Source organism: Mobula birostris, chromosome 5, assembly GCF_030028105.1.
Source record: "Mobula birostris isolate sMobBir1 chromosome 5, sMobBir1.hap1, whole genome shotgun sequence".
NCBI classification, from domain to species: Eukaryota; Metazoa; Chordata; class Chondrichthyes; order Myliobatiformes; family Myliobatidae; genus Mobula; species Mobula birostris.
Window position 1 is genome coordinate 20,525,353 of NC_092374.1, and position 72,089 is coordinate 20,597,441.

General features: G+C 42.7%; 1 long non-coding RNA gene across 1 annotated transcript; it reads right to left on the reverse strand.

Moving 5' to 3' along the window:
• Positions 1-20,085: 20,085 nt before the first annotated feature.
• LOC140197569 (uncharacterized) lies at positions 20,086-53,546 on the reverse strand. Its single transcript, XR_011885967.1, has 3 exons — positions 53,437-53,546; positions 22,058-22,187; positions 20,086-20,371 (listed from the first exon to the last, which is right to left on the reverse strand). It is a non-coding gene; the product is annotated as an uncharacterized lncRNA (long non-coding RNA).
• Positions 53,547-72,089: the final 18,543 nt, after the last annotated feature.

Consider the following 72,089-nt stretch of genomic DNA (forward strand, 5'->3'; position numbering starts at 1 on the left):
AACCTGGTGGTATGTATTTTCAGGCTGCATAATAACTAATTTCACAACATATGCCAATGATATTAAACCTGATTCTCATTCTGATTCTTCTGAGGCTCTACTCTGTGATTTTTGACAGAAAGAAATTAGCAGGTGGACATACTTTCAAAGCATAATTGAAAAGAGGCAACATTCCCACCGACTCAGGGAATCCATGGAGACGACTGTTTAAAATAGAGAAGGAGCTTTCAGAGTGGCACGATCCATGCAAGGAAGGCATCAGCTTTCAAACTGCCCAACCACCTATCCCATGTGGCACCTTCTGTCTCACTTGTGAAGGGTCCACGTTGACCTTATCTGCCACCTCAGAGATTCATAGAAATAGACATTAGACAATAGGTGCAGGACATTCAGCCCTTCAAGCCAGCACCACCATTCACTGTGATCTTGGCTGATCATCCACAATCAGTACCCTGTTCCTACCTTCTCTCCATATTCCTTGACTCCGCTATCTTTAAGAGCTCTATCTAACTCTTTCTTGAAAGAATCCAGAGAATTGGCCTCCACTGCCTTCTGAGGCAGAGCATTCCACAGATACACAACCCGTTGTGTGAAAAAGTTTTTCCTCAACTCCATTCTAAATTGTCTACCCCTTATTCTTAAACTGTGGCCTCTAGTTCTGGACTCTCCCAACATCGGGAACATGTTTCCTGCCTCTAGCGTGTCCAATCCCTTAATAATCTTATATGTTTCAATCAGATCCCCTCTCATCCTTCTAAATTCCAGTGTATGCAAGCCCAGTCGCTCCAGTCTTTCAACATATGACATTCCCACGATCCCTGGAATTAACCCAGTGAACCTACGCTGCACTCCCTCAATAGCAAGAATGTCCTTCCTCAAATTTAGAGACCAAAACTGCACACAATACTCCTGGTGGGGTCTCACCAGGGCCCTGTACAACTGCAGAAGGACCTCTTTGAAATGGAGCAGAAGCAACAGCAAATGAGTGCCTAAGAGGAAAGAATGGCATTGGGCCCTGTGTGGTCTGAGGGTTTTGAAGGTATGTTACATCTTCATGCTAAATGGCTGACTTGTAATTATATACGAAAGGCAAAAAATTAATGAAATTCTAAAGGTAAAGTCTTCCTGAAAAAAAATGCAGTGCTCACTTGCAAAACCTCACACATAGTAATCACACAACTTTGAGAAAAGAAGTCTTCACTTAATTGGTGAGACCACACGTGGAGGAAGTTTCAGTGGAGTGTGGATTCATGATTTATTTCAGGGATGAGCAAGCTATCCAAGAATTTGATCAAAATTTCCCCTGCAGTTCTGAAGAATGAGGGGTGATTTCAAAGTTCAAAAGTTCAAAGTTCAAAGTAAGTTTTATTATCAGGGTACAGCTATGTAACCATATACTTTATACTTTATTGTCGCCAAACAATTGGTACAAGAACGTACAATCATCACAGCGATATTTGATTCTGTGCTTCCCACTCCCTGGATTACAAACATTAAATATTAAAAATAGTAAAAATTTTAGTAAATATTAAAAAATTAAATTATAAATCATAAATAGAAAATAGAAAAATGGAAAGTAAAGTAGCACAAAAAAAAACGAGAGGCAGGTCCAGGTATTTGGAGGGTACGGCCCAGATCCGGGTCAGGATCCGTTCAGCAGTCTTATCACAGTTGTAAAGAAGCTGTTCCCAAATCTGGCTGTACGAGTTTTCAAGCTCCTGAGCCTTCTCCCAGAGGGAAGAGGGACGAAAAGTGTGTTGGCTGGGTGGGTCGTGTCCTTCATTATCCTGGCAGCACTGCTCCGACAGCGTGCAGTGTAAAGTGCGTCCACGGACGGAAGATTGCTTTGTGTGATGTTCTGCACCGTGATCATGATCTACTGTAGCTTCTTTCGGTCTTGGACAGGACAACTTCCATACCAGGTTGCGATGCACCCTAGAAGAATACTTTCTACGGTGCATCTATAAAAATTAGTGAGGGTTTTAGGGGACAGGCCAAATTTCTTTAGCTTTCTCAGGAAGTAAAGGCGCTGGTGGGCCTTCTTGGCAGTAAACTCTGCTTGGTTGGACCAAGTCAGGTCATTCATGATATTGACCCCGAGGAACTTAAAGCTTTTGGCCTGTTCCACTTGCACACCACCGATGTAAATTGGGTCATGCGGTCTGCTACTCCTTCTGAAGTCAACAACCAATTCCTTCGTCTTGCTGACGTTGAGGGATAGGTTACTGTCTTCGCACCATGCCACCAGGTTATTAATTTCCTCTCTGTACTCAAACTCATCATTACCCGAGATACGGCCTACAATTGTTGTGTCATCAGCAAACTTATATATTGAGTTTGATGGAAACTTGGCTACACAATCATGGGTGTACAGTGAGTACAGCAGGGGGCTGAGTACACAGCCTTGTGGGGCACCGGTACTCAGAGTGATTGTAGAGGAGAGCTTGTCCCCTATTTTTACAGCCTGGGTCCTGTCTGTGAGGAAGTTGAAGATCCAGCTGCAGATCTGAGTGCTAAGGCCCAGATTCCAGAGCTTAGGAATCAGTTTATTTGGAATGATGGTATTAAAGGCAGAACTGTAGTCAATGAAAAGGAGCCTTACGTATGTGTCTTTATTCTCCTGAGATTCATTTTCTTGTGGGCATGCTCATGAATCTGTAGATTAATGACCAAAACAGAATGATTGCAAGAATGCTCAACGTGGGCATTCAACCAATGTACAGAGTACAAACAAATTGTGCAAATACAAAAAGGAGAAGCTGCTCACTCTCTCCACTTCTGATCTCTCTACGAGGATTGGTATGTGTTCCTTTGTCTTACCCTTCCTGAAGTCCACAATCAACTATTTTGCCTTATTATTTGTTTCTATATTATTTGTTTGTTGAATAATAAACAAATAAGGAATAGATATTGAGAATATAAGATGAAGTGTTCCATGATCTTGAGTCCATTGGTTGTGGAAACATTTCAAGGATTGGGCAAGTAAAGTTGAGTGGAGTTATCCCCTTTTGTTCAAGGGCTGGATGGTTGAGGAGTAATAATTGTTCCTGAACTTGGTGATGGGAGTCCTCAGGCTCTTGTACTTTCTTTCTGGTGGCAGCAGCGAGAAGAGAGCATGTCCTGGGTGCTGGAGATCCTGATGATGGATGCTGCTTTCCTGTGACAGCGTTTCATGTAGATGTGCTCAATGGTGGGAGGACTATACACATGATTGACTGGGCCATATACACCACTTTTTGTAGGATTTTCTGTTCAAGGGCATTGATGTTTCCATACCAGGCTGTGATTGCGTAGGGAGGTGCCAGATTATGGGATAGATTGATGGCGTAGGCTCTGGGAGGTCATGTTCTTTGGCTGGTGAGCACCAAATTAGGTAGTACTGCCTTAGGATGAGGAGGGAGTTACCTAAGAAGAGGAGAATTTTCTTTACTCATAATGTTGCAAGTCTAGGATTTTCTCCCTCAGGGAGTACAAATGCTCAAGTGTTGAGATTGATAGATTTTCACACTCTGTGAATCAGACAGAAACATGAAAAGTAGAGAAGCATGTTCTTGTTTCAGACATGAATGTCTATTTGGTCTTCTATTTCACTCTTTTGTGCCCTTACGAGTGAATCTATTCTCCTTCCATCTTCGGCCACCATATCTATGGGCTTACTATAGCACTTAACAACATTAAACATGACTTCTGACTTCCCATTACTCAATTTTTTTCATCCTGACAATGACCCTGGGAAAGATCAGTAATTATCCACACATCACTGCACTCTTTGTTAAGCTTTGAGAAGTTGTTCCAAGTCAAAATGAGCTTCACATAAGAGTAGCTGCCAAAGCTTACATCATCAATCCAATTGTGCTTCTTTATATATCAAAGAGACCTGAAATCCTGAGCTTCCACACTCCCAAAATTAATTGTACCCTCTTGTTTAATAGAATTTAAGGTCACATCAAATTTCTTCGTGTTGATTAGTAGAGAGCAATTACATGGAAACACATAAGGTAAAGGGAAAGGGTTTGACCCTTTCAGAGTGTTGTTTTGGAAACACCTTGTGAATTCTATCAGGATGTGCATTTGAACGAAAATAACAGAAATCAATTTACAATGAATGCATAGAACGTATAACATTACAGCACAGGAACTGTCTTTGGCCCATAATGCTGTACCGAACCAATTCACTTAGTAACCAAATGGCTAACTAAACTAATCTCTTCTGCCATCACAATGTCTATATCCTTCTATTTTCCACGCACTCATATGCCTATCTAAGTGTCTCTTAAAAACTGCTAAAGTTTCTGCCTCGAGCACCACCCCGGGCAGTGCATTCCAGGCACCCACCCCTCCCTGTATGAAAGCTTGACAAGGTGATAAGGTCTGGGGAGCTTTTGCTGGAAGATTAGAATCTCCTAGGTTTGAATATTGAGTTGTAAATGGGAGAATAATTCACATAACTGTCGGAATGTGATGCCAAATGTGGCAGAATGGGTTTCCTCTGCAATACAGCTGCCTCATATCATGTCCCAGCTGGAGGTTAATTGGACATTATAAATTGTCCTGTGATTAGGCTAGGGTTAAATAGGTGGGTTGCTGGGCAGTGCGGCTAGCTGGGCTGGGGCTGCGCTGTTTTACCAAATATGTCACACCCATTAGATTGCAGCTCGCCTCACGTTCCTGCAGTGTTTGCGTCATTATTGTTTCTCTGATCATTGGCCCATCCAATTCTACTGACCACTTTTGTTTCTGATCAGATTCCATTATCTGAAGCCCTCTGTTGTCTCAGCCTATCACCTCCCAGCCTCTGGTGCCATCTCCACCTTGCCCTCCCCATCTTACTCTATCAGCCCATCAAATCCTCTTCACCTGATCCACCTAACACTTGCCTTACCCCTTCCCCCTCACTTAAATATGTTCTTTACACTGGATAGCTCCCCTTTGCACTCTCAACCCAAAACGTCAGCTATCCCTTTGTCGATACTGATGTTGCTTGACCTGATAAATAGCTCCAGAAACTTTTTTTCTATTCCTTGCAACTTTTGAAAGCTCATCTGGTTCACTAATCGCCTTCAGAGAAGGAAATCTGCCACCCCTACCTGGTCTAATGGGTGGCTCTAGACCCATAACAAATGGGTGACTTTGAAATAACCTAGCAACTCACTCAAAGCAAGGTAAATTTATTATCAAGCTACATGTACACACAGTAGCCACCTTATTAGACACACCTGTACACCTGCTTCTTAATACAAAAATCTTATCAGCCAATCATATGGCAGCAACACAATGCATAGAAGCATGAAGATGGAACAGACACTCAGTGGCCACTTTATTAGGTACAGGAGGTACAAGAAGCACCTAATAAAGTGACGAATGAGTGTTTGTTTTCGTGAGATTAATTTTCTTCCCAGCACTTATAGAAAGTTTATGAACCATTGTTGGTAGAATCTCAGGTGGTGACGAGAAGGCGTACAGGAGTGAGATATGCCAACTAGTGGAGTGGTGCCGCAGCAACAACCTGGCACTCAACGTCAGTAAGATGAAAGAGCTGATTGTGGACTTCAGGAAGGGTAAGACGAAGGAGCTCATACCAATCCTCATAGCGGGATCAGAAGTGGACGGAGGGAGCAGCTTCAAGTTCCTGGGTGTCAAGATCTCTGAGGATCTAACCTGGTCCCAACATATCGATGTAGATATAAAGAAGGCAAGACAGCGGCTATACTTTATTAGAAGTTTGAAGAGATTTGGCATGTCAGTAAATACACTCAAAAACTTTTATAGTTGTACCATGGAGAGCATTCTGACAGGCTGCATCACTGTCTGGTATGGAGGGGCTACTGTACAGGACCAAAACAAGCCGCAGAAGGTTGTAAATCTAGTCAGCTCCATTTTGGGTACTAGCCTACAAAATACCCAGGACATCTTCAGGGAGCGGTATCTCAGAAAGGCAGCGTGCATTATTAAGGACCTCCAGCACCCAGGACTTGCCCTTTTCTCACTGTTACTATCAGATAGGAGGTACAGAAGCCTGAAGGCTCACACTCAGCGATTCAGGAACAGCTTCTTCCCCTCTGCCTTCCGATTCATAAATGGACATCGAATCTTTGGACATTACCTCACTATTTAAAAGTTTACAGTATTTCTGGTTTTGTACATATTTTAAATCTATTCAATGTACACATACCATAACTGATCTACTTTTTTATTATTTTATTTTATTTATTATTATCATTTTCTCTGCTAGATTATGTATTGCATTGAACTGCTGCTGCTAAGTTAACAAATTTCTTGTGACATGCCAGAGATAATGAACCTGATTCTAATTCTGATTCTGAACAAAGACTGACAAACAACCAATGTGCTCTGATTAGGGATTGGCAGTGAATACTAGCCTTGCCTCTGACACACACATCCTGACGGAAAAAATTATAAGGTAAAGCCTTCGGAGCATATCAGGATCCTTTAGAAATGCTTCTTCCTTTTCCCTCCATATCATGCTAACTGTTGCTCTCTGACACTGGGGTTTTCCTTTGTGAGTTGGAATTTAGAGTTATGGTGAGTGAAGTTATCCATGCTGGTTTAGGTGACTGATTGCTGTAGAGTAACTGCCATTTCTGAACATGGTGGTGTGTGACTTAGGCATTCTGAATCTCCTGCCCAATGGCAGCAGCAAGAAGAGAGCATGTCTTGTATGGTGGGGCGATCCTTGCGACTGCACTCCTTGTGAATATGCTTAATGGTGAGGACAGCTTTGCCCGTGAAGGTCTGGGCTGCATCCACATGGCCAGGAGTACCTGGCCATGATACAACCAGTCAGGATAATCTCTACAGTGCACCTGTAATAATTTGCGAGAAGTTCTGGATGCCATGCGAGTAGTAGTTCCAACTTCAGAGGAGTTTCCAGCTCAGTCTTCAAAAGCTTAGGAGCAATTTTATTCACAACATCGCTAATTAAGATTACTTTCACATTTAATTCCTCAGGTGTCTCTTGACAAGATGATGCCGGTAAGACATGGTGACATTTTGCAGAAGCAAACAAGCTACTAACTAGTCCATTAATTATACTTTTTCGGGATTATAATCATTGCAATCCCCAGCCCTTTGGGAGCTGTGCTTTAGAACCGTTTGTCCAACCTGCAGTTTTTTCAGTATCCTGAAGGATACAGCAAACTGGACTGTCGAGAATGCAGCTCCGACTGCGGCGGCCTTTGCTGGAGTGGACTCTGGGCTGGATTGAAACTTTGGGTTGGATCAAGTTTGCCCAAGAGCAGAAAGAAGACTGATGTCTAACCATTTTAAGCGCCAAACCAGATTAAAAAGATCAAAATGTCAAGGACAAACTGGTCTTCAGTTCAGTACTCTGAGAGGTTTTGCTTGCCTCAGTGCTGAACTGGCTCCGTGGCTGTGGCCTGCGTCCACCGGGCTCCTGGACCTGCTGCAGCAATGAAATGGTTCCGTGGCTGCGGACTAATTTTTGGGAATTCTGCAGTTCATGCTCTGTGTGTTATTTGTTAATATTTTTATTGTTTACACGATTGTTAATTTTTTCAAAAAACAGGTGTTTGATGATCTTTTTTGCATGGGGTTTTATATTGGGTTTTATCGTGTTTCTTTGTTTTGTGGCTGCCTGCAAGAAAAAGAACCTGAGGGCTGTATATAGTATACATACTTTGATAATAAATGTACCTTGAAATTTGAACTTCTACCTAATCCTCTTCAAACAGCAGAATTCTGCTAATGTCTTTCTTATTGTTTTTGTCCAACTACTGGCTGCTATCCGATAGCAGGAGAGGAGGATGGATGCTGTTAAATGTCACAAACAATAACAGTGAAATGCCCAGACATTTAGACAGTGAATAGCTCAGGTGCTTCATTCAAACTACCATAATTGGTGGTTGGAATCTCGGCCGTCACTGGCACTTGAACCTGCCAGCCAGTTTTGTGTGATGAATTTGAGCAGTCCCCCTCCAACATGCTACAAGACAGAGAAATTAACAGAGAGACACATTCCTTATAGATCGCTTAGAGCTCGTAACTAGCTGATGGATTGTGTCCACTAGAAAATTCGTCATGACTGAGATCCTTAGGGAGGCTAATATAAATTATGGTTTGAACAGAACACTTGAGATTTTATTGGACTTCTTTGTGGAGCTCCTCCAGCCACAACATAATTTAACATATTTTTATGTGGATCATTACTTTCCTCAATGGGCAGAATAGCATGAACGCAACAGAAAACTGGTCCAACCGTTCATAAATAGTTATTTGGTCCCACTGTCCTGTCAGACAGCGCTAATAATCTCCGCTTAGGAACTAGGACCGCTTAATAATTTGCAACTATTTAGTCTCTTCCATAAATTAACAAGGACATGCTATGCAATATATGAAATGTACATAGTCTTCCAAAGATAACATTATTAAATAATGCCTTGTCAATTGCGAGTGCTCTCACATGAGAAAGTGCAAATCACATGAGAGATGAGGAATATGAGAACAGGAGAGAGTTACTTAGCTTCTCATGCATGTTCAGCCTGACTTGGAGGAACTAAGAAATTGCTGGACCTAAAGTAGGGTCTTGACTCCGTTTCTCCTTTGGTTCACTCACCTCTCCTATTAGATTCCTTCTTCTCCAGCCCTCTACCTTTCCCACCTGTCTTCACCTATTACCTTCCAGTTAGCCTCCTTCCCCTCCTGCCACCCCTGTCTTTTTCCTCTGGTGTCTCTCCCCTTCCTTTCCAGTCCTGAAGAAGGGCGTCAGCCTGAAATATCAGCTGTTTATTTTTTCCATAGGTGCTGCCTGGCCTGCTGAACTCCTCCAGTATTCTGTGTGTGTTGCTCCCGACTGAAAACATTGACCAATCCTGCCAGCCCCATAGGTACTGTTTATCATAAGACCATAAGACACAGGGGCAGAATTAGGCCATTCAGCCCATTGAGTTTGCTCCACCATTCCATCATAGCTGATTTATTATCCCTCTCAACTCCTATCTCCTATCTTCTCCCCGTAAACTTTGATGCCCTTTCTAATCAAGAACTTATCAAACCCACTTTAAATATATCCAATGTCTTGGCCTCCATACTCATCTGTGGCAATCAATTTCACAGCTCCTCTATCTTCTGGCTAAAGTAATTTCTCATAATCTCTGTGCTAAAGGAACATCCTTGTATTTTGAGGCTGTGCCTCCTGGTCCTGTACTTCTCCAGTATAGGAAACACCCCTTCCACATCCACTCTTTCAATGCCTTTCAATATTTGATAGGTTTCAATAAGATCCTGCTCCTTACTTCTAAACTTCAGCGAGTTAACCATATTCCTTAAACCCTTTGAGTATGGGTTTAACATCAATTCCAGATTTAAAATCAGAAATACGGCTTGACTCAATTGTGACTGGGAAAACCATGCCTTTCATGTAGAAATATATGCATGTAGAAATCATATACTGATTGAATTACAGATATTGTACACAAGGATAAGTCCTTCAGCTCCTTCACTTGGAGTATTGATCCCTTATCAAAAAAAGGATATACGGACATTCAAAGGGTCCAGAGGAGGTACATGAGAATGATCCTGGGAAAGAAGAGGTTAATGTATGAGGAATGAGGAATGGTTGATGGCTCTGGGCCTGCAATTGTTGGAGATTAGAAGAATTGAAACCTCTCTATTGCAATGAAGTGCTTCAAGAGATTGGTTATCATCAGAATCAACTCTTGCCTTAGCAAGGGCTGGATGCTTTGCAATTTGCCTATTACCACAATAGGTCTACAGCAGATGCAATCTCACTGGCTCTCCAGTTGGCCATGAATCACTTGGACAAAAGCAATACCTACATCAGGCTGCTGTTTATTAAATGTAGCTCAGCGTTCAACACAATTATACCCTCACTGCCAACCAACAAGCTCCAAAACCTGGGCCTCTTTAGCTCTCTCTACAACTGGATCCTGAGAGAGTGGTGGAAGTAGGGTCATTGACTATATTTAAGAAGTGTCTAGGTGAGCACTTGTACCACCTATGCAGAGAAGGCAATGGGCCAACTGCTGGAAGATGGGGTGAATTACAAGGACCTCCATTGGTCAACATGGACATGGCCTGTTTCCTTGCTGTAAATGTCTATAAATTCCCCTTTACAAGTTGAAAGATTCAACCACAATAACCTTTAGCCCTCCAGCAAATTCAAAAATAATTTGAAAGACATTTCTAATATACGAGGAATCAAGCTGATTTTGCACATTTGCAGTGTGTTTCTTCCATGACCAATCTGCGGTAACATGTCATAAGTGAAAATCTCTGATTACCAGTCACTGTCTTGAAAACCACATTACAGCAGTTTACAGAATGTAATTTTCCACGAGATTGTGCAAACTTAATTCTCTGTTTACTTAACTTGGTTTAATTTCCTGGTTAACCCATGATCTCATTTAACAGTAACTTATGTGCCGGATAGGATGAAAGGCTTACATGTGCATTGCATGTGCAATCACGGTGGTGGGGAAAGTCCCTAAAAAAACAGTCATTTGAGCAAGAGATAGGCAACTGTGTAAAAGCCAAATGATTTCTAACAAACTTGACTGCATTTTTTTGAAGAAGTAAAGATATAATGGGTGAGGAAAATTTGTTTAATATGGAGTCCTAGAGTCATTGAAACAGGCCCTTCAGACCAACTGGTCCATGACAACCAAATTCCCAACCCAAACAGCCCTACTTGCCTGCATTTGACAAATATACCTCTAAACATTTCCAATTCATGTCCAAATATCTCTTAAATGTTGATAATGTAACTGCTTTAACCATTTCCTCTGGCAATTTAGCTGTATATTCACAGTCATCTCTGTGCAAGGGTTCCTATTAAATCTTTCCCCTCTCACTTTAAGTAATGCCCTCTAGTTCTTGGGTCCTAATGCCCTTCTCTTGGACAACATTGGTGTCGTGGAGAGAGGAAACTTGCACCATGGGCAACTGCTGGTCTTCCATACAACCTTGCCCAGGCCTGTGCCCTGGAGAGTGAAGACTTTCCAAGCGCAGATCCATGGTCTCGCACGACTAGAGGATGCCTTTACTATACTAGTTCTTGATTCCCAAACACTGGGGAAAAAACTGTGTACATTGACCTATTTACGCCTCACATAATGTTGTACACCTGTATAAGATCTTCTCTTTTTCTCCTACGCTCCAATGAAAAAGTCCATGCTCCAGCTCTAGGAGTCAAGCAACTCTTTCATTGGAGATTAGGAACAAATTACAGCATTTAAATGTGAACTAGATTAAGTATTTGAAAGAAAAGAATTTTCAAGGATATAGGGAGAGAGCATAGGTGAGGAACAACTGGATTCTCTTACATATGGTAGGTATAGACTTCCAAAAGTCATTTGATAGGGTGTTGCCTAATAGATTGCAATTAAGATAAGAGGCTATGGAATAAAATTGAGCGTAGCAGCTTGGATAGAAAATTGACACAGTCATGGGGAAAAATGTAGTAGAGGGAAGCTATTTCCTCAACAGGTGGGATATATAAAATGGAGTTCCCCATGGATCAGTACAGGTTTTCCTATTACATATGTACAGGGTATTTTTGTATGTTAAATTTAAAATGGCTTCTTTGTTATGTTATACTTGGGAATGCTTCTTTGTTATGTTAAATGCTGAGAAAGTCTCTAGCTAGACATTTGCTTGGGTTAATACAGATAGCAGGGTGCTATTAGCCAATGGGTGGTCATGTATCGTTTTTTTTCAGATGATAATGCTGTCTCATATGACTGGGAACGGAGGTTTTTGGCGGGGAGTCGGAGGAGAGACGGAGAGGACGGTAGACGTGCGAAAGGCTCCGGTCGATCACTCTGGGTGGTCCCGAGCCATGAGTCGAGAGGATCCGAGTGGTCGTCAGGAATTGATTGAGCTCCAACGGTTGTGCTCGAAGAACTTGGACTTTGATAAGTCTGGCGCCTTTTTTTCCATTACTTCCTTTTCTGTATTGAATATATATTCATTTCATAGACTTAGTAATATCTATAAAGTGTACTTGGTAAAACGTACTGTGTGTGCTGGCTGATGATTGATGTTTGGGATTGATTCGGGTGGCAGTGGTGCTGCGACTGACTCTGTGGGAAGCATTCAGGCAGGTGCTGGGTGGGATTTCCCCTAGACATATACGAGCCAATATAACTGAGCGTTACATATATTTATCTTACTAAATACTAATATGTTCTTAATATACACTGAATGACCACTTTATTGGGTACACCTGTACACCAGCTCATTAATGCAAATACCTAATCAGTCAATCATGTGACAGCAACTTAATGTAGGAAAGGATTCATACACCAGTGAAAAGGGCCTTGGCAATTGTGGGGATAACTTAAAATGGACTGAAAGGCTTGAATGTATAGACATTAAGAAAGAGGATGTGTTGGAGCTTTTGAAAAGCATTAAGTTAGATAAATCACCGGGACCGGATGAGATATACCCCAGGCTACTGTGGGAAATGAGGGAGGACATTGTCGAGCCTCTGGCGATGATCTTTGTATCATCAATAGGGATGAGAGAAGTACCCATCCGGTGGAGGGTCAGACACCCTGAGCCAATAGGCTGGTCCTGGACTTATTTCCATCTGGCATAGTTTGCATTTTGTTGTTTGATTGTTTGTGGTTTTTGTATTGCTATATTTACGCTCTATTCTTGGTTGGTGCGGCTGTAACGAAACCTAATTTCCCTCGGGATCAATAAAGTATGTCTGTCTATCTATCTACCAGACGCTGTAGAAAAAATAATATTAGAATAACTCTGGGGATGAAGGACTTCAATTATCAGAACAAACTGGGATGCTCTCCTTCAAGCCGGTAAGGTTATGACAGAATCTGCTGGAGGGTTTTAAAATCATAAAGAGTTTAGATAATGAAGATGAAGTCAAACTCCTCCCATTTAGCAGAAAGTGGACATAGTTTGAAGGTGATTGGCAAAAGAGTCAAAAGAACATCTTTTTTTCATAGCAAGCAGTTCAAAGATTCGATTCATATAATTATAAATTGTACAATCTTGAGATTTGCCTGCTCACAGGTGCCCACAAAGCAAGAAACCTGAAAGAACCCAATTTTTTAAAAAAGACCTACGCCTAATGCACTGACAAAGGAAAAAAATACAAATTATGCAAACAATAAAAGCAAGGAACCAAACTGAGTCCATGTACCCGGAGCCTGGAGCTGCCGGAGTAGGCCCAAAGCCTCGGTCACAGCGGGGTAACTCACTGCAAAGCTCACAGACACATGTCCAAAATGGACCTCAGAGGCAGTAGTGGTGGCAGAGTTGATAGTAACATTGAAAAAGGAATTGGATTATGTATCTGAAAGGAAAGGAGTCTCAGGGCTGTGGGGAGAGGGCATGGGAGTGGGACCAAATGGATTTCTTTTACATGTGTGCTTCATATGGGCCAGTACGTGCTCAAATATGATTCAAAACTGAATTACACAGTAATAATTAGATAACAATGTAGAAACAGCAGGACAGTGAGATAAATTCAATGGATCTATAAGAGTCCATTTGTAGTTTTTACACTAAATTTTTTCCTGCTATGCCAGCATATTCTATGAATGAATTGACTGCAGGCCTAGAGAGCTGAAGCTGCAATTGCAGACTGGCATTAATACAGCAGAAGAAAGACCTCTGGACTGTCAATCATAACAAATAGGAGCAAGACTTGACGATATGGTCTTGAGCATCTGCAATAAAATCATGACTGATCTAATCTTTGGCCTCACATCCACATTCTTGACTGATCTCCATAACCCTTTACTCCCCTATTGTTTACACATGGTGACAGATTAATATGAGTCAATTGACCTGTGGAGGGAAACAACATTCTTGTAAGAAAATAAAATCCTAAGCAAAGAAAGGAAATAGAGGTCCTAATGAAAGTAAAGAGATATTTGCACCAGAGACTGAAACCTGAAAGAATAGTTCAGGCATTTTGTTTGGAAAGTGAAACCATCGTATGTGCTGTATCAAATAGACCTTACAATGATATTAAATACAAAAATTAAATGAAACTTTAAATAGAACTAATAATCTGTAAAGTTACACAGAATTTACAAAGAATTTATGCAATTTCACCTAAGAGCTCCATGCAATTTTTTACAGTACTGTGCAGAAATCTTAGGCACATATATATAGCTATGGTACCTAAAACTTTTGCACAGTACTGTAGTAATTTTATGTATTGCACTGTACTGCTGCTGTAAATAAAAAAGCAAGTTTCATGACATATGTGAATAATGATAAGCCTGATTCTGATACGGGTCTCTTTTGTGGACTGAGAGTGGGAAGGGGGCAGGGAGAGGGGAATGATGTTCGGGAAAAGGGGCAGGGAGAGGGAAAGGAGCAGGAGGCACTAGAGAGACATTCAGTAAATGATCAATTAACCAATTGTTTGAAATCAAGTGACCTTGCCTGGTATCTCAGGGCTGGGTGTGTCTGCGAGTGCCACCCCCCCACTCCTGGCACTCCTTCTCTTCCACCTGACCCACACCCCTCCTGAGGCACTCCACCCTCACCATTCTCAACATCCTTTGCTTCCGCCAAATGTACAAACTCGTTCTCTACTCCGCATTGAGAAATACAGTTCTGAGCAGGAATCTTAGGCACCCTAGCTATATATATGTGCGTAAGACTTTTACACATTTCTGCATGCTCCATTCAGCATGCTGATGAAAGAGTGCATGACAAATACACTCTATAAGGATTTAACATGCATTCAGTGGCATGAATGGTTTTTATCTGTTCCCTAACAATTCAATAAAGAAGTTGTTAGGGTTATTATGGGGGCATATGGTATGTCATCCATCATTAGTCAGGGATTGAGTTTAAGAGCTGCAAGCTAATAGTGTAGCTTTATAAAACCCTGGTTAGACCACACTTGGAGTATTGGGTTCAGTACTGGTTGTTTCATTATAGGAAGGATGCAGAAACTTTAGAGAGGGTGCAGAGGGGATTTACCTGGATGATGCCTCGATTAGAGAGCATGTCTGAAGAGGATACATAAAGCGGGCTAGGACTTTTCTCTTCAGTGTGAAGAAGAATGAGAGGTGACTTAATGGAGGTGTACAAGATGGTAAGGAACATAGGTCAAATGGATAGCCAGAGACTTTTTCCCAGGGCAGAAATGACTAATGTGGGGGTGGGGGGGCATAATTTGAAGGTGATTGGAGGAAAGTATAGGGGGAAAATCAGAGGTAGGTATTTTTACACAGGGAGTGGTAGGTGTTTGGAACACCCTGCAGGGGTATAGAGGAGGCAGATACATTAGAGACATTTAAGAAACTCTTCGACAGGCACATTGATGAACAGAAAAATGGAGGGCTACGTTGGAGAGAAGGTTTGGATTGATCTGAGAATAGGTTATGAGGTTGGCACAACATTGTGGGCTGAAGGGCCTGTACTGTGCAGTGAAATTTATGTTCTATGGATTTTATGATTCTGATCATCAATTGGGATTATCTGTGGGAGAAAGGATTATATTATATAATAATATATTCACTATCAAACCTTTAAGTGCATGTCTCAACCATGCTTTGTGATATCATGAAATATCTCCTTACTCCTCATTGCATGAAGGAGTTCTACTCATGTTTTACTTTATTGATGACGTTTCTACTGGTTACTCCACTTGACTCTGAGCAATCCTGGATGTGCAAACATTTTCTCCACATAATAACGTGAAAAGCCGATCAGGTCACATCTGAGCTTTGTCTTTTTTTGGAAAGATCTTTGGACAGTCAATAACATAAATATAAAACTCTGTTTGATGCAAGGAAAGGAAGCAAGCTTCCCCGTCTAGTCTGCCAGCCTGTAATTCTAGACAGGCACTAATGGGGTTGACTCATGATGTCCAGTAATCCATCCAGATGAGTCAAGAAAATGCTACATTTTTAAGGACGGGCCATAAAAGCCGCCTTTATTTCTGGTGTCCATGTTCCGAAGGTAAATATAAACAGCGAAAGTGTGAATGGAAAGATGGAAGGGAATATGGAAAATCTGAAAATTTGAAGATGGAGTATATGTACTCAGAATCACAGACATAGGTCATGAAATTTGTTAACTTAGTAGCAGCAATGCAATGCAATACATGAATATAGAAAAAATAAGTAAGTAAATCAAGTTTGCATAAGTTTGCATACATATATTAAATAGTTAGATTAAAAATAATGTAAAACAAAAATAATCAGATGGCAGAGGGAAGGAAACTTCCTGAATTGCTGAATATGTGCCTTTAGGCTTCCGTACATCCTGCCTGACAGTAACAGTGAGACGTGGGCATGTCCTGGTTGACAGGGGTCCTTAATAATGGATGTCACCTTTCAGAGGCACCGTTCCTTTAAGATGTCTCTTCAGTATTGTGAGAATGCTTAGAGAAGTACTCAGTTCGTAGCTGAAACTGAAAGACTTAACATTTGTACAAACATGGAGCTTATCTTGTGAAAGCAGCGTTGTCTTTTGTGAGTTTTCTCATAAAGCCAGTTTTGTTGCCTTTTTTATCTGGCTTGAAGGGGTGGCTGTGAGATCTTTCCCTAATGTTATCATCACGATGACTAATTGTTGAGGAAATGTCCCTCCCTGAACTTCTACAATGTGCTTTATCAGTCTCTGCATGATGACTTCAAATCCATAGTGGGAGATGACTGGATTTGTGATTTACAATTTTTTTGTGGTAAGAAACAACAATTAAATTGATCAATAGGATTATAACCTCATTAACAAACAAGACTCCCTTGTTGTTTAAACTTACCTGGCATTAGTATACTGGAAGCAGAAAACAGAGACCTCCTGTGCCAGTGACTTCATTAGGAGTCAAATGGAAATGCTGATTCAGGAGTCAGATGGCAAGTTTCCTTCCCTGAAACTGACAGGCTCCTACTGTGGCCAATCAGCTGTATTGTACTATTGTTCTACACAACACATCTCTGCAGTATTGTGAGAATTCTTGCAGAAGTTGCAAACGGGGGAAAAATCTTTTGCCAAAGTGCAACACTGAAAGAGACAGACGGGATAGAGAAAAGTGAGAGGGAAAGGAAAAAGCAAGCAATCGCTCACATCAAATCCTGAAATTGAATGTAATTAATGCTGAGTGCTTTTTATATCTCATTCTACTTCCCCTCTCTCTCTCTTTCTCCACCTCTCTTCCTCTTTCTCTCTCACCCCCTCTCCTCTCTCTCCCTCCCTCTCGCTTTCTCTCTCCCCCCTCTCTCTGCCCCACTCTCTTTCTCTCCATCTATCTTTGTTTCTCTATCCCTTTCTTTCTCCCACTCTCTGAATTATGGCTGAATACTTCTTAATTCCCTTACCATTCCACTGTCACACTCCATCTTCTTCTCTCTCACTTTCTCTCTCGTTCTCTCCATCTATCTTTCTTTCTCTATCCCTTTCTTTCTCTCACTCTTTGAATTATGGCTGAACACTTCTTAATTCCCTTACCACTTGCCTTTCACACTATCTTCTCTCTCTCTCACACACACACACATGTACTATCTTTCCATTTTTCTCTCTCTCCCCCTCTAGATTTTGGATGAATATTTCTTGTATTCCTTTCCTGTTTTTCATTGTCCCTCTCTCTCCCCCCCTTCCCCTCTCACTCTCCTCTCTCTCGCTCTTGATTTCACTTTCTCCACCCCCTCTCTCTCTTTCCCCCTTTCTTCCTTCCTCCCGCTCTTTGAATTACGGTTGAACACTTTTTAATTCCTTTGATATTTCAGTCTTACACCCTCTTCTTTCTCATTTTCTTTTCTCTCACATGTAATATCTCCTTTACGTGCTCCCAAACTTTCTTGGTTCTGGCAGAATGTTTCCTGTACTCCTTTCTTATTTTTACGTCTCATTATTCCCTCTCTACACACCCTGCCTCATCTCTCCCCTCTCTCTCACTCTCTCTCTCCAACTCTCTCTCCCCTCTCACTCTCTCTCTCTCTCCAACTCTTTCCCCCTCTCTCTCTTTTCCTCTCTCACTTTCTCTCTCTCTCTCTCTCTCACACACACACACACACACACTCTCTTTCGCTCTCCACCTCTGTGGATTTTGGCTGGATGCTTCTTTTAAACCCTTCCTATACAGTATCTTTTCTTTCTCTTTCTCCCTGTCACTGTCTGGCTCTCTCTCTTCCTCTGTCCCAATAATAATATTATTATTACTGTAATAGTCAATACTATAGCAACAATACTTAAGTAAGACAGTTGCTGAAGTCTGATATTAACAGCAAAATAAGTGATGAATATTAATGCAGCAGTTTGATTGACACTTAGTCACACATTCCCAGTGTGCTGTTAAGGCTATGCAGTTGAAATTGTGATAATAGGGAATGTATCCCACTGGTCAGAACTTAGCTAGAATGATGTCACATGATGCATAGTAATAAAATGTGTGTATGTTCCACAGTTCATTTATTTCCGAGGGAGGTAGATTCCTAGGATATGGGCAGCTGTTTGACTTTTTTTTCCAGCCTTTTCTATAATCATTTCATTTTCCCATGTCAATCAAATGTGTGATTTTTTTTCTATCTATTCAAGCAAATGTGAGAATTAATATGAATTAAATCAAGAATTTGAGGTCCTCTTACATAAAGAGTCCAGGTTGATATGTGAAGACTAGTCCTTCAGGAAATGTGTGGCATGCATCATGCAATTATACTTTATTGCTTCTCAGTCCCAGGATCTGACCAGTCAACGGAAGAAGATAATTGTATTTGTGGTTAACCATACCTTGTGTTTTTTGTAAGAGCAAATAATTAAATAACTGACTGGAATTCTAACATCTTTAACAGTTTTCTCTTATGATTGATGCTCACCTGGCAACAGATTAATCAAAAAAACATTGCAAATAGGGAGGGTGCATGGGAAACAAAGACTTCTTTATTATGCTGTTCCCTTTTTTCTCTCTTTGAGGGAAGCATGATACAAAGTGAATTGCACTTGACGTAATCTTGATTGTTGGTGAGTACCAGCAATCGTCTGTGTCGGTTCTGGAGATGTTTGGATGTGTGGGCCTGGTATGACAAAGTGCAGCTTATATAAAGGCCAGTTGTTCCACTTGCATCTCCAAAATATGAGGAGGTGAACCAAGTTCTCTGGTGGGCAAAGGCCTTCTGCATGCTCTTATCACAGCTTGTGCATTTGCCCGAAAAACTGCCAAAGCATCGTAGTACCTGCCGTTCAACCCTGGACTCTGCAGATTGGTGAATATATATACTTTATATAAATACATTGGAAAGCACAGCTACTTCCAGGAAGAAATTCATTTTCATTCCCCTTCTCCTGGAAAGTTTGATTTGTTTTGGGATAGGATTTATACAACTAAACTACCAATTACTTTTATAGCAACACATAAGCTCTCAGCCTGTAACGTCAATTGTCCATTTCCCTCCATAGATGCTATCAGAGATCTGTTGCTTTATCAATCTAGAAGGAACCTATTTATTTTAACAACAGTAGTTTCACACCTCATGCATCCAATGTTTCCAGTCTGGCCTTCTCAGAATTACGTGCAATACAGTCATCTGTGCCTGACATAACAAAAGGCCAGCCCGAGGTTGGAGGAACGGCACCTCATATTCCATCTTGGTAGCTTCAAACCTGACAGCAAAAACATTGATTTCTCAAGCTTCTGGTGATTTCTCCCACCCCACTCCCTGACCCTTTCCCCTTTCCTCTTTTTCCATTCCTCATTCTGCCTCTCCTTTTACGCTTCTCTCTTTCTCACCTATCGATCACCTCCCTCTTGTGCCCTTCCTCCTCCCCTTTTTCTCATGATCCACCCTCCTTCCCTATCAGATTCCATTTTCTTCAGCACCTTACCTTTTCCACCTCCTACCAACCAGCTTATCACTTCAATACCCCTCCCCCCATCCTCCAATCACACCCCCTCCCTTCACCTATCACCGACCAGTTTGTACTCCTTCCCTTCCCCCACCTTCTTCCCCTTTTATTCCAGTCTTGATGAAAGGTCACAGCCCAAAGCTTTGTCTGTTGATTCCCCTCCTGATCAACTAAGTTCCTCCAGCATTTTGTATTTATAGCTCTGGATTTCCAGCATCTGCACAATCTTTTGTGTTTATGACTTTATGAATACTTTTATTTTGGGGTATTTAGAAACATTATCCCTCCTTATTAAAATCTTCCACTTAATCTATTTCTCCACGACCTGGATCACCACGTTGATGTCGTGTGGAGGCTTGCATGCTTCAAGGAGTCCATCGGGCGATGCCAACTCAGGGCCACCCATGTTAGAAGGTTCATCCAACTCCAGCTTCTGAATGGGCAGGCTCTCGTCTTCTCCACCAGGGCCACACTACATCATGATCCGAAGGAGGAGTGGCTTGGCAAAAACCAATTAGAAGTGTGAAGAGTAAAACACCTGCCATATGAAACGACAACTTAATCCACTTAAATTTTACAGGGAAAGGAAACAGAATCTTTCAGATGTGAGTAAAAGATACTTAATATAAATCGCCTGGCATCAAGATAATGTTCAACAAAGGGGTGACATTGGATCTACTAGAAAATTGAACAAAGGAATGGCAGATGGAATTTAGCTCAGGTAAGTGCAAAGTGATTCATGGCGATGTTGCACCAAGGAAGGACGCACACAGTAAATGAGAGGGCCCTGCTGAGTGTTGTTGAACAGAGAGACATAGGGGTACACGCACATAGCTCCATGGAAATGGTGACATCAGACAGGGCATTGCATGCAAGAGTTGGGATGTCACGTTACTGCTGTGCAAGGTATTGCTGAGATGGTATCGTGCAAAGCCATGGTTACATATTATGGGAAGGATGTGTCTAAATTAGTGAGGGTTTGCAGAAAAGATTCACAAACACGGGAAATTCAGCAGAAAAAGTTGCTGGTGAACGCAGCAGGCCAGGCAGCATCTCTAGGAAAAGGTACATTCGACGTTTCGGGCTGAGTCCCTTCGTCAGGACTAACTGAAAGAAGAGATAGTACGAGATTTGAAAGTGGGAGGGGGAGGGGGAGATCCAAAATGATAGGAGAAGACAGGAGGAGGAGGGATGGAGCCAAGAGCTGGAAAGTTGATTGGCAAAAGGGATACGAGGCTGGAGAAAGGAGAGGATCATGGGACGGGAGGCCTAGGGAGAAAGAAAGGGGGAGGGGAGCCCAGAGGATGGGCAAGGAGTTATAGTGAGAGGGACAGAGGGAGAAAAAAAGAGAGAAAAAAGGGGAAAGTAAATAAATAAATAAATAAATAAATAAGGGCTGGGGTACAAAAGGGAGGTGGGGCATTAACGGGAGTTAGAGAAGTCAATGTTCATGCCATCAGGTTGGAGGCTACCCAGACAGAATATAAGGTGTTGTTCCTCCAACCTGAGTGTGGCTTCATTTTGACGGTGGAGGAGGCCATGGATAGACATATCAGAATGGGACGCGGAACTAAAATGTCCCATTTTAAAATGTCACCTTTTAATTCCACGTCCCATTCCCATTCTGATATGTCACACATTTTATCTGAAGGCTGAGTACAGGGTTAATGGTCGGTTACTTAAGAAGGGCCTGTACTGTGCTGTAGTATTCTAGTGTCTGGGGTGTTGATGAAAGGAAAGACATCAACTTCCCACTCACTAGCACGAGAAAGAAAAGAAACGAAGCTCACAGACTCCAAAATCCTCTACTCCTTCCCCACAGAGAGATCCCAGCAATATTAACAACAAATCCCCAACCCTTCCCCAGCAGAAAAGAACAGTGACAATAACAATCCCCGACCCCCTTACTCACAGAAAAGACAGTAGCATCAAAGCCCCCAACTCCTCCTCTTGCACACAAAAAATTAACAAATCATTCACTTGCCAATCAGCCACAAGAAAGAAAACACCAGAAGACTGAAGGAGACCAATATAAAGTATGGTCCAATAATCACATGCATCTCAGAATATTGAAACTATCTTGCCATTAGCATATGAGGTGAGTGGCCACATAGACTCAGACCTTCCACGAAGAGTGACTGCCAACCCCCGTCTGAACGCCGCTGACCATCACCGCCCTGGCGGCCTCTCTTGGGAGTAATCACTGCCCCCCCTCCACATTCACCTCCATGTTTTAGTCTTCCTTGCCACTTCGAGATGGAGTCGTTCATAACCCCATCTCTGGTCTTTTCCACGAGTCAGCTCATGTTCTCAGTCCTTTTGGGGTCCCCGTCTCTGATCTCCACAAGGCAGCTCTATGGACAAAACAGAATGTTAGATCATTCAAGCAACACACATAAAAGTTGCTGGTGAACGCAGCAGGCCAGGCAGCATCTGTAGGAAGAGGTGCAGTCGACATTTCAGGCCGAGACCCTTCATCAGGACTAACTGAAGGAAGAGCTAGTAAGAGATTTGAAAGTGGGAGGAGGAGGGGGAGATCCGAAATGATAGGAGAAGACAGGAGGGGGAGGGAGGTGCCAAGAGCTGGACAGGTGATTGGCAAAAGGGATATGAGAGGATCATGGGACAGGAGGCCCAGGGAGAAAGAAAAGGGGGGGTGGGGAAAAAACCAGAGGATGGGCAAGGGGGACAGAGGGAGAAAAAGGAGAGAGAGAGAAAAAGAATGCGTGTTAGATCATTCAACTGAGTTCCAAACTGCACATTACAGGTGCCAACAGTTTCCGTAACACAAACTAGACAAAAAAAAAACAAGTAGAAGGTGTAGTAAAAGTGCAATAATTGAAGAGATTTGCTATCTGAAAGATGTCACCTTAGAAATTGTTGTTCACTTGCGCCATCTTGGCCAGAACCACCCATGAGATTCATTTTCTTGTGGCATATTCAATAAATGAAATTATCATAACAGAGTTAATGAAAGTCTGCACCCGACAGGGTGGACAACTAGTATACAACATTTGTAGAATCTCTTGTATTTAAAATTACACGAAGAGTTTTGTAAACTTCACATTGATCTCCCTGTGAGAAGCCATATAAATTGGCATTGTAAATTACAGAGATGTTCTCTCAAGCTGAAGTATACGGTCACCTCTTTCAAGAAAATTAAGCAACTTACATACTATATTTTACTTTAAGGAAATTGAATAGCTTCTTTGATTGGGTTTCAATGTAACATGATTTTATATTGAGAGTTAAAAGACCAGAATGGACAATGTTAAAAATTTGGTCTCTGCCAAATTAGGTGATTACAGCTGGGATGCAGATAAGGCCACAGGCCCTGATTGCAGTCAAGTGGCTTTTACAGGCCTATCTGTTTGTGTAGACCAGATGCAGACCCAGCATTTATTGCACCTGCACTAACTCCTCAGATTAAACTGAGGTCAAGTATCTGTACTGTGAGTGCGTGGAACCTTACTGTTGCCTTTAGGAACAGAAGGATAAACAGACATCTGGGATTAAAATTAATGGAATTCAAAGATCAAAGGCCAGTTTGAATATTGACTCTTCAGTGATGACAGGGAAATAAATTCCAACTGTTATTCTATAGAGGACAATCCGATTTTCAAAAGTCTGTAAATATTTGGAAACATATTGTTTAAGTTCCAACTCCCATTGTTAATGAGTACTTTCAAAGTCAACACCAGGGATATCTTTTATTAAAGAACCCAAAGCATGCTCGGCCTCCTCAGAGATAAATTCTAAGAGTTTAGCATTAGGTTGAGCTAACAAACTCACTCAATGTTAATTAAGCACAAATTGGAGAATAATAGGATTGGCACAGTTGTTCTGGTTATCTGTCCAGCTCGGAAGAAGAACAATTCCCAGAATCCCAATCCCACCACATTTTCCCTGTAAATTATTGCAAAATATTTTCCCTCCTGCCTTTCCCGTTGATTTTTGAAGCCATCAGCTCATTTGTTTCCACCATTGAACTCCAGATCCTAACTATTCCCTGGACTTTTTCTTTACATTGCTCTTGTGGCATGGGAACTGCCATAAGGAAGCAGCATCTATCATCAAGGACCCCATCATCCAGGCTATGCTCTCTTCTTGCTAATAACATCGGCCAGGAGGTGTGGGAGCTTTCATTCCCACATCACTACAGCACAGAAACAGGCCTTTTGGCCCTTCTTGGCTGTGCCAAACTATTTTCTGCCTAGTCCCACTGACCTGCACACGGACCATATCCCTCCATACACCTCCCATCCATGTATCTGTCCAATTTATTCTTAAATGTTAAAAAAGAACCCGCATTTATCACCTCGACTGGCAGCTCATTCCATACTCCCACCACTTTCTGTGTGAGTAAGCCCCTCCCCCAATGTTCCCTTTAAACTTTTCCCCCCTCACCCTTAACCCATGTCCTCTGGTTTTTTTTCCCCCCCTTGCCTCAGTGGAAAAAGCCTGCTTGCATTCACTCTATCAATACCCATCATAATTTTATATACCTCTATCAACTCTCCCCTCATCCTTCTACGCTCCAGGGAATAAAGTCCTAACCTATTCAACCTTTCTTTGTAACTGAGTTTCTCAAGTCCTGGCAACATCCTTGTAAACCTTCCCACATCACTACAACCCTACTATCTCTAATTAAACCATCAGGCTCTTGAACCAGTGTGGATAACTTCATTCACCACAACTCTGAACTGATTTCACAATCTATGGACTCACTTTCAAGAATGCTACAACTCATGTTCTTAGTATTATTTATTTATTTACTCATTTTTTTTATTTGCACGATTTGTCTTCTTTTGCACATCTGTTGTTATTCAGTCACTGTTTATGTGTAGTTTTTTCATTAGTTCTAGTCTATTTACTTTTCTGTAAATAGCTGCAAGAAAACAAATCTCAAGGTAGGGTATGGAGACATTTATATACATTGATAATAAATTTATTTTGACCTTTGAACTTTGTTTCCTTCAACCAAAAGTCAATACCTCTACTACTTGGTCTTTTGTGTCAGTTGGTAAAGGAGTCAATTTGCCTTTCTTTACCCAGTTTAAGGCAATCATTATCATGGAAGCTTCTGTCAAACTTCTCTTCAACTTGCTCTGAGTGGGGGCAACTAGTCTTAGCTGCTATAGTCTCAAGACGATTTGACCTGTAACTGAACTCCCTCATCCCCGGAACTATTCACATGAATCCTTTCTGCATTCTCTCTAAGACCTTCATATACTTCCTAAAACATGGTCACCAGAGTTAGATGCTGCTCCATTTGTGGCCTGACTGGTACTTTGTATAAGCTCAGCATAACTTTCAAGCATTTTTACTTTTTGAGCTTATTTATGAATTTCACAATTCCATATATCTTTTTTTACTATTCATTCAAGGAACGTGCATCTCACAAACTGAGCCAGGATATAATTCACAATCTCTAGTTGCCCCTGAAAATATGGTGGTGAGCTGCCTGCTTGAACTGCTGCAGACCCTGACTTACTTACAGGTCATTACATCACTAGCTTTTAGGGCAGCAATGAAGGTCCTCAATCTCTGGCAGTGTTCAGAGCTTCCTTCATCATGTCAGTAGCTTCCCACTGTCAGTCATGCAAGTCCTGGGTGGGGACTCAGGAATATCATCACACTCAAATGTAGAAGAATTCTTCATTGCTGTTTCCATAATAATTTTGTTTTACCTGAATCAGAATCAGGTTTATTACCACTGGCATTTGTCATGAAATTTGTTAACAGCAGCAGCAGTTCAATGCAATACTTAATATAGAATAAATAAACTAATTAATTAATTAATTAATTATAGTATATGTATATTGAATAGATTAAAAATCATGCAAAAAAACCCCAGAAATAATATATATTAAAAAAGTGAGGTAGTGTTCATGGGTTCAGTGTCCATTTAGGAATCGCATGGCAGAGGGGAAGAAGCTATTCCTGAATTGCTGAGTGTGTGGCTTCAGGCTTCTGTACCTCCTACCTGATGTGAGAAAGGGGCATGGTCTGGGTGCTGGAGATCCTTAATAATGGATGCTGCCTTTCTGAGACACCACTCCTTGAAGATGTCTTGGGTACTTTGTAGGCTAGTACCCAAGATGAAGCTGACTAAATTTACAACCCCCTGCAGCTTCTTTTGGTGCCAGTTGTTAGCCCTGAGCTGAAAGCCAAAACCTGGAGGACCAGTGGACCACACTTAGTCTGGCCTCTACCCTTTGACCTGTTCGGCATGGGTGACCCTTCCAAGAACCAACGCACAAAACCCTGACTAGAGCCAACATATCTCTCCAGGTCATTGAAGAACAGAAGCCTCCAAACCACCACTAGGTTGTGGTCCTCTTGACAGTGCAGTCCTTGAGGTGTGGGTATAATACACAAGCTGTTAGAGGGGATATTCCAGGATCGTGACCCAGCGACAGGAAAGGAAACGGCAATGCATTTTCAAGTCTGGGTGCTATATAGTTTGGAGGGTAACCTCCACTTTGCCATGCTTTCACAGACCTTGTCTTTCTTGTTGGTAGAGATCACGACTATGAAAGGTGCTGTGTAAGGAGTCATGGAGAACTGTTGCTCTGCATTCTCTAGATGGTATAAACCACTGCTACAGAGTGTCAGTAGTGGAGTGAGTAAATGGTTGCTATACCCTCTGAGCTTCTTGAGACTGCAGTTGAAGCTAGACTTACCCAGGCATGAGGAGGGAATTCCGTCACACACCTGATTTGAGCCTTGTCGATGGTAGATAAGCTTTGGAGAGTTAGGAGGCAAGGATTCTTAACCTCTGACCTTCTCTTGATGCCCCATTGTGTATATGACTAATTCAGTTCCGTTTCTGGTCATTAATCTCTGTCTCAGTATACAAATACACCCAGATCATTCTATTCCTGAAGATCTTTTAGAATCCATGTTGGAAGTGAAAAACCATTTGGAGGCTGGAGCAGTAGATGCAACGAGCCTTTAATCATTGTTCCCACAAACAATGATCTCACTTTAAGGACTCTTTATTGTGTTATTTCATGCTCTCACTATTTATTGCTATTATATTTGCATTTGCACAGCTGCTTGTTCATTCACCTTGTTTTATAGTTACCGTTCAATAGATCGGCTGAGTATGCCTGCAGGACAAAGAACTTAGGGTTGCATGTGTTGACATGTATATACTCTGGTAATAACTTTGCTTTGAATTTTGAACTTTGAAATTATTCAGCACGCTACAAACATCACACAGTGAAGATCAGTCAAGAGAGTATCTCTGAGAATGAAGACACACTGAGTTTTCAACATCTTGAATACAAAATTTTATAACAGGTGACTGACAGCCCATCGGTCGTGGTCGTGACCATAAATGGTGAGGCAAATGGTCAGGTAGCTCTCCAGACTTACCATGTGGAGTTCCAAGGCAGAGGGTGCCACTTGGTTGGTCCATGTTACAATTATGGGAGAAGAACTGTGAACAGTATCTTGCTAATTTTTTATATTTATTTTTCCACTACCTATTTAATTTAACTATTTTATATATACTCTTACTGTAATTCATGTTTTTTTTCTCTATTATTATGAATTGCATTGTATTCCTGGCGCAAAGTCAATAAATTTCATGACATATATCGGTGATATAAAACCTGATTCTTATGAGTCACATGAGTATGAGCTTATTTGAAGATCAAAGCCTCAGATATGCCACAGAAACCTTTCTGACGCAGTGGTGTCAAGAAAACAACCTCTCCCTCAATGTCGCAAAAATAAAGGAGTCGGTTGTGGATTACAGGAAGAATGGATACAGGCTAACCTCTATTGACATCAATGGATCTGGGTTTGAGAAGGTAAACAGCTTTAAGTTCCTTGGCATCCACATCACCAAGGACCTCACGTGGTCTGTACATACTGGCTGTGTGGTGAAAAAGGCACAACAGCACCTCTTTCACTTCAGACGTTTGAGGAAGTTTGGTATGGGCCCCCAGATCCTAAGAACATTCTACAGGGGCACAATTGAGAACATCCAGATTGGCTGCATCACTGGCCTGGTGTGGGAAATGAACCTCCCTTAATCACAGGATTCTGCAGAGAGTGGTGCGGACAGCCCAACACATCTGTAGTTGTGAACTTCCCAGGATTCAGGAAATTTACAAAGATGGGTGTGAAAAAGGGCCCAAAGGATCACTGGGGATCCCAGTCACCCCAACACAATCTATTCCCACTGTTACCATTGGGGAAACAGTATTGCAGCATAAAGGTGAAGATCAACAGGCTCCGGGACAGCTTCTTCCACCGGCCATCAGACCGATTAACTCACGCTAATTTGAGTGTACTTTTATATTACATTGACTGTTCTATTTATTGTAAATTATTATAAATTACCGAGATTGCACATTGCACATTTATGGTACACATCAACCACAGCCTACCAGTCAACCTCAACACTTTCCAATTCGCCTACCGGAGCAACAGGTCAACGGCAGATGCCATCTCTCTGGCCCCACATTCCTCCTTAGAACACCTGGAGAATAAAGACGCATACGTAAGGCTCCTTTTTATTGACTACAGCTCTGCCTTTAATACCATCATTCCAAATAAGCTGATTCCTAAGCTCCGGAACCTGGGCCTTAGCACTCAGATCTGCAGCTGGATCTTCAACTTCCTCACAGACAGGACCCAGGCTGTAAAAATAGGGGGAGAAGCTCTCCTCTACAATCACTCTGAGCACCGGTGCCCCACAAGACTGTGTACTCAGCCCCCTGCTGTACTCACTGTACACCCATGATTGTGTAGCCAAGTTTCCATCGAACTCAATATATAAGTTTGCTGATGACACAACAATTGTAGGCCGCATCTTGGGTAATGATGAGTTTGAGTACACAGAGGAAATTAAGAACCTGGTGGCATACTGTGAAGACAATAACCTATCCCTCAACGTCAGCAAGGCGAAGGAATTGGTTGTTGACTTCAGAAGGAGTAGCGGACCACACGACTCAATTTACATCGGTGGTGGGCAAGTGGGGCGGGTCAAAAGCTTTAAGTTCCTCGGGGTCAATATCACAAATGACCTGACTTGGTGCAATCAAGCAGAGTTCACTGCCAAGAAGGCCCAACAGTGCCTTTACTTCCTGAGAAAACTAAAGAAATTTGGCCTGTCCCCTAAAACCCTCACTAATTTTTATAGATGCATCGTAGAAAGCATTCTTCTAGGGTACATCACAACCTGGTATGGAAGTTGTCCTGTCCAAGACCAAAAGAAGCTGCAGAAGATCATGAACACGGCACAGCACGTCACACAAACCAATCTTCAATCCTTGGACTCACTTTACACCGCACGCTGTCGGAGCAATGCTGCCAGGATAATCAAGGACACAACCCACCCAGCCAACACACTTTTCATCCCTCTTCCCTCCGAGAGAAGGTTCAGGAGCTTGAAGACTCGTACGGCCGGATTTGGGAACAGCTTCTTTCCAGCTGTGATAAGACTGCTGAACGGATCCTGACCTGGATCTGGGCCGTACCCTCCAAATATCCCGACCTGCCTCTCGGTTTTTTTGCACTACCTTACTTCCCATTTTTCTATTTATGATTTATAATTTAAATTTTTAATATTTACTAATTTTAACTATTTTTAATATTTTTAATATTTAGTATTTGTAATCCAGGGAGTGTGAAGCGCAGAATCAAATATCGCTGTGATGATTGTACGTTCTAGTACCAATTGTTTGGCGACAATAAAGTATAAAGTTTAATGATGGAAATGAATGTAAAGGTTTTTACTCCTCATGCATGTGAAGGATATAGGAAATAAAGTCAATGCAATTCAATTCAAAAATCCTGTTTTACCAGTCAGCATTGAGCCCAGCTTTTCTTTCTGAATCAGAATCTGGTTTATTATCACTGGCATGTGACGTGAAATTCGTTAACTTAGCAGCAGCAGTTCAATGCAATTAATAATCTAGAAGAGAATATAATAATAATAAATAAAATAATAATAAATAAATAAACAAGTAAATCAAATGTGCAAAAACACAAATACTGTACATTTTTTAAAAAGTGAGATAGTGTCCAAGTATTCAATGGTCCATTTAAGAATCTGATGGCAGAGGGGAAGAGGCTGTTTCTGAATTGCTGAGTGTGTGCCTTCAGGCTTCTGTACCTCCTTCCTGATGGTAACAGTGAGAAAAGGGCATGCCCTGGGTGCTGGAGGTCCTCAGTAATGGACACTGCCTTTCTGTGACACCGCTCCCTGAAGATGTCCTGGGTACTTTGTAGGCTAATACCCAAGATGGAGCTGACTAGATTTACAACCTTCTGCAGCTTCTTTTGGTCCTGTGCAGTAGCACCACCACCCCCCCACCCCCATACCAGACACAGATGTAGCCTGTCAGAATGCTCTCCACGGTACAATTATAGAAGTTTTTGAGTGTATTTGTTGGCATGCCAAATCTCTTCAAACTCCTATTAAAGTATTGCTGCTGTCTTGACTTCTTTATAACTGTATCGATGTGTTAGGACTGGGTTAGATCCTCAGAGAACTTGACACCCAGGAACTTGAAACTGCTCACTCTCTCCACTTCTGATTCCTCTATGAAGATTGGTATGTGTTCCTTCATCTTACCCTTCCTGAAGTCCACAATCAGCTCTTTTGCCTTACTGACGTTGAGTGCCAGGTTGTTGCTGCGGCACCATTCCACTAATTGGCATAACTCACTCCTGTACGCTCTTTCGTCACCATCTGAGATTCTACCAACAATGGCTGTATTGTCAACAAGTTTGCAGATGGTATTTGAGCTATGCCTAGCCACACAGTCGTGTGTATATAAAGAGCAGAGCAATGGGCTAAGCACAAATTCCCATGGTGTGCCAGTGTTGATCGTCAGTGAGGAGGTGATGTTATCACCAATCCGCACATATAGTGGGCTTCCAGTTAGGAAGCTGAGGATCCAGTTGCAGAGGGAGGTACAGAGGCCCAGGTTCTGCAACTTCTCAATCAGGATTATGGAAACGATGTTATTAAATGCTGAGTTATAGTCGATGAACAGTATCCTGACATAGGTGTTAGTGTTGTCCAGGTGGTCTAAAGCCGTGTGGAGATCCACTGATATTGCATCTGCCGTTGACCTATTGTGGCAATAGGTAAATTGCAATGGGTCCAGGTCCTTGCTGAGGCGGGAGTTCAGTCTAGTCATGACCAATCTCTCAAAGCATTTCATCACTGTTGATATGAGTGCTACCAGGCGATAGTCATTAAGGCAGCCCACATTATTTTTCTTAGGCACTGGTATAATTGTTGCCTTTTTGAAGCAAGAGGGAACCTCCGCCTGTAGCAATGAGAGGTTAAAAATGTCCTTGAATACTCCTGCTAGATGGTTGGCACAGGTTTTCAGAGCCTTACCAGGTACTCCATCGGGACCTCCCACTTGCAAGGTTTCACTCTCTTTAAAGACAGTTTAACATCGGCCTCTGAGACGGAGATCACAGGGTTATCAGGTGCAGTAGGGATCTTCACAGCTGTAGTTGTGTTCTCCCTTTTAAAGTGGGCACAGAAGGCGTTGAGCTCATCCGGTAGCGAAGCATCGCTGCCATTCACACTGTTGGGTTTCACTTTGTAGGAAGTAATGTCTTGCAGACCCTGCCAGAGTTGCCGTGCATCCGATGTCACCCCCAACCTCATTTGAAATTGTCTCTTCACCCTTGAAATAGCCCTCCGCAAATCATACCTGGTTTTCTGGTACAGGCCTGGGTCACCAGACTTGAATGCCACAGATCTAGCCTTCAGCAGACGACGTACCTCCTGGTTCATCCACGGCTTTTGGCTTGGGAATGTACAGTAAGTCTTTGTGGGAACACACTCATGCACACAGGTTTTAATGAAATTGGTAACAACTGCAGCATTCTCATCCAGGTTTGAAGATGAATCCCCGATTACAGTCCAGTCCACCGATTCAAAGCAGTCCTGTAGATGTTTCTGTGCTTCCCGTGTCCATGCCTTCTTGGTCCTCACTGCTGGCGCTGCAGTCTTCAGTCTCTGCCTATACTCAGGGAGTAAAAGTACAGCCAGGTGATCAGACTTCCCGAAGTGAGGGTGTGGAATAGCACGGTAGGCATTCTTGGTGGTGGTGTAGCAATGGTCCAGTGTGTTGTTCCTCAGGTATTGCAAGTGATAGCTGCTTAGTGATTTTTTTCAGATTAGCCTGGTTAAAATCTCCCAAAACCATGGTGAAGGCATTAGGGTGTGCTGTTTCATGTATGTTGATCCCATTGCTCAGATCACCTAAAGCCCGATTGACATCGGCCTGAGGTGGAATGTATACTGCTACCAAAATGACCCCAGAGAATTTCTGCAGTAGGTAAAAAGGATGGCATTTTACTGCATGTTGGGGCACTGGAGAAGCAACTGGATGACCTCAGGTTCATCCGGGGAAATGAGAGTTTTCTGGACAGGACCTACAGCGAAATCGTTACACCAAAGACACTGGAAGGGAGAAGGGGGGCAAAGGTGAGGAAGGGTTGGATGCTTGGAGTACAGGAGACCCCGGGGGATGTGCCTCTTGAAAACAGGTTCACTCCCTTGGAAGCTGTCGGAACAGAAGATACTGCCAGTCTGAGAGGCAGACAGGTCTGCGAGTCAAAAATTGGCGCTGAAACAAAGCCGAGGAGACAGCTGTCAGGCAGAGCCGTGGTAGTAGGGGACTCCATAGTGAGAAGTACAGAAAGGGGTTTCTGTGGCAACAGGCGGGATTTAAGGATGGTGTGTTGCCTCCCTGGTGCCAGGATCAAGGACGTCACGGACCGATTGCAGGGCATCCTCAGGGGTGAAGGTGAACAGACAGAAGTGGTACTGCATGTCGGCACAAATGACATCGGGAAGCGGAGGAAAGAAATTCTGCAGCGTGACTTCAGAGAACTCGGAAGAAGGCTGAAAAGCAGGACCTCCAGGGTGGTTATCTCTGGTTTGCTTCCAGTTCCTCGTGCTGGTGAGGGCAGGAACAGGGAGACAGGGGATCTGAATGTGTGGCTGAGGAGCTGGTGCGGGAAGCAGGGATTTAGATTCTTAGACCACTGGGATCTGTTTTGGGGTCAGGCTGAATTGTACAGAAGGGACAGGTTGCACCTTAACAGGTGAGGGACCAGCGTTCTGGCAGGCAGGTTTGCCACTGCTACACAGGTGTGTTTAAACTAAGTAGTGGGGGGGAGGAGAGGAAATATAAGGATGGAGTTAAAGAGAGAGAGAATAAGGAAAGTTAAGAAAGACAACAGAATTAATGGGGCAGAAAGCTCAGGAAGGGATCGGAGAGTATGGCCAAGTGCAATAGGAATCGATGTGAAAGGTGAGGGGAGTAATGGATTAAAAGTATTCTATATGAATGCACGAAGTAAAAAAATAAAGTGGATGAGCTTGAGGCTCAGTTGGAAATTGGTAAGTATGATGTTATGGGAATAACAGAGACATGACTGCAAGAGGACCAGGGCTGGGAAATGAATATTCAAGGGTATACGTCCTATTGAAAGGACAGACTGATGGGCAGAGGGGGTGGGGTGGCTCTGTTGGAGAGGAATGAAATTCAGGCCCTTGTGAGGGGCAACCTAGAATCAGGAGATGTAGAGTCAGTATGGATAGAACTGAGAAATTGTAAGGGCAAAAAGACCCTAATGGGAGTTATCTGCAGGCCACCAAACAGTAGCCTAGATATAGGGTTCAAGTTAAATCAAGAGTTAAGATTGGCATGTCGCAAAGGTAATACTACGGTTGTTATGGGGGATTTTAACATGCAGGTAGACTGGGAAAATCAGGTTGGTACTGGACCCCAAGAAAGGGAGTTTGTGGAGTGCTTCTGAGATGGATTCTTAGAGCAGCTTGTACTGGAACCTACCAGGGAGAAGGCAATTCTGGATTTAGTGTTGTGTAATGAACCAGATTTGATAAGGGAACTTGAGGTAAAGGAGCCATTAGGAGGTAGTGACCATAATATGACAAGTTTTAATCTACAATTTGAGGGGGAGAAGGGAAAATCGGAAGTGTCAGTATTACAGTTGAACAAAGGGGACTATGGACACATGAGGGAGGAGCTGGCAAAAGTTGACTGGAAAGATACCCTAGCAGGGATGACAGTGGAACAACAATGGCAGGTATTTCTGGGAATAATACAGAAGGTGCAGGATCAGATCATTCCAAAGAGGAAGAAAGATTCTAAGGGGAGTAAGGGGCGACCATGGTTGGCAAGGGAAGTCAAGGACAGTATAAAAATAAAAGAGAAGTATAACATAGCAAAGATGAGCGGGAAGCCAGAGGATTGGGAAACTTTTAAAGAGCAACAGAGGATAACTAAAAAGGCAATACGGGGAGAAAAGATGAGATACGAAGGCAAGCTAGCCAAGAATATAAAGGAGGATAGTGAAAGCTTCCTTAGGTATGTGAAGAGGAAATAATTAGTTAAAACCAAACTTGGGCCCTTGAAGACAGAAATGGGTGAATTTATTGTGGGGAACAAGGAAATGGCAGACGAGTTGAACAGGAACTTTGGATCTGTCTTCACTAGGGAAGACACAAACAATCTCCCAGATGTAATAGTGGCCGGAGGACCTAGGGTAACAGAGGATCTGAAGGAGATTCACATTAAGCAGAAAATGGTTTTGGATAGACTGATGGGACTGAAGGCTGATAAATCCCCAAAGCCTGATGGTCTGCACCACAGGGTACTTAAGGAGGTGGCTCTAGAAATCGTGGACACATTGGTAATCATTTTCCAATGTTCTATAGATTCAGGATCAGTTCCTGAGGACTGGAGGGTAGCTAATGTTATCCCACTTTTTAAGAAAGGAGGGAGAGAGAAAACAGGCAATTACAGATCAGTTAGCCTGACATCAGTGGTGGGGAAGATGCTGGAGTCAATTATAAAGGATGAAATAGCGGCACATTTGGATAGCAGTGGCAGGATAGGTCTGAGTTGGCATGGATCTACGAGGGGGAAATCATGCTTGACTAATCTTCTGGAATTTTTTAGGGATGTAACTGTGAAAATGGACAAGGGAGAGCCAGTGGATGTAGTGTACCTGGACTTTCAGAAAGCCTTTGATGAGGTCGCACACAGGAGATTAGTGGGCAAAATTGGAGCACATGGTATTGGGGGTAGGGTACTGACATGGACAGAATATTGGTTGGCAGACAGGAAACAAAGAGTAGGGATTAACGGGTCCCTTTCAGAATGGCAGGCGGTGACTAGTGGGGTACTGCAAGGCTCAGTGCTGGGACCGCAGCTATTTACAATATACATTAATGATTTAGATGAAGAGATTAAAAGTAACATTAGCAAATTTGCAGATGACACAAAGCTGGGTGGCAGTGTGAAATGTGAGGAGGACGTTGAGATAATGCAGGATGACTTGGACAGGTTGGGTGTGTGGGCAGATGCATGACAGATGCAGTTTAATGTGGATAAATGTGACGTTATCCACTTTGGTGGCAAGAACAGGAAGGCAAATTACTATTTCAATAGTGTCAATTTAGGAAAAGGGGAAGTACAATGAGATCTATGTGTCCTTGTTCATCAGTCACTGAAAGTAAGCATGCAGGTACAGCAGGCAGTGAAGAAAGCTAATGGCATGTTGGTCTTCATAACAAGGGGAGTTGAGTATAGGAGCAAAGAGGTCCTTCTGCAGTTGTACAGGGCCCTGGTGAGACCACACCTGGAGTATTGTGTACAGTTTTGGTCTCCAAATATGAGGAAGGACATTCTTGTTATTGAGGGAGTACAGCGGAGGTTCAGCAGGTTAGTTCCCGGGATGGCGGGACTGTCATATGTTGAAAGGTTGGAGCGACTGGGCTTGTATACACTGGAATTTAGAAGGATGGGAGGGGATCTGATTGAAACATATAAGATCGTTCAGGGATTGGACACGCTGGAGGCAGGTTCCCGATGTTGGGGGAGTACAAAACCAGAGGCCACAATTTGAGAATAAGGGGTAGGCCATTTAGAACAGAGTTGAGGAAAAACTTTTTCACCCAGAGAGTTGTGGATCTGTGCAATGCTCTGCCTCAGAAGGCAGTTGAGGCCAATTCTCTGGATGCTTTCAAGAAAGAGTTAGATTGAGCTCTTAATGATAGCGAGGTCAAGGGATATGGAGAGAAGGCAGGAACAGGGTACTGATTGTGGATGATCAGCCATGATCACAGTGAATGGCGGTGCTGGCTTGAAGGGCCGAATGTCCTATTTCTGCACCTATTGTCTATTGCTAGATATTTCAGGTCTGGTGAGCAGAATTGGGACAGCACTGATATATTTGTGCACCAAGAAAAGTTGATCATGAGTCATATCTCTTCACCTCTGCTTTTGAGAGACTCTATAGATCTATCCTGATGGTGTATAGTAAACCCGTCGACCTGAATCGCTGCATCCAGTACGGAAGGAGTTAAACAGGAATCCGTGAAACAATGGACGCTTCTAAGGTCTGGACTACCTGTAACAATCATCTCCAGGCACTGGAAAATGCTGCTAGTGTCTCCACAAAATCTTCCAAATGTGCTTGAAGATAGATAAACCAACTTCAGAGTTCTCTTCCAGTCCAGTGACCCCGTTATTAAGATATTATTAATCTCATTCTCATCTACTGTACTGGCTATGGTCCTTTCCTGGCAGGGACTCAAACCAAACAGTCTCTTCCTAGCTCTGTACTGAGAGGATATTCTTGATAAGTATATTATTGTCTCACGTGCTGAGGGACAGTGGCCTGCATCCATACAGATTATCTCAAAACATAAGTGCATTGAGGTCATACAAAGCAATAACAGAATGCTGGATACAGAGTTACAGTTACATGGAATGTGTAGTGCATGCAGATTATAAGGTGCAAGGGCCGCGTTGAGGTAGATTGTGAGGGCAAGAGTTCATCTTTATCGTACTAAATGTAAAGAACAGTGGGACAGAAACTGTTCTTGAGCCTGATGGTGTGTGGTTTATCTTCTACGTGATGGAAGGGGGAGGTGGGGGGAAGAAAGAATAACTAGGGTGGGTCTTTGATTACGTTGGTTGCTTTTCCCAGGCAGTTGGTAATATAGAACCGTCCATAAAAGAGTGTTTGGTTTTTGTGATGGTTTGAACTTCTTACAACCTCTTATGGTATCTGATGAAGGGTCTCAGCCCGAAATGTCGACAGTTTACTCCCCTCTATAGATGCTGCCTGATTTGTTGAGATCCTTCAGCATTTTGTTTGCGTTGCTCATGATTTGTAGAATCTTTAGTATTTCACATTAACTCTGTTTCTCTTACCACATGCAGCCCAACCTGCCAAGTATTTCCAGCATATTCTGCTTTTGTCTTGTTGCTAGTGATTGGTTGTTGTTGCGTCTTGAGGAAAGGCCATTCCAGGGTAGCCTGGCTGAAGAATTTACAGGGAATATCTTGGCAACATTGCAAACTCCAGTCAACAGACTACTAAAACAGTAGAACAAGTTTGGAAAATCTTTGTTTAGATTTGGTTCTGACTGTCTTGCAATAGAAACTCTTATTCTGTCGAAAACAAAGGGTAAAAAGAGCAGCACAATAATGATGCAAATAAGTCTTGTTAATCGATGCTCTGAATTTGAGAGGGCCTGACATACAAGTAATCTAAAAACCCATTGTCCAAGTGTTTTCACATGACATGCTATTTTTAGGTAGCTGTTCATTTAACAAGAATACCTGAAATTTGAAGTGGTTTACCATTTAGCTTCAATGGCCCTTGTTGGCTTGAACTTTCTCCTGCCGTATTTCCATTTGCTAATGAGTAGATCAAGGCCAGAGTTTCTGCTGGGCTTCTTTATAGTGTGTGACAGCTGATTGATTAGCTAGCTGAAAGAGCCACTCTCGCACAATGAGAGCCTGTGAGCGGTAGTTATTGTGGACCAGAATTTTGTTTTCCCCTGAGTCTTCAAGCAAGTGGGAGATGAAAGAGTCTGGTTCAATTTGTTGCAGCTGAAAGTGTCCAAGGGAATATTGGCATCATATTTTGATATTAATGTTAACCCTGCCAGTCCTGACTGCTGATCTGAATGTGGGAGCTGGCATTGCAATAAGCTGGCTGCAGAAACAAAGGAAGGATTTCTCTTGGAGATAAATTCTTGACTGAGTTTATATATTACGTTGAACTCAAAGCAGAGAAAAAATAAAAAAAAGAAAGTTTTTGGATGTTCCTGCATAAAAGGAAGGCATTTGGGAAACTTTTTATCCAACAGTGGGATGTACACATTGCTAGAAAGTCTTGCCCTCTTCACACTACTGCCATCAGGAAGGAAGTACAGGATCCTTATAGTAGATCCCACACCACCAGGTTCAGGAACAGTTAAACCTCAACCAGAGGGATAACTCCACTCACCCCAACACTGGGCTGATTCCACAACCTATGGACTCACTTTCTAGGCCTCTACAGCTCATGTTATTAATATTATTTGTTTATTTACTATTTTGTTTTTCTTTTTGTATTTTCATAATTGATTTTCTTTTCTGCATTGGTTGGTTGTATGTCTTTGTGTGTAGTTTATTTTTCATTGATTCTATTGTGTTTCTTTGGTTCTACTACAAATAACTGCAAGAAAATGAATCTCAGGGCGCAGCATGGTGACATATATGAACTTCGATAATAAATGTACTTTGAACTCCATTTTGAGTGATTGTTGGTGCCAGATGGGGTGGTTTGAGTATCTCAGAAACTGTTGATCTCCTGGAAATGTCATGCACAACAATCTCTAGTGTTTACAGAGGACGGTAAGAAAAACAAAAAGAAAATCTCTTGAACAGCAGTTCTGTAGGCAAAAATGCCTTGTTAATGACAGAGGAAAATGAATGGCCACACTGGCTCAAGCTGGCAGGAAGGCAGCAGTAATGCAAATAACCGCACGTTACAAACAGTGATGTGCGGAACAGCATCTCTGAACCCACAACAACTTGAACTTTGATGGGCTACAACAACGGAAGACCACAAATATACACTCAATGGCCACTTTATTAGGTGTTAGGGAGTATTCTGAAGCTATCTGACTTCAGCAGATACTAATTCATGCAAGGATCATTCAAGAAATCAGGAGGGCTAAAAGAAGACATGAGGTTGCCTTGGCAGTCAAAGTGAAGGATAATCCAAAGAGCTTTTACAAGTATATTAAGAGCAAAAGGATTGTAAGGGATAAAATTGGTCCTCTTGAAGATCAGAGTGGTCGGCTTTGTGCGGAACCAAAGGAAATGGGGGAGATCATAAATAGGTTTTTTTGCGTCTGTATTTACTAAGGAAGCTGGCATGAAATCTATGGAACTGAGGGAATCAAGTAGTGAGACCATGGAAACTGTACAGATTGAAAAGGAGGAGGTGCTTGCTGTCTTGAGGAAAATTAAAGTGGATGAATCCCCGGGACCTGACAGAGTGTTCCCTCGGACCTTGAAGGAGACTAGTGTTGAAATTGCGGGGGCCCTGGCAGAAATATTTAAAATGTCGCTGTCTACGGGTGAAGTGCCGGAGGATTGGAGAGTGGCTCATGTTGTTCCGTTGTTTAAAAAAGGATTGAAAAGTAATCCGGGAAATTATAGGCCAGTGAGTTTAACGTCAGTAGTAGGTAAGTTATTGGAGGGAGTACTAAGAGACAGAATCTACAAGCATTTGGATAGACAGGGGCTTATTAGGGAGAGTCAACATGGCTTTGTGCGTGGTAGGTCATGTTTGACAAATCTGTTGGAGTTTTTCGAGGAGGTTACCAGGAAAGTGGATGAAGGGAAGACAGTGGATATTGTCTACATGGACTTCAGTAAGGCCTTTGACAAGGTCCCGCATGGGAGGTTAGTTAGGAAAATCCAGTCGCTAGGTATACATGGAGAGGTGGTAAATTGGATTAGACATTGGCTCGATGGAAGAAGCCAGAGAGTGGTGGTAGAGAATTGCTTCTCTGAGTGGAGGCCTGTGACTAGTGGTGTGCCACAGGGATCAGTGCTGGGTCCATTGTTATTTGTCATCTATATCAATGATCTGGATGATAATGTGGTAAATTGGATCAGCAAGTTTGCTGATGATACAAAGATTGGAGGTGTAGTAGACAGTGAGGAAGGTTTTCAGAGCCTGCAGAGGGACTTGGACCATCTGGAAAAATGGGCTGAAAAATGGCAGATGGAGTTTAATACTGACAAGTGTGAGGTATTGCACGTTGGAAGGACAAACCAACGTAGAACATACAGGGTTAATGGTAAGGCACTGAGGAGTGCAGTGGAACAGAGGGATCTGGAAATACAGATACAAAATTCCCTAAAAGTGTCGTCACAGATAGATAGGGTCGTAAAGAGAGCTTTTGGTACATTGGCCTTTATTAATCGAAGTATTGAGTATAAGAGCTGGAATGTTATGATGAGGTTGTATAAGGCATTGGTGAGGCCGAATCTGGAGTATTGTGTTCAGTTTTGGTCACCAAATTACAGGAAGGATATAAATAAGGTTGAAAGAGTGCAGAGAAGGTTTACAAGGATGTTGCCGGGACTTGAGAAACTCAGTTACAGAGAAAGGTTGAATAGGTTAGGACTTTATTCCCTGGAGCGTAGAAGAATGAGGGGAGATTTGATAGAGGTATATAAAATTATGATGGGTATAGATAGAGTGAATGCAAGCAGGTTTTTTCCACTGAGGCAAGGGGAGAAAAAAACCAGAGGACATGGGTTAAGGGTGAGGGGGGAAAAGTTTAAAGGGAACATTAGAGGGGGCTTCTTCACACAGAGAGTGGTGGGAGTATGGAATGAGCTGCCAGACGAGGTGGTAAATGCGGGTTCTTTTTTAACATTTAAGAATAAATTGGACAGATACATGGATGGGAAGTGTATGGAGGGATATGGTCCGTGTGCAGGTCAGTGGGACTAGGCAGAAATTGGTTCGGCACAGCCAAGAAGGGCCAAAGGGCCTGTTTCTGTGCTGTAGTTTCTATGGTTCTATGGTTCTATGGTTCCATTCTCTTTGTAAATGTCAAGCTGTAAATTGGTGACCCGCCTCAATGACTATCGGCCAGATGTACTTAGCTCCACAGTGATGAAGTGTTTTGAGAGGTTGATGATGAAACATATCAGCTCCTGACTGAGAGTTGACTTAGACCCATTCCAATTTGCCTGCTGGAGCAACAGGTTCGCAATGGATGCCTCCTGATGGCTCTTCACTCAATCCTAAAACATCTGGACTGAAAAGATGCATACATCAGGATGCACTTCATCATCTACAGCTCTCAAAACTAATCAATAAGCTGCAAGACCTTGGCCTCAATGTCTCCTTGTGCAATTGGATCCTGGGTTTCCTCACTAATAGAACCTAGCCAGTTTAGATCAGCACAATCATAGTCTCCATCAGCACAGGTGCACCACAGGGCTGTGTGCTCAGCCCCCACTCTACTCACTTCACACTCCTGACTGTCCGGCTATGCACAGCTCCAGTTCCAGATTCAAGTTTGCTGATAGCATCACTGTCGCAGACTGAGTCAAAGGTGGTGATAAATCAACATACAGGAGGGAGAATGAATATCTGGCCAAGTGGTGACATAACAGCAACCTCTCACTCAACGTGACCAAGACCAAGAAACTGACTGTCAACTTCAGGAGAGGGAAACCAGAGGTCGATGAGCCAGTCGTCGTTGGAAGATCAGAAGTAGGGACAGTTAGCAACTTTAAATTCCTAGGTGTCACTATTTCAGAGCACCTGTCTGGGGCCTAGTATGTAAGTGCAATTGTGAAGAAAACATAGCAGCACCTTTGCTTCCTTCAAAAGTTGCAGAGATTTGGCAGGACATCTAATACTTTGACAAACTTCTGTAGATGTGTAGTGGAGAGTATATTAATTGGCTGCATCACAGCCTGGTATTAAACCACCAATGCCTTTGAAAATGCTACAAAAAGTAGTGGATTTGGCCCAATACTTCATGGGTAAAGCTCTTCCATCCATTTGCATGAGACAATGTTGTGAGACAAGAGTACTTGACGAGGATGGTTTGGACCCAGATGCTGGGGTATCTGAAGCAATGATCGAGACACGGTATCAAACTAGATCTAAACTCACAACAAATTCTAGACAATATCACGAATAGACTTACGATTGAGAACCAAACTTTAATTTAGGTGTTCCTTAAATACTCAATTCCTGGCACCCAAAATATCATGACCAATTCACATGACCGTCCTGAACATTTAAAGGGGCCGTGCCAGTTTATGTTAAAGGGCATAACCAGGTACTCATAGTGCCCCGTCAGTGTATTGAATGCAGTCTTGCACTCATTGCCTTCCCTTATATAAACTAGACTGTATGCACTCTGTAGTTCTAGATTAGTGAGTACCCTTGCTCCTTGGAGCACCTTGAAGGCTGTACTCATGAGTGGAAGCGGGGTGGTAACGATTCTCTGCTGTTATGCAGTTTAATCCCCTATAATTACTGCACAGATGCAGGTTATCATTTTTCTTTTATGTAAAGAAGCTTGTGCCAAATGAAGCCCATGGCAAGAGCCTCCTTTATATACTCTTCCCTTACACCTCTGTCTATGCTTGAGACTGCATACAAACGATCCCGCGGGGGATAGCTACCTGGCAGCAGGACTATAGCACAGTCACAGGGTCGGTGCGGTGGAAGAGTCGAGGCCTTTCCCTTGCTGAAGACTTCCTCCAGGTCCTTGTAGATGGAAGGGATTTCAACCAGTCTGGGTATTGCTATCTCCTCCAGACCTTCCTTCAAGGATAACTCCTGAGGCTTCTAAGGTGGTAGGGGTGATTCGACAGACCTCAGAGTCCCCTCCCTAGGATCACAAAGCTCGTTTGTAGAACAGTGGCCAAATCAGTGTCCAAATCCCTGTCTGTACTCTCAGATGACAGCAGTGAGGTGTTATCGATAGTCCTTGGCCCCCCACCCTCAGAGTAGGCTTGAAGAATTGGCATGAAGGTGTCTTTCCCATCCTCGAGACCTGGCAGTTGAATGTCTTAGCTGCAAGTGTTCCAGACTGCTCAGGCATTTCCTTGGTCTTCCCCTGAATTAGAGATCTTCTCTCTCTAGTTCCCGTGGGGTCCTGACTTGACGGTGTCGGGACTCGGTCTCCAGAAGGTCTCGAGCTACCTTTCACTGAAGGCTGATCCCTTATTGGTCATTGGTCATGGGAGAGTCTGGGTGTCGCAACACTGCGCCACAAACGAACCCTCTTACAATGACTGGACCAGGCAATGATTCTCCCCTCCCTCCAGTCCACGGATGGGTTATGTTGGGACAACCAAGGGTACCTAAGGATCAGCGGTATCAGTGGTAAGTCAATGATGTAGAAACTAATGTCTTCCACATGATCCCCTATCCTCATCTGCAAAACCATAGTCTGTTGTTGGTTCCCTAGTGGGCGGCCATCCAAGGCAGTTACAGGCAAGGACTGGCTCAACCCCTGCAGTGTTATGCCAAACAGATGGGCGGTTCCTACATTGACAAAGTTACCGGCTGCCCCACAGTCCACAAAAGCCTTCACGTGCCTTCAGTTCTTACCCCAGGTGAACCGTGCCTTCAACACGAAACCAGAATCGGTGGGATTGGAAATAGTGGGGGCTGCCATCACAGTCGTCCCGATACTGGATGGTCTTAGCAGTTTTCCCATGGTTGTAGCTTGGGACATTCAGCCTGCAGGTGACCTGCATGGGTTCGACTGGATCTTGAACAGGTGATGAGCTGGTCATTGTCCGAGGTTGGGGAGTGGAACTGCAGTGCATAGGGATTGCTTCGACTGCCCGTCTTCGGCCTCCTGAAGTGATTCCACTTTTGCCCTGCCAGATGATTATTGAAACAGATGGACAAGTCAATCAGAACCTCTAAGTTCTCTGCTGGCTCTCCCAAGGCAAGGCCAAGGCCTCCCCGTTCCAACCACTCTCCTAGACCAAGGTTCAAAATTTGATCATGTATTCGGCTGCTGACTGTCCACCCTGCAGAATCCTCACCACATGTTCCGAGGCTTGGCTGGCCCTGCAGGGTGATGAAACACCTTGCTCGTGGTGGCCATGAATTCCTCCAAACCCAAGCAAACCTCTGACCTATGTTGTCCATGCACGGTGGCCCAGGCCAGGGCTCTTCCAGTTAGGAAGAGATAATGAAGTCCAGATTTTCACAGTCTGAATGGAACTGGGAGTTCAAATGTTAATGAGCACTGGATGAGGAAGCCATGGCAAGAACCCAGGTCACCATTGAACCTCTCCAGGATTGGAAGATGACTGACTCTTCCAAGCGACTTTGGATTCCTCCTTCCAAAAGTTGATGAACAGCTACCTGGAGGCCACAAATTACCAGACCTTGTTTGGAAATCCTTTCACTGTGGCTGGCCACAGCAGACGAAAGATTCTGATATCCTGCTGGGTCAATTTTGGCTCAATCATACTGTGACAAGAGTCCTTGATGAGGGTGGTTTGTACCCAAATGCTGGGGTATCCAAAGCAAGATTTGAGACATGGTATCAAACTGGATCCAAGCACAAAACAAATGCTTGACGATATTGCTAGTAGGCTCACGATTAAGCACCGAACCTCAGTTCAGCTGTTCCTTAAATACTCAATTCTTGGCACCCAAAGTATAAGTGCCGATTAGCAGGACTGTCCTGAACCCTGTACTCCAGAGAGTTAGAGCACCTAAATCTCGGAAGCTGGCTCGGTTGGGAGCGTTTCGTAGCATGTTGTAGGACATCAGCATCCATCATCAGAGATCATCACCACCCAGGTCACTGTCTAGTCCTGACGAAGGGTCTCGGCCCAAAACATCGACTGTAGCTCTTCCTAGAGATGCTGCCTGGCCTGCTGCGTTCACCAGCAACTTTGATGTGCGTCACTGTTTCGAGATTCTGTTCCTTTAGACATGATAGATCTGGAGGGATTAAAGGGGAAGGGTGGCATTACTCATCAGTGCTGAGTCTATAAATATGTTAGAGTGTTTAAAGGTCAAGGAAGATGAAGTGTTGAGCCTTCTAAGAAGTATTAAAGCGGTAAGTCTCCAGAGCCTGATGCAATTTACCCTGGCTTCTTGAAGGCAGTGAGACGAGATTGTTGGGCCGTTGACCTCTATCTGCATGTCCTCTCTAGCCACAGGCAAGGTCCAAGAGGACTGGTGAATCGTCAATTTTGTACCTCTATTTAAAAGAACAAGGGAAAATACTGGGAACTATAGATTGGCGAGTCTTACGTCAGTTGCAGGAGAGTTACTGGAGAAAATTCTTAGGGATAGGATACATGAATGTTTGGAAACCCATGGGCTAACTACGAAGAGGCAGCGTGGCACTGTGCATGGCAAGTCATGCCTAACCAACTTGATTGAGTTGTTTGACAAGGTTACGAGAGAGATTGATGAGGGTAGGGCAGTGGATGTTGCCAACATGGATTTTAGTAAAGCCTTTAACAAAGTCCCTCATGGGACGCTAATCTAGAAGGTAAAAATGCATGGTATCTGCGAAGAATTGGCTGTTTGGGTGCAGGACTGGCTTGCACATAGAATTCAGCGGGTAATGGTTGAAGGGATTTATTCAAGCTGGAGATCTGTAATTAGCTGAGTTGCGCGGGGATCTGTGTTGGGACCTCTGCTGTTTGTAATGTATATAGAAACATAGAGGACCTACAGCACAATACAGGTCCTTCAGCCCACAAAGTTGTGCCGAACATGTCCCTACCTTAGAAATTACTAGGCTTACCCATAGCCCTCTATTTTTCTAAGCTCCATGTACCTATCCAAAAGTCTCTTAAAAGTCCCTATCGTATCCGCTTCCACCACCGTTGCCGGCAGCCCATTCCACGCACTCACCACTCTCTGCGTAAAAAACTTACCCCTGACATCTCCTCTGTATCTATTCCCAAGCACCTTAAACCTGTGTCCTCTTGTGGCAGCCATTTCAGCTCTGGGAAAAAGCCTCTGACTATCCACATGATCAATGCCTCTCATCATCTTATACACCTCTATCAGGTCACCTCTCATCCTCTGTCACTCAAGGAGAAAAGGCCGACTTCACTCAACCTGTTTTCATAAAGCATGCTCCCCAATCCAGACAACATCCTTGTACATCTCCTCTGCACTCTTTCTATGATTTCCACATCCTTCCTGTAGTGAGGTGACCAGAACTGAGCACAATACTCCAAGTGGGGTCTGACCAGGGTCCTATATATCTGCAATATTACCTCTCCGCTCCTAAATTCAATTCCACGATTGAAGGCCAATACACTGTATGCCTTCTTAACCACAGAGTCAACCTGTGCAGCTACTTTTAGCGTCCTATGGACTCGGACCCCAAGATCCCTCCGGTCCTCCACACTGCCAAGAGTCTTGCCATTAATACTATATTCTGCCATCATATTTGACCTACCAAAATTAAGCACCTCACACTTATCTGGGTTGAACTCCATCTGCCACTTCTCAGCCCAGTTTTGCATCCTATCAATGTCCCGTTGTAACCTCTGACAGCCCTCCACACTATCCACAACACCCTCAACCTTTGTGTCATCAGCAAATTTACTAACCCATCCCTCCACTTCCTCATCCAGGTCATTTATAAAAATCACAAAGAGTAAGGGTCCCAGAACAGATCCCTGAGGCACACCATTGATCACCGACCTCCATGCAGAATATGATCCATCTACAACCACACTTTGCCTTCTGTGGGCAAGCCAGTTCTGGATCCACAAAGCAATGTCCCTTTGGACCCCATACCTCCTCACTTTCTCAATAAGCCTTGCATGGGGTACCTTATCAAATGCCTTGCTGAAATCCCTATACACTACATCTACTGCACTTCCTTCATCAATGTGTTTAGTCACATCCTCAAAATATTCAATCAGGCTCGTAAGGCATGACCTGCCCTTGACAAAGCCATGCTGACTATTCCTTCTCATGGCCCCTTCTGGCTCTCCTAATTTCCTTCTTAAGCTCCTTCCTGTTAGCCTTATAATCTTCTAGATCTCTAACATTACCTAGCTCTCTGAACCTTTCGTAAGCTTTTCTTTTCTCCTTCACTAGAATTACTACAGCCTTATACCTCTCCAGATGTTCATAGATCTTGCCTCTCAGGATCTTCTCCATCAACTTACCAACCAATGAAGTAAGACTCAGTGGTCTATAATTTCCTGGGCTATCTCTACTCCCTTTCTCGAATAAGGGAACAACATCCGCCACCCTCCAATCCTCCGGAACCTCTCCCGTCCCCATTGATGATGCAAAGATCATCAGCAGAGGCTCAGCAATCTCCTCCCTCGCCTCCCACAGTAGCCTGGGGTACACCTCATCTGGTCCCGGCGACTTATCCAACTTACTGGTTTTCAAAAGCTCCAGCATATCCTCTTTCTTAATATCTACATGCTCAAGCTTTTCAGTCCGCTGCAAATCATCACTACAATCACCAAGATCTTTTTCCATAGTGAATACTGAAGTAAAGTATTCATTAAGTACCTCTGCTATTTCCTCCGGTTCCATACACACTTTCTCACTGTCACACTTGATAGGTCCTATTCTTTCACATCTTATCCTCTTGCTCCTCACAAAGTTGTAGAATGCCTTGGGGTTTTCCTTAATTCTGCTCACCAAGGCCTTCTTAAGGCCCCTTCTGGCTCTCCTAATTTCCTTCTTAAGCTCCTTCCTGTTAGCCTTATAATCTTCTAGATCTCTAACGTTACAGAGCTCTCTGAACCTTTCATAAGCTTTTCTTTTCTTTTTGACTAGAATTACTACAGCCTTTGTACACTATGGTTCCTGTATCCTATCATAAATTTCCTGTCTCATTGGAACGTACCTATGCAGAATTCCACACAAATATCCCCTGAAGATTGGCTTCATTTCTCCTTTACCTTTCTCCGTGTCACGTTCCGGTCCGTTGACTCCTCATTTCAGTTAATTTCCTTCTCCCCGTGTTCTACTGGGCTCCTTGATTAGGGCACCTGATCCTCATCCGAACAGGCAGCATAAAATTCTGGCTTGCATTTACTTGACGCTGGACCATCACACCTGAGCCAGTGCTGCAATGTATGTTCTGGGCCGCCGAGTATAGTGAACCGACACCTCAGCAAGGGCGGCAATGCACATTCTGAGCCGCCAATAATAGCGGACTCTAAGTTGCTTCGGTGCCTGGGGTTGCTTCGGGAATTCTGTCTCTTTGTGTTCAGCTAAGTGATTGCCGGCCATTTGCCGCTACTCTGAGTCAAAATACGAATTGTCTGTCGTTGTTTGGTTTTGTCGTCTCGTGTCCAGCTGGGTATTGCAGGTCCTTTTGCCGCTACTCCGAGTCAGGACACGAATTGTCTGTCCTTGTTGGTTTTATTGTCTCGTGTCCAGCTGAGGATTGCAGGCCGTTTGCCGCTACTCCGAGTCAAGATACAAATTGTGTGTCATTTGGTTTTGTTGTCTCCCGTGTCCAAATTCGAGTCCCGGCTCCGTGTCCAAGTCCTAGTCCAGACTCTATGATCAAGCTCCGGGTCCAGGCTCCTCCAATTTGTTTTTCCAGTGATCACATCCACACAGGCATCTAATCCTTGCTCTCCGGCTTTCTTTGCAAATGTTAATAAATACACTTCAGTTACTGTTACCTCCATGTCTGTGTCCTGCACTTGGGTCCGCTTCCTACGTTCTTTGTAACACCCTGAGGACATCAGTTCCCAATTTAAGCTTCCAAGTTCCTGCCTGATGGCCTCATAATTCCCCTTCCTTCAATTAAGAAACATAGAAACATAGAAAATAGGTGCAGGAGTAGGTCATTCAGCCCTTCGAGCCTGTACCACCATTCAGTATGACCGTGGCTGATCATCCAACTCAGAACCCTACACCAGCCTTCCCTCCGTACCCCCTGATCCCTTTAGCCACAAAGGCCATATCTAACTCCCTCTTAAATATAGCCAACGAACTGGCCTCAACTGTTTCCTGTGGCAGAGAATTCCACAGATTCACCACTCTCTGTGTGAAGAAGTTTTTCATAATCTCGGTCTTAAAAGGCAACCCCTTTATCCCTTTATCCTCAAACTGTGACCCCTTGTTCTGGACTTCCCCAACATCGGGAACAATCTTCCTGCATCTAGCCTGTCCAATCCCTTTAGGATTTTATATGTTTTAATAAGATCCCCCCTCAATCTCCTAAATTCCAACGAGTATAAGCCTAGTCGATCCAGTCTTTCCTCATATGAAAGTCCTGCCATCCCAGGAATCAATCTGGTGAACCTTCTTTGTACTCCCTCTATGGCAAGAATGTCTTTCCTCAGATTAGGGGACCAAAACTGCACACAATACTCCAGGTGTGGTCTCACCAAAGCCTTGTACAACTGCAGTAGTACCTCCCTGCTCCTGTACTCGAATCCTCTTGCTATGAATGCCAGCATACCATTCGCCTCTTTCACCGCCTGCTGTACCTGCATGCCCACTTTCAATGACTGATGTATAATGACACCCAGGTCTTGTTGCACCTCCCCTTTTCCTAATCGGCCACCATTCATATAATAATCTGTTTTCCTGTTTTTGCCACCAAAGTGGATAACCTCACATTTATCCACATTAAATTGCATCTGCCATGAATTTGCCCACTCTTCTAACCTATCCAAGTCACCCTGCTTCCTCTTAGCATCCTCCTCACAGCTAACACTGCCGCCCAGCTTCGTGTCATCCGCAAACTTGGAGATGCTGCATTTAATTCCCTCATCTAAGTCATTAATATATATTGTAAACAACTGGGGTCCCAGTACTGAGCCTTGTGGTACCCCACTAGTCACCGCCTGCCATTCTGAAAAGGCCCCGTTTATTCCCACTCTTTGCTTCCTGTCTGCCAACCAATTCTTTATCCACATCAATACCTTACCCCCAATACCGTGTGCTTTAAGTCTGCACACTAATCTCCTGTGTGGGACTTTGTCAAAAGCCTTTTGAAAATCCAAATACACCTTATCCACTGGTTCTCCCCTATCCACTGTACTAGTTACATCCTCAAAAAATTCTATGAGATTCGTCAGACATGATTTTTCTTTCACAAATCCATACTGACTTTGTCCGATGATTTCACCGCTTTCCAAATGTGCTGATATCACATCTTTGATAACTGACTCTAGCATTTTCCCCACCACCGATGTTAGGCTAACCGGTCTATAATTCCCCAGTTTCTCTCTCCTTCCTTTTTTAAAAAGTGAGGTTACATTAGCCACCCTCCAATCCTCAGGAACTAGTCCAGAATCTAAAGAGTTTTGAAAAATTATCACTAATGCATCCACTATTTCTTGGGCTACTTCCTTAAGCACTCTGGGATGCAGACCATCTGGCCCTAGGAATTTATCTGGGGATTTTTCTACCATCCGATTTTCTTCAATTTACCTAACACCACTTCCCTACTAACATGTATTTCCCTCAGTTCCTCCATCTCACTGGACCCTCTGTCCCCTTCTATTTCCGGAAGATTATTTATGTCCTCCTTAGTGAAGACAGAACCAAAGTAGTTATTCAATTAAACACTTTTCTAACTTGTCTGTTCCTATCCATCTCCAATGCTATTGTAAGGGAGATAGAATTATGATCACTATCTCCAAAATGCTCTCCCACTGAGAGATCTGACAACTGACCAGGTTCATTTCCCAATACCAAATCAACATATTGTGTCAGGAAACCTTCCCGAACACACCTAACAAACTCCACCCCATCTAAACCCCTTGCTCTAGGGAGATGCCAATCGATATTTGGGAAATTAAAATCTCCCACCACGACAATTCTGTTATTATTACACCTTTCCAGGATCTGTTTCCCTATCTGCTTCTCAATATCCCTGTTACTATTGGACAGCCTATAAAAATCACACAGCAGAGTTATTGACCCCTTCCTGTTCCTAATGTCCACCCACAGAGACTCCATAGACAATCCCTCCATGACGTTCACATTTTCTGCAGCCGTGACACTATCTCTGATCAACAGTGCCATGCCCCCACCTCTTTTGCCTCCCTCCCTGTCCTTTCTGAAACATCTAAAACCTGGCACTTGAAGTAACCGTTTCTGTCCCTGAGCCATCTAAGTCTCTGTAATGGCCACAACATCATGGCTCCAAGTACAGATCCATGCTCTAAGCTCATCTGCTTTGTTCACAATACTCCTTGCATTAAAATAGACACCTCTCAAACCGCCGGTCTGAGCGCATCCCTTCTCTATCACCTGCCTATCCTCCCTCTCACACTGTCTCCAAGCTTTCTCTATTTGAGAGCCAACCGCCTCTTCCTCCGTCTCTTCAGTTTGGTTCCCACCCCCCAGCAATCCCAGTTTAAACTCTTCCCAGTAGCTGTAACAAACCTCCCCACCAGGATATTGTTCCCCCTGGGATTCAAGTGCAACCCGTCCTTTTAGTACAGGGCACACCTGCCCCAAAATAGGTCCCAATGTTCCAGAAATCTGAATCCCTGCCCCCTGCTCCAATCCCTCAGCCACGCATTTATCCTCTACCTCATTCTATTCCTATACTCTGTGTCACGTGGCACAGGCAGTAATCCTGAGATTACTACCTTTGAGGTCCTGCTTCTCAACTTCCTTCCTAACTCCCAGTAGTCTGTTTTCGGGACCTCTTCTCTTTTCCTCTCAATGTCATTGATACCAATATGTACCATGACCTCTGGCTGTTCTCCCTCCCACTGCAGGATATCGTGGACGTGATCTGAAACATCCCAGACCCTGGCACCTGGAAGACAATCTACCATCCGATTTTCTTTCCTGCATCCACAGAATCGCCTGTCTGACCCTCTAACTATAGAGTCCCCTATCACTACTGTCTTTCTCTTCCTTTCCCTACCCTTCTGAGCCACATGGCCAGACTCTGTGCCAGAGGCGTGGCCACTGTTGCTTCCCCCAGGTAGGCTGTCCCCCCCCCAACAGTACTCAAACAGAAGTACTTATTGTTCAAGGGGACAGCCATAGGGGTACTCTCTAGTACCTGACTCTTCCCCTTCCCTCTCCTGATTGTTACCCACTGTGTGTCTCCCGTGGCCCCGGTGTGACCACCTGCCTATAACTCCTTTCTATCACCTCCTCGCTCTCCCTGACCAGATGAAGGTCATTGAGCAGCATCTCCAGTTCCCTAACGCGGTCCCTTAGGAGCTGCAGCTTGACACACCGGGTGCAGATATGGCCGTCCGGAGGCTGGGAGACTCTAGGACTTCCCACATCTGACACCGAGCACAGAACACATATGAATGACCTGAATGAAAATGTACAAAGGTGGGTTAGTAAATTTGAGGATGATACCAACATGGGTGCAGTTGTGGATAGTGTAGAAGACTGGCAAAAGATACAGCGTGATATAGACCAGTTGCAGATATGACTGAGAAATAGCAGATGGAGTTTAACCCAGATAAACGTGAGGTTTTGCATGTCAATAGGACAAATGCAAGGAGACAGTGCACTGTCAAAGGCAAGGTCCTTTACAGTATTGCTGAGCAGAAAGACCTTGGGATCCAAACGCAGAGCTCCTTGAAAGTCGCTACACAGGACGATAGGTTGGTTAAGAAGGCTTACTTTTATTAGTCGAGGCATTGGCCACATCAAGAGTATTGCATATTGTTCTGGTCGCCCCTCTATAGGAAGGATGCTGAGGTTTTGGAGAGGGTGCAGAAGAGGATTACAAGGATGCTGCCTGGTTTAGAGGCTATGTGCTGAATGAAGGGGTTGTTTTCTCTGGAGTACCGAAGGCTGAGGGGAGATCTGATAGAGGTTTACAAGATTATGAAAGGCATAGCTAGAGTGGACAGAAAGTATCTGTTTCCCAGGGATGAAATGTCTAATACCAGAGGGCATTCTTTAAAAGTGAGAGGTGGTAGATTCTAGGAGAATTTGAGGGGTAAGTTTTACATTCAGAGAGTTGTAGATGCCTGGAGTGCACTGCTTGGTATAGTGGCAGAGGCAAATACATTAGAGGCTTTTAAAAGATGTTTGGATAGGCACATGGATATAAGGAAGCTGGAAGGATATGTACATGGTGCCGGTAGGAGGGATTAGTGTTTGAGAGTTTTTGATCTGCTTTTTAGCTGGTTTGATACAACATTGTGGCCTGTTTCTGTGCTGTACTGTTCTATGTTTTACGTTCAGTGTTCTGAGCTGCCTATATTTCAATGTAAGAAGTATTGTAGGGGAGGCGGATGTGTCTGTGGCATGGATCAGCTCCTGGAGTTATGATATTTATGCCATTAGTGAGACGTGGTTGCAGGAGAGGCAGGATTGTCAGCTCAATATTCCAGGGCTCCGTTCTTTTAGACATGATAGATCTGCAGGGATTAAAAGGGGCTGGGAGACATTACCAGTCAGATTTGAGGATTTTGTATTTTTTTACTGAGTGGCTGGGAAGGCACTTTTACATGATTTGTGGATGGTTATGTCCATTTGAAAGTGTCTCCTTGCTTAAGGAAAGGAATAAATTTCAATGTTGTAAGGGAGCATTTCCTTCACATATGTTAGAACAAAAAAAGATGTTGGAAACAATCTTGACACATTGGCTGTTCTTCATGGAAACAAAAGTCCTAGCCAATGTTTAGTTAGGAGTGGCCTGCTGGTTAATCATTTCAGACTACAATGTATAATAAATCATGCAGAAACGTTTTTTTGTTCATGCCAGAGACCGAGACAAATGAAATTAAGAAACAGCCTTCAACATCTGCTTATTACCTCATGACACCGATCCGATTTGAACTGAAGATACAGATACTGTACGCGAAGATAGTGATGTCAAAGTCAAGTTCCAGTTTATTGCCACGTATGCACTGGCAAAATGAAAAACTCTCCTGTACAAGCATGATGGGCACATAGCATTAAAGACACAACAGTCACAAGCAAAATACATAAACTAAACATAAATTATACCAAGTTCTACAAGAATGAACCCAATTAGAATAAAGTCCATTGTAGGGGAAAGTGGTTATATTTTTGCCTAGCTGAATAAGTGGTTAAGATTATGCAGGTTGCTTTAAAAACTGAATGGTCAAAGTGAAGTATATATTCTGAACCTGGTGTTCGGGCTTCTTTACACTTGCCTGATGGTAGCTGTAAGAAGGTGGCATGAGTCCGGATGACGGGGATCTTTGATGTTAGATGTGTGATGCATTGGATAAAAATTTTATATACATTGGCAACTCATAAACACAAGAGATTCTGCAGATGTTGGAAATCTTGATCAACACATGCACAATACAGGAGGAATTCAGCAAGTCAGGTAGCATCCATGAAAGGGAAAAAACAGTTGACACCTTGGGCTGAGATCCAAAGGGTTGAAATGTCAACTGTTTATTTCCTTCCATAGTTGTTGCCTGACCTGCTAAGGCCCTCTAGTATTTTGTATGCATTGCCAACTACTCTTTGGAACTCAAAGCAAGACTATGTAAGCTAGAAGCCAGACAGTCAGCAAAGGAGGTGTGGCTTTATAGTTGACACCATCAGTGCACACAAAGGCTGGTCATGTAAACTTTTCTGTGATCTCTTAGCTTTAAATTGTCACTCATTCGGGAGTCTGGCAAGCCTGTTGGCAATCATTGAGCAGTAAATATTGCAGCTACCACTAAGCACTGAGTGGTGAACTATTGAAGCACGGCCTTCCTTTTGCAAAATGCAACCCTTGGCTGTTCTAAACTAACAAGACTGTGATGAGTGAGGGCTGTCAGAATAACAGCCTGAGCAGACCTCAGATTCCACTTGGTCAGGCCTTAGATTTCATTTCATCACCACGACTATAATGCAATGGTTTGGGTTGAGTAAAAATTTTCAGTATTTCCTCGCATTCTTAGAGCAGAGGAGGCAGAAGGCAGTTGGTTTGCTCTATACAATATTATAAGGAACCTAGACAGGGTGGATATTAGAAACATTTCTCCATAAAAGAGGCTTCAAAACTCTAGAACATAGGTTCAAGATAAAGAGTTATAGGGAATCTGAACAAGAACATTTTCCTCTTCTAGTCTTGATCTGAAATATTGACTGTCCATTGCCCTCAACAGATGCTCCCTGACCTGTTGAATTCCTCTGTCATCAGTTTGTCATTCCATATTACAACACCTGCAGTCACTTATGTCTCAACTTCCCTGTAACTGTGCTATAGGACACGGATTCGATTGTGGGATCTAATTCAGTGAAGTGCAATGGTAAAGGAGCAATGTAAAGCAAGCCACTTAGAACAGATCTCACAGATATTCCTCAATTACTAGATAAATAATTTAATGAGTTACACATCAATTAATTAATTAACATGGGCAGGGGATCAAAATTCTTGCTAATATTTAATACATCAATTAATTAAATTATGTTTATTTATTTGACAATAACAAAGTAAGGCTAGACAGCAACTATAATTCATTAGGAGTTTGAGGAGATTTGGTTTGACACCTAAAACACACGAAAGTTTCTATAGATGTACTACTCTAACTAGTTGCATCACCATCTGGTATGGGGACGAGGTGATGGCGGGTGGTGGGGTGCTGCTGCTCAGGATCAAAGTAAGCTGCAGCGAGTTGTAAAATTGATCAGCTCCATCATGAGTACTAACCTCCATGGTATTCAGGATATTTTCAAGGAGTGATTCTTCAAATAAATGGCTTACATCAACCAGGACCCCCATCACTCAGGTCATGCCCTGTTCTCATTGTTAGGAGGTAACACACTCAGCAATTCAAGAACAGCTTCCTCCCCTCTGCCACCTGATTTCTGAATGAACCCATGAACAATACCTCACTAGTTTTTAAAATTTCTGGTCTTTGCCCTACTTATTTAACTTAACTATTATATGTATCTTACTGTAATTTGCCGCTTTTTCTCTATTATTACATATTGCATTGTACTGCTGCTGCAAAGACAACAAATTTCCTGGCAAAGGTCAGTGATATTAAAAACGCAAACAACAGGAATTCTGCAGATGCTGGAAATTCAAACAACACACATCAAAGTTGCTGGTGAACGCAGCAGGCCAGGCAGCATCTCTAGGAAGAGGTGCAGTCGACGAAGGGACTCTGACGAAGGGTCTCGGCCTGAAACGTCGACTGCACCTCTTCCTAGAGATGCTGCCTGGCCTGCTGCATTCACCAGCAACTTTTATGTGTGTTCCAGTGATAATAAACCTGATTCTGATGTCATGAGGACTTTAAGCACTGACAGATAGCTTCTGATCATAGATCATCAACGTGAAACGTTAACAATATTTTCCCCACAAGTATAATTCCTGACCTGCAGAGTGTTTCCTGCATTCTCTATTGCTATTTCAAATCATTAGCACGTTCAGTATTTTGTCTTTATGTAATCATTGATTTCTTGAACTTCCAGTAATCCGTTTCACTGAGCACCTTTGCTCCGTCTGCCAGAAGAAGCTGGATATCCTAGTGGCCACTCATTTTAATTCCATTTCCCATTCCCTATATGTCAATCCATGGCCTCCTCTACTGTTGTGATGAGGCCACACTCACGTTGGAGGAACAACACCTTATATTCTGTTTGGGTAGTCTCCAACCTGATGGCATGAGCATCAATTTCTTGATCTCCTGGTAATGCCCCCCACCCCTTCACCATTCTCCATCCCCTTTTCCCTCTCCTTGCCGGCCCGGCACCTCCCTCTGGTGCTCCTCCCCCCTTTTCATTCTTCCATGGCCTTCTGTTCTCTCTTATCAGAATCTCCCTTCTCCAGCCCTGTATCTCCTTCATCAATCAACTCCCCAGCTCTTTACTTCATCATTCCCCTTCCCAGTTTCACCTATTACTTTGTGCTTCTCTCCCCCCCCCCCAACCTTTTAAATCTACTGTTCGTCTTTTTTTCTCCACTCCTGTTGAAGGGTCTCGGCCTGAAACTTCTGCTGTACTTTTTTCCATAGATACTGCCTGGCCTGCTAAGTTCCTCCAGCATATTGTGTGTGTTGCTTGTTATTCATTAAACTTTAGTTTGGTAATAATAAATTTTGGTGCACAATCCCCCACTTCTATTTTATTTAGCTAGTTAAATACGTTGAAAGAAATCAGTCCAGGGGATTAGGTTTGGACCTCCTGCAGATTATAGCAAGGATATTATTTATCATAACATGTGTTTGCACAACCAGCAAATAAAAAAAAACAAACAAATGAACAAACAGGTAAATAAATAAATATTAATGTTAATGAATTCATCCAATGCATGCAATGAACAAAATCAGCGCTGACATCTGATACAGATAATAGACTGCCTTCATACAAAGCTCTCAATGATTGCATCCTCCAATGCTTCATTATCACTGCAACATTCAAGATGATTATTGATACCTTCACATTGTTTGTAGTTCCTAACTTTTTGAAGTAGTAAAGTAGTTTCCTTTTCACTTCCTGTCATTTCTGCCCTAAATGCTTGAAGCAGCAGTGAGCAAAAAGTTTGGAATTATCTTACTGCTTATTTATCACCAACTATCAGTGACAAAAATCACTGCCTTTTGTACGCAAACATATCCCGATGATGCTATTTAAAAACTGTTCACTCTAAGCATGGTGTAGAGTCTAATGGCCACACAAGTACATATGAATAATGTTAATTTGAACCCGCTTGGCACCAGTCTCCTGCCCCAATTAAGTGGCATAGTGTCCTAAGAAAACAAATGGAATCCAGCAGTTTTCTCAGTTAGTTTTCGTTCTTTAGTCCCAAAATAACCGGCTACACTGATTAGATGATGGGCCAATTACCTGGGATCCACTGAATATATTGAATAAGCACAGAACGTAGAAGAGTACAGCACAAGAACAGGCTATTCGGCCCACAGTCTTGTGCTGAACCAGCTAAAAGGCAAGCCAAAAACATCCAAACACTAATCCCTCCTACCTACACCACGTGCATATTCCTCCATCTTTCTTATACACATGCACTTATCCAAACATCTCTTAAAAGCCTCTAATGTATTAGCCTCTACCGCCACACCAGGCAGTGCATTGCAGGCATCCACGACTCTCTGAGTAAAAAACTTAACCCCTCACATTCCCCTTGAACCTACCCTCTCTCAACTTCAATGCATGCCCGCTGGTATTAGACATGTACAGTTTGTATATTACCAGGGGTTTGGTATTACCGTGGTCAGTCAGGAAAATGTCAAATAATATGAGAAAACCTCATTTCAGTGAATCACAGCGTATGTAATTAATCTGTTTACTTTTCGAGATGTATATCTTTTCTGTCCTGTAGGATTTCAAGTAGATAAGTCTTGACTCTGGAACAATGGCAGGTGTTGCAGCTAGATATCCTGTTCTGGATATTAATTGAGGATGTTGCCAAGTACAATATGGAATTCTTACAAAGTCAGAGGCAGTGATTATCTCTGAACAGCAGGAGACATCTGCAGAAATGATGCACTGTGAACCAGAGATGTTGGGGAAATGGTTTACGGACCACCCTAACTTCAATTAGTAAGGAAATTTTCACTTACCAACCCAACATCATTCATCAATGCTTTGTGTCCTACAAGAATGGCTGATAGACTCACGCTTTATGATGTTAAAGTGAGCTGTTTACCATAGGGTCTAAAGGTTGTCAACCTTTTATAAAGATTAACTACGGGCCCAGAGTAAAACAACTTCCTCACATCATTTATAAATCATTAGTTAGTGTTAGAAATAGAAAAGGAAAATATTTAGAAACCCAGACAGAAAATCTTAATCAATCAGGTTAGACTCTGAGTGGGCAAAGAAGGCCCACTAAACAAGGCAGGTCTGTGTGTAATGGATCTCTCGCTGTTACTCCTGAGGACAGGCCTCTGCGTTCCAATGGTCTCTCTCTCTCCCTCAGTGCTATTGGAGAATGCTACTGAAGTTCTGCGATTTATGGATTGAACTGTTTACTGTAGTTCAAATTGGACTGTTTCAGTTTAATGTTTTTATATTCTCTGTTCTTTCTTGTTGCTATTTGTGTGATTTCTTAGTTCTTTGAGCAGGGAGTTAGGGTTTAATATTCTTGTTGCCATTTTCACAGTTTGTTTTATTTGCGTATTGGGGGGGAGGTTGATGATCATGTTGCCTTTTGAGTGATTTGGCTTTGGCTTTTTTTTTGTCTGGGGGTAATGTTTTCCTTCGAACTGCTTCCATGGTTTTCTTTGTTTTGTGGCTATCTAGAGAAGATGAATCTCAGAGTTGTATACTCTATACATACGTTGATAATAAATGTACATTTGAATTTTTTTGAACCTGTAATATGCCTCATATGGAATAAAATAAATCACTCGACATTTCAGGCCTGTTTATTCCCCTGTATACCCTTCCTGATGAAGGGTCTTGGCCCAAAATATTGATTGTTTATTTCCCTCAATAGATGCTGCCTGAGTTGCGGAGCTCCTCCAGTTGTGTGTTGCTCAAGTTTTCCAGCATCTGTAGAATCTCTTGTGTTTATAACCTATGATCTGATGGTCGTAAGAAATTGACAATGCCTGTGGATTTACAGGGATGTCGCTAAGACCTGAGGGACTGAGTTGTGGAAAGGGGCTGAGCAGGTTGGGACTTAATTCAAAGTAACATAGGAGAAAGAAGTGTAATATTATAGAGATGTATAAAATCAAAGTTTAGAGAATCAAGGACTATAAGGAATAAGTTCAACATTCAAAGTAAATGGGCTATCAAAGTACATTTATGTGACCACATGTAAAGCTGAGATTCATTTTCTTGTGGGCGTACTCAGTAAATCTATAGAATAACCTAACTGTAATGAAGTTTTAGATGCACTAGTCTCCACAAGCTCCTAAGGAAGTCGAGGTGCTGCCACGCTTTCTTTGTATTTGTACTTACGTGCTGGGCCCAGGCCAGGTCTTTCGAAATAGTAACACCGAGGAATTTAAAGTTGCTGACCCTCTCCACCTCTGATCCTCTGAATAGGTTGAAAGTGAGAGATGAGGGTTTTAATAGGAATCTGAGTGGCAACTTTTTCACCAAGAGCGTGTCAGTATGTAGAATGAGTTGCCAGCGGAAGTGGTTAAGGCAGATATGTCAATAGGTACTTGGATAGGATATAGGCCAAATTCCTGCAAATGGGACTAGCTTAGATGGGAAGCTTGTTATGGACCAGTTGGGATGAAGGGCCCCTTTGTGCTCTATGACTCCAGAAATCTATCATTTCTAAAGGGCACTTGTCATCTTTGTAGGCTTTAGCAGAACATAAAAATCATACAGTGTTCCGTTCAGTCTGAACCAATGAGCTTTCTATGAAAACTCTGCTGCAAGATGGAAGCTTCTTGATAGAATCAAAGTGAGTATGGAAGTCCTGGTCTAGATGTAAAAATAAATGTTGTAAAAGCAGGCGCTTTGATCACCACAGGCAGTGCATTTCAGAATCCATCACCCTCTGTGTTGAAAAGCTCCCCCTCACATCCTTTTACACTCCCCTCTATCTTTCATTCCTGCTTTATGATATAATAAAAAGTCAAGACATCCTCAGTATTGCATTACTTTTTGTTGGTCATGTATTAGTCAAGATTGCATTTAGAAACTAGTGAAAATCATGAAATGGCTTGAACTAGGTGTAAACTTTACAACATCCACTTGGTTAATACTGAAACAACGTTCAACGAAAATTCTATGGAACTAACTGTGATGATGAATCATTGAATCAAAGTTTGGATCCATGAATATCAACTATTATGACTGAGATAAAGAGTAATTAATTGTGATTAGTCTACTAAGGTTCCAAGTGTACCAAAAAAATTATGTACTCACAAAATAGCTGGGAGGCAACAAATCAAGTGAAAGAATCACAATGTTCTGGAAGATTTCTACTTTTAAACGTATAAGAGTGTGAAACGAAATTAAAGAGTTTTACTTAAACATCATCCTTCACACACTCACGAAAGGTTGGAGGAACTCAGCAGGCCGGTCAGCATCTATGGAAAAGAGTAAACAGCCGACATTTCAGGACAAGACCCTTCATCAGGATTTAGAAGGAAAGGGGAAGATGCCTGAATAAAAAGCTGGGGGTAAGGGAACAGGCTAGCTGAAAGGTGATAGGTGAAGCTAGGTGGCTGGAAAAGACCAAGGGCTTGAGAAGAAAGAAATTGATAGGAGAGGAGAGTGGGCCATAGGAGAAAGGGAAGGGGGAGACAACCTAGGGGGAGTTACAGGCAGATGAGTGGGTCAGGATATGCTAAAGGGTTTTAGACAAAACTAAGTACTGTACTTATAAAGGGGGAAAAGTGATAGCCAATTTGAACACTACAATCTCCTTAAATAGCTGGATATGTTGTATTTAATTATGTTGACTGAACTACACATAATGTCCAAACATGTTGGGATATCTACTTTGACCATCTCAATGGGACCACAATATCACATAACTAAAAGATTAGGTGGGGTTTAATAGCTCATCCGCAAGAGATGTCAAAGTAAGATACTTACACACATGTAATATTCCATCAGTACTACACTGGAGAATCTTGCTAGATTTTTGTATTCAAGCCTCTGGACTTTGTGGAATGGGACTTGAAACAAGTTGTGGGAGTCTCTTGACAATCCAGTTGAAAGTATAAACTTGTGGCTTCAGTCCCAAAGAACATCATAATCAAGTGAAACATCTCATTTTAACAGGTCCATGGGAATATAATAAATGGTTACAACATGTATTTTTGCAATCTGTTTTGCAATGAAGTAACAAAGTATACCTTGCATATTTTCACTCTCATTCTTTTCCAAATATAAAAGCACATTTGCTTAATTATATAATCCAATGGAAATTAGTTTGCATCTAAGTTAAATAAACTCCTGACAGAAATTATTTTTTTCCAAGTCACTGTGGGTCCAGAAAATTAGATCAGGGCAGACTTATTTTCTGTAGATTAATAGTTACAAGCAGATTTTTAAAAAATATCATTGTGACTTTGGCAATAGGATAGAAGATAAAATGAAGGGGAAATAATTTACTTATGTGCTTTTGCGTTACTTTCCTGCAGAGGGGAGGACAAATTTATTTATTTATTGTGATACAGCATGGCACCCAGCAATTTCCCCCCCCTCCCCCGATTTAATCCTAGCCTAATCATGGGACTGACTATTTGCAATGTTCAATTAACCTACTGACCAGTATGTCCTTTGGACTGTGGGAGGAAACCAGAGCACCCAGAGGAAACCCACGTGGTCACAGGGAGAACGTTCAAACTCCTTACAGGCAGCAGCTGGAATTGAACCTGGGTCACCTGTACTGTGAAGCGTGTGCTAACCACTACACCACTGTATCGCCCTTTATCACTGCACTATTTCAATACCAGAAATACTTTACTGCTAATTTGCTTTGAAGAAGTATTTCAGTCTGTGCTAAAATTTAAGAAAAAATATATGAGAAATAGAAACAGGATTTAGGCCCCTGGAGCCTGTAACACCATTCAATAAGATCAAAGCTGGTTAGCTATCTCATTTCCTTTACTGTCTAGTGAGCTCATCTTCTTTATTCTCTAAGATATTGAAGATCAATAAGGTAAGAGATCACTCCATGCAAATGCATGCACAACTGCACCATGAATATTTTGTGCTTTTTAGTTGTTCAATCAGACTAATTTCCTTCATTAGGTCATGACTCAAATGTGTACAAAATGTAAATGACTGTAATTTTCTAACGATTTGGGTTCAAAGTTGCATCACCGATATTAATCAAACAAAAGCTTGAAAAGCGTAAGTCTTTCAAGCCAACGTATATGTTCAAATTTCCAGGAAACTGTGCAGTCATTGTTGGCAAAGTTATTAACTTATCAGTGAGAAAATATTGCTCTGATAAGCATCCAGTGAGCCTTGATGTTTGAAGAGGCAGTTTGTGATAAATTTTATTGATTTCAATAAGCAAATCAACTGCCGGCATGAAGTTTTCAGACTGAAACGTGAACACTGGAGTGTTATTGGATTATTAACACAAATGGAGCCATATCTCGGCAGAGGCTGTGAATATTTAAACTGTGCAGTAGTAGCTAACAAAGCCTGTCAAAACTGGACAGAAATAAATGCCTCTTATATAAACCAGATCAAGGCTGCTTTCAATAAGAAATAACTTTTGTCAGGGTTTGTTCAAGATCATTTTGGAATCATAAAGGCTAACCTTTCTCTCTAACACGTTACGTCACCCACGTGTATCTGGTTACAAATGAAAGCTGCAAATGCTGGAGGCAATCAGTTTGTCAGGCAGCAGCCATTGGTGGAAAGGGAAACTGTTGATTTTTCATGCCTGCCATCCAGTATTAAAGGGTTTGGAAACTGAAGTGCTACCTGTTTATTCTTCCTCTTGTTCAGAATCAGAATCAGGTTTAGTATCACTGACATATGTCATGAAATTCATTTTGCAGCAGCAGTACAGCAGTGTACTGGAATACATAAAATTCTCTCAATTACAATACTGTATCAGGGTCACATGAAGCCATGGGAGCAGGTGGTGGATGGTTGTACAAGCGTGATGATGAGATATATATATTTAAAGAGAGAGAGAGCTAGGGAGAATGTGGAGTGGAGAGCGAGTTTGAAAATCTAGTGGGAGTGGCAAGGATGGACTGCCATAGAGGGATGTGGGATAGGTGCCAGAGAAAGTCTGCCAAGAGCAAGGCGGGGTGCGGTTACAGACATATCAGGCAGGGTTATTTGATTCCAAACAATTGGTTTATTGATCATTACAAAGTGTCTCTCTGATGCTTCCCACTCCCTCCCTCTCCCTATCCCTTTTCCCAATCATGATGCCCCTCTGCTTGCTCTCTGTCTCCTTCCCACTCTCAGTCCACAATATAGAGCCATATCAGAATCAAGTTTATATGCTATAAATTGATTTTTGCAACAGCAGCAGTACAGTGTAATACATAAAATTCTGACAGTACTGTGCAAAAGTCTTAGACTCCCTAGCTATTTCATGTTTCTAAGACTTTTGCACAGAACTATATTGCGCTCTCTCTATATATATATACTCTTATATAGTCTTATATGTGGGCACGTGGCCAAGTGGTTAAGGCACTCAACTGGCGACCTGAAGGTTGTGAGTTTGAGCCCCAGTCAAGGCAATGTGTTGTGTCCTTGAGCAAGGCACTTATCCACACAGTGCTCTGCGACAACACTGGTGCCAAGCTGTATCGGCCCTTGCCCTTCCCTTGGGCAACATTCGTGTTGTGGAGAGGGGAGACTTGCAGCATGGGCAACTGCCGGTCTTCCATACAACCTTGCCCAGGCCTGCGCCCTGGAGAGTGAAGATTTTCCAGGCGCAAATCCCTGGTCTCACAAGACTAACGGATGCCTTTATATATATATATATATTTAATTAATCAAGTAGTACAAAAAGAGACCAAAAATAGTGAGATAGTGTGTGTTCATGAACTGGCTAAATTGACCATTCAGATATCTGATGGTGGAGGGGAAGATGCTGTGCCTTTAGGCTCCTGTACCTCCTACTTGCTGATGTAGCAATGAGAAAAAGGCGTGTCCATAAGGCCATAAGACTATAAGATATAGAAGCAAAATTAGGTCTTTTGGCCCTTTGAGTCTGCTCCACCATTTCATTATGGCTGATCCAATTTTCCTCTCAGCCCCAATATGATAAGTTTCCCCATGCTAGGCTCCATTAGAAAGTAAGGAGGCATGGGATCCCAGGAGACCTTATTTTGAGAATCCTGAATTGGTTTGCCCACAGAAGGCAAAGGATGGTTGTAGATGGTTCGTATTCTGCATGGAGGTCGGTGACTAGTCATAGTCATAGTCATACTTTATTGATCCCGAGGGAAATTGGACTAGTAGTGTTCTGCAGGGATCTGTTCTGGGACCCTTCCTCTTTGTGATTTCTGGATGAAGAAGTGGAGGGATGGGTTAGTAAGTCTGCTGATGACACAAAGGTTGGGGGTGTTGTGGATAGCCTGGAGGGCTGTTAGAGGTTACAGCGGGACATCAATAGGATGCCGAACTGGGCTGAGAAGTGGCAGATGGAGTTCAACCCAGATAAGTGTGAAGTAGTTCATTCTGGCAGGTCAAATATGATGGCAGAATATAGTATTAATGGTAAGACTCTTGGCAGTGTGGAGGATCTGAGAGATCTTGGGATCCGTGTCCATTAGACACTCAAAGCTGCTGCGCAGGTTGACCGTGTTATTAAGAAGACATATGGTGTGTTGACATTCGTCAACCATGGGATTGAGTTCAAGAATCGTGAGGTAGTGTTACAGCTATATAAGACCTTGGTCAGACCCCGCTTGGAGTGCTGTGTTCTGTTCTAGTCACCTCACTACAGGAAAGATGTGGATACTACAGAGGGAGTGCAGAGGAGATTTACAAGGATATTGCCTGGATTGGAGGATGTACTTTATGAGAATAGGTTGAGTGAACTTTGAACTTGACCTTTTCTCCATGGAGTGATAGAGGTTGAAAGGTGATCTGATAGAGGTGTATAAGATGATGAGGGGCATTGATCGTGTGGATGGCCAGAGGCTTTTTCTTAGTGCTGAAACGGCTAACCTGCAAGGGCATAGTTTTAAGGTGTTTGGAAATGGTACTGATAGGGTGTCAGGGGTAAGTTTTCACACAGAGTGGTGGGTGCGTGGAATGCACTGTCGGTGGTGGTGGAAGTGGATACAATAGGGTCTTTTAAGAGCCTCTTAGATAGGTTAATGTAGCTTAGAAAAACAGAGGGCTATGTGCTAGGGAAATTCTGGGCAGTTTCTAGACTAGGTTACATGGTCAACACAACATTGTGGGCTGAAGGGCCTGTAATGTGCTGTAGATTTCTATGTTCTATCTCCTGCCTTCTCCCCATAATTCTTCATGCCCTGAACAATCAAGAATCTATCAACCTCTGCCTTAAATAAACATAAATACTTGGCCTCCACAGTTGCCGTGGCAAAGGTTTCCACAGATTCACCACTCTCTGGCTGAAGAAATTCTTCCTCATTTCCATTCTAAAAAGACATCCCTCTATACTGAGGGTGAGCCCTCTGGTCTGACTTACCCACCATAGGAAACATCCTCTCCACATCCACTCTATCAAGGTCTTTTACCTTTCAATAGGTTTCAATTAGGTCACCCCTCATTCTTCTGAAGTCTAGTGAATATAGCCCCAGAGCCATCAAACGCTATTCATATGACAAGCTATTCAATCCTGGAACCTGGAAACTCCTTTGAACCCTCTCCAGTTTCAGCACATCCGTTCTAAGGTATGGAGCGCCAAACTGCTCATAATACACCAAGTGAGACCTCACCAGTGCTTTACAAAGTCTCAACATTACACCCTTGCTTTTGTATTCTAGTCCACTTGAAGTGAATGCTAACATTACATTTGCCTTCCTCACCACAGACTCAACTTGGAAATTACCCTTTAGGGAATACTGCACAAGGACACAATTCCCTTTGTGCCTCAGATTTTTATATTTTCTCTCCATTTCGAAAATAGTCAACCTTTTCATTTCTTCTAGCAAAGTGCATGACTTTTCCCGACACCGTGTTCCATCTGCTATTTCTTTGCACTTTCTCCTAATCTGACAAAGTCCTGTTGCAGCCTCTCTACTTCCTCAGAACTACCTGCCCCTCCATTATCTTCATATCACCTGAAAACTTTGCAACAAAGGCATCAATCCCATGATCCAAATCTTTGAAAAAGAATTACTTCCAATGCAGACCCCTGTGGAAAACCGCGAGTCACCTACAGCCAAGCAGAAAAGGCTCCCTTTATTCCCACTCTTTGTCTCCAGCTAATCAGCAACTGCTTTCTCCATGCTAGAATCTTTCCTGTAATACCATGGGCTCATACTTGTTAAGCAGCCTCCTGAAAGTCCAAGCATCTAAGAAAGGATGTGCTGGTATTGGAGAGGGTCCAGATGAGGTTTACGAGAATGATTCTAGGACTAAGAAGTTTAGCGTATGAGGATCTTTTGATGGCTCTGGGTCCGTACTCACTGGAGTTTAGATGAATGAGGTGGGATTTCATTGAAAGTTATTGAATTTTGAAAGGGTTAGGTAGAGAGAACGTGGAGAGAAGTTTCCTATAGTATACTAGGGGGCACAGCATCAGAATTGAAGGATGACCTTTAGAACAGACACGAGGAGGAATTTCTTTTGCTTGAGGAGAGTGGAAATGTGTAATTCGTTGGCACAGATGGCTGTGGAGGTAAAGTCACTGGGTATATTTAAAGTAGAGGTTGTAAGTTCCTGATTAGTAAGGGCATCAAAGGGTATGGGGGAGAATGAAGGAAAATGGGCTTGAGAAAGATTATAAATTAGCCATGATAGAATGGCGGAGCAGACTCAATGGGCCAAATGCCTAATTCTGGTCCTTTGTCTTATGGTCATATGGTCTTATATTATCAAACTTATATAAGGGGTTTCTTCTTTTATGTTACCGCAAAGGCTAACAAAATGGCTTCTTTGTTATGTTATAATTAAAATGGCTTTCCTGTAATAATCTCTCTAGCAAAGTTCTCTCTCTAGCAGCTTGTTTGGGTTATAAAGAGAATTGTAGTCATTTGCTAACCAATTGGGATAGATGTTATTCTTTCTTGTGTGTCTGTAAGCTATCGTTCGCGAGCTTTGAGGGAGAAGGCGCGATGGGGACAGAGAGAGGAGACACGATGCTGTGACCCTGGGCGGCAGGACTGACCCTGAGCGAGTGTCCGAGGCCTGGGGTCTTCGGCGAGGAGAGGAGACAAAGACAGACTCGTGTGGAGTGTCTGGTCGACCACCATGGTTGGTCCCAGGCGGCGGGTCGAGGGGTCAGAGGGGATTGAATGGTGGAAAGAAGACTCTGTTACTTGAGCTCCAACTGTTGTGCATGAAGTGGTTGAACTTTGATAAATTTGGCGCCTCTTATTTTCCTTTTATATTTTATCTTTATTAATTACATAGTTCCAGCAAGATCTATAAAGTGTAATCATTTAATCGCATATGGTGTATTGTCTGTTATTTGGCGGGGTGGAGTACATCACACAGCATCCACACAAACTTGATTACCCGGTTTGGCGGGGCCGAAGGCTGCTCCCCCTAGACGAAAGTGAGTTGAGCAAGCCTGAGGCTTACCAGGGGGCTACACTTAAATGTTTAGAGGATTTTATATCATAGGAAGCTCTCTAAAATGAGAAACATTACATGGAAGTATATGAATTCCAAAACTGGGTTTTATACATGAAAAATTCCTGGCAAATGCTAAGAAAATTCTGCACCTTCACCCAATAATTTCTGATCATTAGTCAGAAAATCATGAGGGGGTTGTAATAGTTGTAATTTGCATTTCTAATACGTCCAAAACATATTACTCATTAGTTTTAGATTATTCTTCATCAAAACTTAGTTGCAAATAATTCTGAAAGTGAAATTTAATCTCAGGGATATCAGTTTTAAACTACATATTTTAATTCTGCGATGTGCATTTTTTTTTGTTCAGATTCAGGTATCCTCTTTCAAAATTCAATATCCACGAGTATAACCTCTCTTATACCTTGCTTATGACAATATCCTATGCTTGCAGGAGATGAAGTTTGGCACTTCCTTTTGGATCCATCAGATGTTTTTTGAGCCAGTGTCATCAGTCTTCATCTGAAGGGCTCAATGAGCCTGCATTCAGATAAGCTTTCTGAGCCTGGATTATATCACATCTTTGACAACATTTTATACTGCCAAACACTACCCAACAGCGGTCCCCCTAAATATGCAATTTAGACTCAGTTATCAGTTGAGGTCTTCCCCATCTTCGGCTGTTCCTTGGGGTCAAGGATACTTAATCTGTCGAGATATCCCAGATCTGCACAGAGTCCCCTGAGTAATCCCTGTACTCTTTATAATCTAGGTTAGATAGTGATAAAGAGGGGCAGCTGGACCACACAGAGAACGAAACCATTGGTGATCCAGAAGCCACAAGCAGGTATACAGATGCATCAAAGAAGACCTAGAGACTGTCTGATTTGCCCCTATAGAATGACACTGAGTTTACAGATATAGTCCGTCAGAGTGTTTGCACTACAAGTATTCCTCCAGAGCACTCTACATTCTGAGTGAAAAAATTCCTTCCTTTTTATACTAGATTACATCATGTCCCCTAATTATTTTCATCTCAACTGACTTTAATTATTCACCTCTTGTGCAGCTGTTTCGAACTCTCGTGAATTTTTACAGTTTGATTTCTTCTCCTTTCCATTTCACTTGTTCCAAAAGAAAAAAACTTCAGATTAGATATACTCTTCTCAAAACTAAAACCCTACAGAACCAGCAATATTTTTGTAAATTTATTTATTTATTATTGAGCAATAGTGTGGAGTAAGCCCTTCAGGCCCTTCGAGTTGCGCCACCCAGCAACCATCACCTCCCCCCCCCCCCGATTTATCCGTAGCCTAATCAGCGTTTACAATGACCAATTAACCTACCGATCAGTACATCTTTGGTCTGTGGAAGGAAACTGGAGCACCCAGAAGAACCCACGCAGTCACGGTGAGAACGTGCAATCTCTTTACAGATGGGCGGGAAATGATCCCCGGTCACTGGTACTGTAAAGCATTGTGCTAACCATTGCACTATCTTGCTGCCCCAGTCTGTGCCATCTTTAAGGATATATTTGTCTTCCATGTAGTGTGGTGACTAGAACTGTACATAATTTTTTAGCCATGTTTATCTAATGTTTTGTATAGTTCTAACCTGACCTCCCTGCCCTTATATGTTAGAACTTGACTAATAACGTTAAGTATATCATCTGCTTTCTTAACTATCATTTTCCTACCTGACCCAATAATTTCAAGGTGAGCATACACTGCTGGATCTCTCTGGAATTCTTATATTATGTATTCACTTCTCTTGTTTGCCTTCTCCAAATACATTATCCCGCACTTCTCTAGACGGTTATTTAATAAAGGGAGAGTAGCAGAAATGATTTCCCATTCCTTCCTTTACAAGATTGGTGCTCGAAAGGGATTTTGCCTTATTGAAGAAAGGTTGGCAAGATAAATATTTGCCAATGACATCCAGAAAAATTAAGGAGTGGGGAAATAAGTAAGGTTCTGAAAAGTCTTGAAGATGTGAAGAGGATGTTTCCTCTTATGGAAAAATCAAGAATTCCGGTTCATGGTTTAAAAATAACGCATTGACCATTTAAGGCAGAGATGAGGCAACATCATTTTCCTAGTACCCAACTGAAGATCGCCAAAAGATCTAAAGACCCTGCCTTTAAGACAGCATTTCCATGTTTCCCTTTAATTTGGAGCAATGAAATGCAACTTGGACACCAATGGTTCGACTGCTCATAGAGCTTGCTGCTGGATTGTTCCTGCAATGCCTTCTGGGAATTAGGTTAACTCAGTACATGTCTAGTCCATGGCAACCAAACCCATTGCCATGGAGTGTTTTGTAACTCCAAAACTTAAAACTAATCAAAAGAAAAGGATGGAGCTGGGACTAATGCATCCTTAGCTTGTTTTACTTTTAGTGAGGCGTGCACTTATGACGTGGAGGCATGATGACAAATGCCATTCACGTACCTTTACATATAAACCACAATGAATTATTTAAGCAAACAAAGAATGCTTAGTCAAACAATATAATTACAACATTACTCAAATATTACTGAAATATTAAATATGCGCATCCTCCCTACTTGGCTATAAACTCCAACTTAATAGAGAACACATCTCAACTCAAATATGTAATGTATTGCTCTCTAGTCATCTTATATAGACACCCACAGCATAGTAAATTTTAAATTGTCCCATTCAATCCTTAAGATTTCATGGCCGTGGAGGATTTCTTACTCTTGTGAGATACTGATTTTCCTGAGAAGGAGGTCACTCTGATTGGCAGATGTGATTTGTGGCTGTGAAACTCCTCAGTGGTTGTTGAAGGAGTTGACCCCGAGACTGCAGGAAGTGGTGCTGACAGCTGCAGACACGTTTCTTCTCCAACAATTCACTCGGCTCTCAGCTGATCGATATGTTGTCTCCAGATGACATCAGACACAATCTCAGCTGTGTAGGAGAGTGGTCCAATTCTGTTCTTAATCTTTCCAAGTACCCATTGCCAGGACTGCTTGTCCAGGAGTAAAACATTAAACCTCTTTGCTTGAGGAGCCCTCAGTTTGCTCTGCACACTCCTTTGAGATTGGGTTTGAAGAGATCCAAGCCTGAATGCAAGGGATGACCCAGAAACAGCATAGCTGGTGAGTTGTTGGGTGTGGAGTGTGATGCATTGTGATATGCAAGGAGGAAATTCACGACTTCTGTTTCAGTGGTAGTGTAGTGTATTCTGCTGACAATGCTTGCAGTATGTTCTTTAGACTCTGAACAAACCTTTCCTCCAAATCATTTGCAGCTGGGTGTTATGGTGAAGATGTAATATATCTTATTTCATTCATTATCAGGAATGACTGAAGCTGTTCAACAACAAACAGTGGTTAATAGTCACTGGCGAATTGTTTTGGAACACAAGACCTTGAAAAATGCTTCTCAACACATCAACAGATTGCAAGACTGTAATGGAATCTACTAGGAATACTGTTGGCCACTTTGGAGCTGCATCGACTACTACCAAGGAATTTGTGCCCATGGATGGTCGGGCAAAATCCACATGAATCCTCTGCCAGGGCAATGCCACCCCTTCCTAGGGATGGATGCACTGACATTGGCACCTTCTGGACATGTTGACATCGGTACAGTGAGTGGCAAGCTGCTTGATCAAGACCACCAGACAAAGCTTCGAGCCAACGCTTGCATTTTTACCACACCTCGATGACTGATATACTGTATAGCTCCTCCAACACTTTAGCTCTCAGCTTGGATGGTACGACAACTCTCAATCAATGATTCAGCAGCAGCTTCTTCTCTTCTCTCATCCGATTACTGAATGAACAATGAACCCATGAACACCACCTCACTACCTTTTTTTATTTTTACTTTTGCACGACTTGCATTGTACTGCTGCTGCAAATTTCATGACATATGCCAATGATATTAAATCTGATTCTGATTCTGATTGCTACTGCATATTCCAGCCATTTTAGGTGGCCAGGTAGAGACAGAATGGGGTCTTTTCTGCTATCCTATTGGATCATCTCTGCCCGTAATAGGGAGATTTTCATTAGGAAGATTTGCATTAGTGAAGATACATCAAGAGGTGTGTCCTTTTTTGTAAATTTTTCAGGTACAAGGGGTGATTAATAATTTTGTGGCCTAAGGTAGAAGGAGATGAGTTATACAACTCTTGTTACATACACGTGCAGTTCAGCTCTTTGAGTGAAAATGCAGAAAGTTTGAAGTTAATAACTCATCTCCTTCTTGGGGTGGACCACTTCTGGAGGTCCAATAAGCAGACTTCTACAAAGAAGGGATCCGTGTGCTCCACGACCGCTGGACTAAGTGTGTAAATGTAGGAAAAACAAATGTGCTAGGCTT